This window comes from Coregonus clupeaformis, chromosome 19 (genome assembly GCF_020615455.1).
Source record: "Coregonus clupeaformis isolate EN_2021a chromosome 19, ASM2061545v1, whole genome shotgun sequence".
NCBI lineage: Eukaryota > Metazoa > Chordata > Actinopteri > Salmoniformes > Salmonidae > Coregonus > Coregonus clupeaformis.
The window spans coordinates 19,666,595-19,738,683 of record NC_059210.1 but is presented as its reverse complement, the minus strand read 5'-3'; the positions used below and the strand labels follow the sequence as shown (position 1 = coordinate 19,738,683).

At 41.6% G+C, this 72,089-nt stretch overlaps 1 protein-coding gene and 1 long non-coding RNA gene across 3 annotated transcripts; one reads left to right on the top strand and one right to left on the bottom strand.

Moving 5' to 3' along the window:
• Positions 1-9,718: 9,718 nt before the first annotated feature.
• LOC121531373 lies at positions 9,719-12,217 on the bottom strand. Its single transcript, XR_005994140.1, has 4 exons — positions 12,166-12,217; positions 11,788-11,861; positions 10,107-10,227; positions 9,719-9,974 (listed from the first exon to the last, which is right to left on the bottom strand). It is a non-coding gene; the product is annotated as an uncharacterized LOC121531373 (long non-coding RNA).
• Positions 12,218-16,316: 4,099 nt separating this feature from the next.
• Positions 16,317-62,504, top strand: ptdss2 (phosphatidylserine synthase 2). 2 transcript variants are annotated; one of them, XM_041837641.2, is made up of 13 exons: positions 16,317-16,381; positions 18,580-18,925; positions 34,129-34,230; positions 38,760-38,842; positions 45,891-45,958; positions 47,083-47,217; positions 50,208-50,258; positions 50,428-50,541; positions 50,827-50,945; positions 51,168-51,282; positions 53,476-53,621; positions 53,745-53,930; positions 60,467-62,504. In XM_041837641.2, exons 2-13 carry the CDS (start codon positions 18,684-18,686, stop codon positions 60,618-60,620), a joined length of 1,515 nt encoding a protein of 504 aa, XP_041693575.2. In that variant the 5' UTR covers positions 16,317-16,381; positions 18,580-18,683; the 3' UTR covers positions 60,621-62,504. The 2 variants fall into 2 exon arrangements, with proteins under 2 accessions (XP_041693575.2, XP_045083042.1); XM_045227107.1 differs by lacking the exon at positions 16,317-16,381 and adding an exon at positions 16,421-16,582.
• Positions 62,505-72,089: the final 9,585 nt, after the last annotated feature.

Genomic DNA, 72,089 nt, shown 5'->3' with positions numbered 1-72,089 from the left:
AGGACATTTTCCATTAAATACAGTGTTGACTGCCCCAAAAATCTAATCAGAAGGATTGTAACAAAACATGGAGTAAGAATACAAATTGCCTTATTTTGCAAATGTGACTGACTGCACATCCGATATCATTTGCAAGGGCTCTGCATTTTCAAGTGTAATTTCCACTTCTAAACAGCATTTCGACCGGAGCAAGACCCATTTCAAGGGTGTGGTGCACTAAGATCTTACCTATACGTCTGGGCCTTTTGATGTGTGATTAGGCTATGGTACTTACTAGGGGAAATCGCCAACCATTTATACCACTGATGTCCCCATTGCCACCTGTAAAACCATTTGGTCTGTGTCCTCCACTCTTCCTCAGCTTACCTGGAGAAAAGGTGAGCTGACACACCCAACCAGCCACCACAAATTTGGTGTTGTTTATTACACCATTGGATTTCTGTAGAGATTTATGTGGTGCCAACATTTACATAAACATTACGTCCACATTTGCATTACCTGCAGGCAGGTGAATATTTGTTGCTGTATTTGTTTGTAAGAAAATACACTAATGTGAATGCATACACATATACTACGTAACTTCTTACTAATCTATTACAGGATTCCACTAGTAAATCACTCCCTCTGTTACAGGCCCTACTGTATGTAATGTAAAATGTGACCAAATTGGCACTTTCTGTTTAATTTGCTTGTCTTAAAGACCCTCATTCAACACAATGTGTTTAAAAGTCTGGAAACATGATCTCTCTGCATTACATTACAGGACTTTGTTTTGAATCAGAGAGAATCTCTCTTGGGTGTGATTGATTGGCACACAGAATGCAGGGATGTGATCAGTACAACAATAACAAAAAAAACAGGATTGGGGAAACTACTTTAATGGTACATCAATGTCAGTGATGTAAGTCATAGAAAATGAATGAGATCAGAGAAACTCAGATTAGAAAACTCAGAGTTCCGAATCAGGAAAAGAGAAAGATGCTAAAAAGAAAGCCATGGTGAAATTTCAGTTGACAAAGACGTGCTGATAGATGGCATAATAGGACACCTATAATATACAGTGCATATCAGTATTCACATTTCCTTGGATTCCTTCAAATTGTATTGTGTTACAAAGTGGGATTAAAATGAATGCTATATACAGTGAGGGAAAAAGGTATTTGATCCCCTGCTGATTTTGTACGTTTGCCCACTGATAAAGAAATTATCTGTCTATAATTTTAATGGTAGGTTTGTTTGTGAGAGACAGAATAACAACAAAAAAATCCAGAAAATGTAAAAAAATGTTATAAATTGATTTGCATTTTAATGAGGGAAATAAGTATTTGACCCCCTCTCAATCAGAAAGATTTCTGGCTCCCAGGTGTCTTTTATACAGGTAACGAGCTGAGATTAGGAGCACACTCTTAAAGGGAGTGCTCCTAATCTCAGTTTGTTACCTGTATAAAATACACCTGTCCACAGAAGCAATCAATCAATCAGATTCCAAACTCTCCACCATGGCCAAGACCAAAGAGGTCTCCAAGGATGTCAGGGAATGGGCTACAAGACCATTGCCAAGCAGCTTGGTGAGAAGGTGACAACAGTTGGTGCAATTATTCGCAAATGGAAGAAACACAAAATAACTGTAAATTTCCATCGGCCTGGGGCTCCATGCAAGATCTCACCTCGTGGAGTTGCAATGATCATGAGAACGGTGAGGAATCAGCCCAGAACTACATGGGAGGATCTTGTCAATGATCTCAAGGCAGCTGGGACCATAGTCACCAAGAAAACAATTGGTAACACACTACGCCGTGAAGGACTGAAATCCTGCAGCGCCCACAAGGTCCCCCTGCTCAAGAAAGCACATATACAGGCCCGTCTGAAGTTTGCCAATGAACAACTGAATGATTCAGAGGAGAACTGGGTGAAAGTGTTGTGGTCAGATGAGACCAAAATCGAGCTCTTTGGCATCAACTCAACTTGCCATGTTTGGAGGAGGAGGAATGCTGCCTATGACCACAAGAACACCATCCCCACCATCAAACATGGAGGTGGAAACATTATGCTTTGAGGGTGTTTTTCTGCAAATGGGACAGGACAACTTCACCGCATCAAAGGGACGATGGACGGGGCCATGTACCGTCAAATCTTGGGTGAGAACCTCCTTCCCTCAGCCAGGGCATTGAAAATGGGTCGTGGATTGGTATTCCAGCATGACAATGACCCAAAACACACGGCCAAGGCAACAAAGGAGTGGCTCAAGAAGAAGCACATTAAGGTCCTGGAGTGGCCTAGCCAGTCTCCAGACCTTAATCCCATAGAAAATCTGGGGGGATAGCTAAAGGTTCGAGTTGCCAAACGTCAGGCTCGAAACCTTAATGACTTGGAGAAGATCTGAAAAAAGGAGTGGGACAAAATCCCTCCTGAGATGTGCGCAAACCTGGTGGCCAACTACAAGAAACGTCTGACCTCTGTGATTGCCAACAAGGGTTTTGCCACCAAGTACTAAGTCATGTTTTGCAGAGGGGTCAAATACTTATTTCCCTCATTAAAATGCAAATCAATTGATAACATTTTTGACATGCGTTTTTCTTGATTTTGTTGTTGTTATTCAGTCACTCAATGTTCAAATAAACCTACCATTAAAATTATAGATTGATCATGTCTTTGTCAGTGGGCAAACGTACAAAATCAGCAGGGGATCAAATACTTTTTTCCCTCACTGTATATATACATATACAGTACTCGTCAAAAGTTTGGACACACTCATTCAAGGGTTTTTCTTTATTTTTACTATTTTCTACGTTGTAGAATAATAGTGAAGACATCAAGACGATGAAATAATACATATGGAATCATGTAGTAACCAAAAAAGTGTTAAACTAATCAAAATATATTTTAGATTTGTCACGAATTCAGCCGAGGAGGCCCCTCCTCCTTGCTCGGGCAGGCTTCGGCGTTCGTCGTCACCGGAGTACTAGCTGCCACCGATCGATGTTTTCTGTGTTACACTTGTCTTGTCTGTATTGATCACACCTGTTACCCATTATGTTAATTTGTTTCCCTATTTTACCCTCTGGTTCCCTCATGGTGTTGTGCGTGATTGTTGGTTGTTTTGCTGTCTTTTGGTGAGCCGGTATTTGCTCTTCCCTGCGTGGAGGATTTGCTCTGCTATTTTGTTCCAGTAAAGAACTTCGTTATTATAGTTCTGTGTCCTGCGCCTGATTCCATCCTACCGCTACACTCTTGGCATTCTCTCAACCAGCTTCATGAGGTAGTCACCTGGAATGCATTTCAATTAACAGGTGTGCCTTCTTAAAAGATAATTTGTGGAATTTCTTTCCTTCTTAATGCGTTTGAGCCAATCAGTTGTGTTGTGATAAGGTAGGGGGTATACAGCAGATAGCCCTATTTGGTAAAAGACCAAGTCCATATTATGGCAAGAACAGCTCAAATAAGCAAAGAGAAACGACAGTCCGTCATTACTTTAAGACATGAAGGTCAGTCAATCCTGAACATTTCAAGAACTTTGAAAGTTTCTTCAAGTGCAGTCGCAAAAACCATCAACCGCTATTATGAAACTGGCTCTCATTAGGACAGCCACAGGAATGGAAGACCCAGAGTTACCTCTGCTGCAGAGGATAAGTTCATTAGAGTTACCAGCCTCAGAAATTGCAGCCCAAATAAATGCTTCACAGAGTTCAAGTAACAGACACATCTCAACATCAACTTCAGGCCTTCATGGTCAAATTGCTGCAAAGAAACCACTACTAAAGGACACCAATAATAAGAAGAGACTTGCTTGGGCCAAGAAACATGAGCAATGGACATTAGAAATGTGTCCTTTGGTCTGGAGTCCAAATTTGAGATTTTTGTTTCCAACCACCGTGTCTTTGTGAGACGCGGTGTGGGTGAACGGATTATCTCCGCATGTGTATTCCCCACCGTAAAGCATGGAGGAGGAGGTGTTATGGTGTGGGGTGCTTTGCTGGTGACACTGTCTGTGATTTATTTAGAATTCAAGGCACACTTAACCAGCATGGCTACCACAGCATTCTGCAGCGATAAGCCATCCAATCTGGTTTGGGCAAAGTGGGACTGTCATTTGTTTTTCAACAGGACAATGACCCAACACACCTCCAGGCTGTGTAAGGGCTATTTTACCAAGAATGAGAGTGATGGAGTGCTGCATCAGATGACCTGGCCTCCACAATCCCCCGACCTCAACCAAATTGAGAAGGTTTGGGATGAGTCGGACCACAGAGTGAAGGAAAAGCAGCCAACAAGTGCTCTGCATTTGTTGGAACTCCCTCAAGACTGTTGGAAAAGCATTCCAGGTGAAGCTGGTTGAGAGAATGCCAGAAGTGTGCAAAGCTGTCATCAAGACAAAGGGTGGCTATTTGAAGAATCTCAAATATAAAATATATTTAGATTTGTTTAACACTTTTTTGGTTACTACATGATTCCATATGTGTTGTTTCATAGTTTTGATGTCTTCACTATTATTCTACAATGTAGAAAATAGTAAAAAATAAAGAACAACCCTTGAATGAGTAGGTGTGTCCAAAATTTGACTGGTACTGTATATTATTTTTTTAATTTGTTATTTTTTACAATCTGCACAATATACTCTGTAATGTCAAAGTGGAAGAAAAATTTGAGCGTTTTATTTTTAATTAAGGAAAACTGAAACACATATCTTGATTAGATAAGTATTCACACACGTTTGGCAGCAATTACAGCTGTGAGTATTTTTAGGTAAGTCTCTAAGAGCTTTGCACACCTGGATTGTGCAATATTTGCTCATTATTATTTTCAAAATTCTTCAAGCTCTGTCAGTTAGGTTGTTGGTCATTGCTACAAAGCCATTTTCAAGACTTGCCTAAGACTGTTACTAGGCCACTCCGGAACATTCAATGTCTTCTTGCTAAGCAACTCCACTGTAGATTTGGCCTTGTGTTTTAGATTATTGCCTTGCTGAAATGAGAATTCGTCTTCCACTGTCTGGTGAAAAGCAGACTGAACCAGGTTTTTCCTATAAGATTTTGCCTGTGCTTGGCTCCATTCTGTTTATTTTGACCTCATTCCTTGCCGTTGACAAGCATACCCCATAACATGATGCAGCCACCACCATGCTTGAAAATATGAAGAGTGGTATTTACTGATGTGTTGTTTTGGATTTGCCCCAAACATTACACCTTGTATTCAGGACAAAAAGTTAATTCATTTGCCACTTTTATTAGCAGTATTACTGTAGTGCGAAAATATTAAATTTTCTTTGAAACGGCAAGCCAGACAAAATTAAACGGGCCTATTTATATAATGTAAATGAATTCGGAGGACAGAAATGATTAAATATGAAAGCATTAGACCTATCACTAAAAGCTTCAGTCATACAAAAGTTATACTTAATTCCGAACTGGTTCTCTCAAATTAGTAAAACCCTATGTTCAAGAATGGCCTTTTCCCCTTTATTCAGATTACAACCTCTCACTTTAAGTTATTTGAAAAGGAAATAATCTCCCAAATATCACTATTTCTAAAACAAGCCATAGGAAGTTGGTTGCAATTTCAATGTAATCCTCCAGAAACGACAGAACAAATAATGCAACAAATATTGTGGTTAAACTCAAATATACTAATAAAAATACTAACTTTTTTTTTGGACAAAATGTTTAAAAAAGGTATAATCTTCGTAAATGATATTATCGGTAGGACTGGTGGAGTTATGTCGCACATGCAGCTAACAAAAACATATGGAAATATCTGCTCTACCCAAAATTACAACCAAATAATTGCAGCATTACCGCAAAAATGGAAAAGGAAAGTGGAAGGGGGAAAAAGTAAGGAACTTGTCTGTCGGCCTTGCATTAAAGAATATAATTGGTTAAAGAAAATTGTGATAAATAAAAAAGTATGCCAGTTTCATTTAAGGACCAAAGGATTGACAGCCGTCCCATATACAGTGGGGGAAAAAAGTATTTAGTCAGCCACCAATTGTGCAAGTTCTCCCACTTAAAAAGATGAGAGAGGCCTGTAATTTTCATCATAGGTACACGTCAACTATGACAGACAAAATGAGAAAAAAAATCCAGAAAATCACATTGTAGGATTTTTTATGAATTTATTTGCAAATTATGGTGGAAAATAAGTATTTGGTCAATAACAAAAGTTTCTCAATAATTTGTTATATACCCTTTGTTGGCAATGACACAGGTCAAACGTTTTCTGTAAGTCTTCACAAGGTTTTCACACACTGTTGCTGGTATTTTGGCCCATTCCTCCATGCAGATCTCCTCTAGAGCAGTGATGTTTTGGGGCTGTCGCTGGGCAACACAGACTTTCAACTCCCTCCAAAGATTTTCTATGGGGTTGAGATCTGGAGACTTGCTAGGCCACTCCAGGACCTTGAAATGCTTCTTACGAAGCCACTCCTTCGTTGCCCGGGCGGTGTGTTTGGGATCATTGTCATGCTGAAAGACCCAGCCACGTTTCATCTTCAATGCCCTTGCTGATGGAAGGAGGTTTTCACTCAAAATCTCACGATACATGGCCCCATTCATTCTTTCCTTTACACGGATCAGTCGTCCTGGTCCCTTTGCAGAAAAACAGCCCCAAAGCATGATGTTTCCACCCCCATGCTTCACAGTAGGTATGGTGTTCTTTGGATGCAACTCAGCATTCTTTGTCCTCCAAACACGACGAGTTGAGTTTTTACCAAAAAGTTCTATTTTGGTTTCATCTGACCATATGACATTCTCCCAATCCTCTTCTGGATCATCCAAATGCACTCCAGCAAACTTCAGACGGGCCTGGTCATGTACTGGCTTAAGCAGGGGGACACGTCTGCACTGCAGGATTTGAGTCCCTGGCGGCGTAGTGTGTTACTGATGGTAGGCTTTGTTACTTTGGTCCCAGCTCTCTGCAGGTCATTCACTAGGTCCCCCCGTGTGGTTCTGGGATTTTTGCTCACCGTTCTTGTGATCATTTTGACCCCACGGGGTAAGATCTTGCGTGGAGCCCCAGATCGAGGGAGATTATCAGTGGTCTTGTATGTCTTCCATTTCCTAATAATTGCTCCCACAATTGATTTCTTCAAACCAAGCTGCTTACCTATTGCAGATTCAGTCTTCCCAGCCTGGTGCAGGTCTACAATTTTGTTTCTGGTGTCCTTTGACAGCTCTTTGGTCTTGGCCATAGTGGAGTTTGGAGTGTGACTGTTTGAGGTTGTGGACAGGTGTCTTTTATACTGATAACAAGTTCAAACAGGTGCCATTAATACAGGTAACGAGTGGAGGACAGAGGAGCCTCTTAAAGAAGAAGTTACAGGTCTGTGAGAGCCAGAAATCTTGCTTGTTTGTAGGTGACCAAATACTTATTTTCCACCATAATTTGCAAATAAATTCATTAAAAATCCTACAATGTGATTTTCTGGATTTTTTTTCTCAATTTGTCTGTCATAGTTGATGTGTACCTATGATGAAAATTACAGGCCTCTCTCATCTTTTTAAGTGGGAGAACTTGCACAATTGGTGGCTGACTAAATACTTTTTTTCCCCACTGTAGATTGCAAAATAGTTGGGAAATATTTTTGACGTTCCGATTCCATGGCATATTGTTTATGAATTGATACGCAAAACGACGCCGGATTCAAAACTTAGAATTTTTCAATTTAAATTATTATATAAAATTCTTGCTACCAATATAATGTTATTTATATGGGGGATACAATCTTCCCAGCTCTGCAGATTTTGCTGCGAAGAGACAGAATCATTAGATCATTTGTTTTGGTACTGTCCATTTGTAGCTTGTTTTTGGACACAGGTCCAGGAATGGCTAAAGGATTGCAATATTTACCTGGAGATAACCCTGCAGATAGCACTACTGGGTGATCTGAAAAGTCATAGTCAATCGATCAATAATATAATAATACTTTTAGCAAAAATGTTTATTTTCAACTTACGATCTATAGAAACAATGAGAATAGAAAGGTTCAGAACTTTTGTAAAACATCACAGTACAGTTGAAAAATATATGGCAAATAGAAATCCAATATGGGTGGTGTTAAGAGATAGATGGGAGGTGTTGAATGGAGCTGAAGGATGGGACTAATAACAACTAATAACAACAAGATAACTACCTGTTGCATTCGGCGCATGTGACAAATACAATTTTATTTGATTTTATTTGATTTATGGAACCCCTAAAACTTCTAAATACAGTGCCTTGCAAAGGTATTCATCCCCCTTTGTGTTTTCCCTATTTTGTTGCATTACAACCTGTAATTTAAATGGATTTTTATTTGGATTTCATGTAATGGACATACACAAAATAGTCCAAATTGGTGAAGTGAAATGAAAAAAATAACTTGTTTCAAAAAATTCTAACAAATAACGGAAAAGTGGTGCGTGCATATGTATTTACCCCCTTTGCTATGAAGCCTCTAAATAAGATCTGGTGCAACCAATTACCTTCAGAAGTCACATAATTAGTTAAATAAAGTCCACCTGTGTGCAATCTAAGTGTCGCATGTTCTGTCACATGATCTCAGTATATATACACCTGTTCTGAAAGGCCCCAGAGTCTGCCACCACTAAGCAAGGGGCACCACCAAGCAAGTGGCACCATGAAGACCAAGAAGCTCTCCAAACAGGTCAGGGACAACGTTGTGGAGAAGTACAGATCAGGGTTGGGTTATAAAAAAATATCAGAAACTTTGAACATCCCACGGAGCACCATTAAATCCATTATTAAAAAATGGAAAGAATATGGCACCACAACAAACCTGCCAAGAGAGGGCCGCCCACCAAAACTCACAGACCAGGCAAGGAGGGCATTAATCAGAGAGGCAACAAAGAGACCAAAGATAACCCTGAAGGAGCTGCAAAGCTCCACAGCGGAGATTGGAGTATCTGTCCATAGGACCACTTTAAGCTGTACACTACACAGAGCTGGGCTTTACGGAAGAGTGGCCAGAAAAAATCCATTGCTTAAACAAAAAATAAGCAAACAAGTTTGGTGTTCGCCAAAAGGCATGTGGGAGACCCCCCAAACATATGGAAGAAGGTACTCTGGTCAAATGAGCCTAAAATTGAGCTTTTTGGCCATCAAGGAAAACGCTATGTCTTGCGCAAATCCAACCCCTCTCATCACCCCAAGAACACAATCCCCACAGTGAAGCATGGTGGTGACAGCATCATGCTGTAGGGATGTTTTTCATCGGCAGGGACTGGGAAACTGGTCAGAATTGAAGGAATGATGGATGGCGCTAAATACAGGGAAATTCTTGAGGGAAACCTGTTTCAGTCTTCCAGAGATTTGAGACTGGGACGGAGGTTCACCTCCAGCAGGACAATGACCCTAAGCATACTGCTAAAGCAACACTCAAGTGGTTTAAGGGGAAACATTTAAATGTCTTGGAATGGCCTAGTCAAAGCCCAGACCTCAATCCAATTGAGAATCTGTGGTATGAATTAAAGATTGCTGTACACCAGCAAAACCCATCCAACTTGGAGGAGCTGAAGCAGTTTTGCCTTGAAGAATGGGCAAAAATCCCAGTGGCTAGATGTGCCAAGCTGTGGCCCAAGTCAACTGTGGCTGACTTCTTTATAATACAATACAATACAACGTTGTCCATTAGTTACAGCGAACAACAAAAATGCATCTTCTGCTTTAATCTCAATCCCCCCAAACAGCAGACCTCACACAAACAGTTGAGACAAGCCTAGGTTGAAGCTGCAGAGCAGTGCCCCTGGATGGAAAGCATGTTGTGGGGTTCAGGGCCATGGTCAAGGGCCCAACAGCAGGTGAATGTTTTGAGGATGAAACCAGAGGCACTCCAGATGTCAGGATCAATTCAGGCAGTTTTTTCCAGCGCCTGACCCAAGATTCGAACCGGACACTTTTTGGCCACACGTCCAACTCCTGCCACAGGTCCAACTCCTTAGCTGCTGGGCTACCTACAACCAGTACACATGGGTTGTATGAGACTGGTTCCAGAGAAGAAGAGAAAAGGAGCAAAAACTAGTTAATCTTCAGAAATAAGAATGAGTTAATCTGCCAAAATGAAGACTGAATGTTATGCAGACATGTCATTATTATGATGTAGAAGAAGAACTTACATGCAGTTGTTATCAGCAGCAGCCGAAAGAGAGATCCTCTGCCTGTGATAATTCTGCGTTACTGCCAGTAAAGTATTCACACCCCTTGACTTTTTCCAGATTTTGTTGTGTTACAGGCAGCCTGAATTTAAAATGGATTAAATTGAGATTATTTTTCACTGACCTACACACCATAAAGTTCAAATGAAAAGCTGAAATGTCTTGAGCCAATAAGTATTCAACCTGTTTGTTATGGCAAGCCTAAATACATTCAGGATTAAAAATGTAACATAATAGTCACATAATAAGTTGCATAGACTCACAATGTGTGCAATAATAGTGTTTAATATAATTTTTGAACGACCTCATCTCTGTACCCCACACATACAATTATCTGTAAGATCACTCAGTCGAGCAGTGAATTTCAATCACAGATTCAACCACAAAGACAAGGGAGGTTTTCCAATGCCTCGCAAAGAAGGGCACCTATTGGTAGATCGGTAAAAATAAAATAAAAAGCAGACAATGAATATCCATTTGAGCATGGTGAAGTTAGTAATTACACCTTGGATGGTGTATCAATACACCCAGTCACTATAAAGATACAGGCGTCCTTCCTAACTCAGTTGCCGGAGAGGAAGAAAACCACTCAGGGATTTCACCATGAGGCCAATGGTGACTTTAAAACAGTTATAGAGTTGAATGGCTGTGATAGGAGAATACTGAGGATGGATCAACAACATTGTAGTTACTCCACAATACTAAAAAGTGAAAAGACGGAAGCCTGTACAGAATAAACATATTCCAAAACATTAAAGTAATACTGCAAAATGTGGCAAAGCAATTAAGTTTTTGTCCTGAATACAAAGTGTTATGTTTGGGGCAAATCCAATACAACACATTATTGAGTACCACTCTCCATATTTTCAAGCATACATAGTGGTGGCTGCATCATGTTATGGGTATGCTTGTAATCGTTAAGGACTGGGGAGTTTTTAAGGGTAAAAAAAGAAACGGAATGGAGTTAAGCACAGGAAAAATCCTAGAGGAAAACCTGGGCCAGTGTGCTTTCCAAAAGACAAATTCACATTTCAGCAGGACAATAACCTAAAATAAAAGGCCAAATCTACACTGGAGTTGCTTACCAAGAAGACAGTGAATGTTCCTGAGTGGCCAAGTTACAGTTTTGACTTAAATCTGCTTGAAAATCGATGGCAAGACCTGAAAATGGTTGTCTAGCAATGATCAACAACCAATTTGACAGAGATTGAATAATTTTGAAAATAATAATGGGCAAATGTTGCACAATCCAGTTGTGGAAAGCTCTTAGAGACTTACCCAGAAAGACAGCTGTAATCGCTGCCAAAGGTGATTCTAACACGTATTGACTAAGAGGGTTAAATACTTCAATCAAGATATATTAGTGTTGAATTTTTCATAAATGTTTTACAAATGTTAGAAGTTTTCTTCCACTTTGCCATTACAGAGTATTTTATGTAGATCGTTGACAAATAATGAAAATGAAATCATTTTTTAATCCCACTTTGTAACACAACAAAATGTGGAAAAAGTCAAGGGGTGTGAATACTTTCTGAAGGCACTGTAGATAGTGTGTTAAAAGTCATGTAATCATTAACTAGGCTATTCAATCACCAATACTTATTATACATAATTGATTATAAATAATTTATACTGTACATACCTCCTCTCAGTCAGCAACAGTATTCTAATGGCTTCATGAAACATGGTCCCCTCAATTGACTCCACACGGAAATACTGAAATAAAAGTAACAATTAGCTCATTGCCAATGTCAGGCTGGGTCTGTAGCTCTATTTGGCATATCCCATAATAAAAAAGTATGTTTATTTGAAAGAGTTAGCCGGCTAGATTGTACAGTGGAGAATTAAAGTAGCCTAGCTTTTTCTGTTTAGCTAGCAAGCTTACAAAGGTGCACAAATTCTAATAATGTTTCAACTTTATTTATCTAGCCTGTAGTTCATCATATGACTTTGGGTTCATATATTTGAATTAAATAATCAACTTTGCTTAACTTAATACATTGAAAGATAACGTGCTTACTGGTAGGTTACTTGCAAGTTTGTTCAACCACCATCCTCTTGCGTCGTCATGCTGGAATGGCAATTGGTTTTTGAATCGGAATGGCCGTTAAATTTGAATTGACCAAAAGGTTCTATATAGAACCCCACATTTATATCTGCTTCTAGCTAGAATTTAGTTTGCAACAGCACAGGTTTGTATGAACCTTGCTGTTTGTCACTCAGACCTCTGCAAAATGTAGCAAAATATGAATTCGATTTTCCCCCTGCCATAGAGAGCTAATGGTGTCGGATGTCAGCCAGCCATTTTGCTGACCAGGCGAAATCATGCAGCAGCATCATTAATATGGATATAAATGTCAATGCAAAACAGCTGAAACAAATTAAAAGGGAATGTTAGCTGTAATTTCAGAGTTTTATGTGACTGGGTTAGCTTTTGTTAGCTGTTGTTTTTCTAAAACCCTTAAGGTTATTTGCCTTCACTGGGTATATCATTTATATAGAACCTTTTTTAATAAAGGGTTCTTTAATCTCATCCGAAGAACCAAAAGGTTCTATATAGAACCCCAAATAACTATTTTTTCTAAGCATCAGATAGATGGGCTACACAGACTGAGACAGAGGGGCGCTGTTTCGCTCGCTCGGATGCTTTCTTGCGAATTGAAGGAAAACATGTTATTTTATATTTTATTATTGGTCAATTCTTGGGGGAAGCCTGTCTTCCCTTGGCATCCATGAGTACGCGCCACTGATTGTGACATAGCTACACAGCTCTGAGACCAACATCCAAGGGGAATGGACAGGCCAAACACGCACCTCCCCACAAATCAAATCAAATCAAAGACATTTTTTTTTGCCACATGCGCCGAATACAACAGGTGTAGACATTCCCAACCAACACGTCTCCAGTACGCGGCCTCTAATCTTTTGAATTTGTTGACAGTTGGAGAAATTGCTTGAGCTGCAGTGAGAATTCGCAGAAGTATGAATGTCAACGGTACAATATTCTAGAACACTGCTGTGCGTACCCGTTTGGTACGCTGATAGACCCTTTAGGGGTTGATGTAAGCCTTAAAGTAAATAAGATGTTTTCATTGTCACATACTGTAGGCTACACCAGATAGGTGCAGTGAAATTTTTTTTTTTTTTACAGGGTCAGCCATAGTAGTACAGTGCCCCTGGAGAAAATTAGGGTTAAGTGCCTTGCTCAAGGGCACATTGACTGTTTTTTCACCTTGTCAGCTTGGATATTCAAACCAGCAACCTTTCAAATACTGGGCCAACACCGCTAGGCTACCTGCCGCCCTAAAGTGCCCTAGCCCGTGTACTACACACACTGTCCTGTGCTGTTCTGTGCCAATTACTGTGAATCTTCAGCATTATTAAAACACCTCAACTGTAATAGAGTACCACAGTATGAGTCATAATACCCATAAAACCTAGCAGTCAAACAGGGAAATCGTTCCAATCCTTTTTCCACCATTCATTTTCCCCATAGGGGATTTTAGAAACACTTCAAATGCTGTGTGTCGTGTAGGCTTACCCTGGCGTGACGTTTTGATAACCGTGTAAATCTCTTTAAGACAAGGTGACTTTTATCAATATATTTTTGCCTGTATTTACCCCCAAAAATGAAATGCTAATTAGCTTCTAATGTGGCTATCATAAAGAACTACAAATGCCATGATGATCTGGACGACATTGCCGAATCGAGGCAAAGGTAAGAATATCTGGATTAACTATCTAATGTTAAGTTGACAATTCTGTGTACTGTCTTGTGGAAGTTTTAAATTGACACAATACCTGTTAGCAAAGGTGTCAGCTAGAGATGACGTTCAGGAGCTTGCAGGGATTTGTAGTTTTGCATGATGTCTACTTTGATGCTAATTAGCATTTTTGAATCTGAGAGTAAATAGAGATGAATATATTGATAAAAATCACCTTGTCCGAGAGAGATTTACATGGTTATCAAAACGTCACACCAGGGTAAGCCTACATGAAACACAGCCCTTATTTTAAGTGTTTCCACAATCCCCTAGGGGAAAAATTAATGGTGGAAAAAACGATTGGAACCATTTTCCTGTTTGACCGCTAGGTTATATGGGTATTATGACACCTCCAATGTGGGGCTCTATCCTCTGTCTTGTCATCTGTGCCCTTTCCAGCACACAGGAGTGAATACATAAAGTAAAACATAGCCTAAAGAACATCAAGTCGTCAGTTACAAATACTATGCTAACATTCATTCAGCCATTTTCATTCAAAACTCGTCCCACCAGTAGGTGGCAGTATAGTCATATAATTGAGGGGTCCTAGCGTTGGAGAAGGACCTGAGCGATGAAGGGCCTGAGAGATGATGTCTAAACTCGTCCCACCAGTAGGTGGCAGTATAAAAAGGGGCCTGAGAGATGATGGGCTTGAGAGTGAAGTTAGACTCTATTGAAAGTGGCCTGACAGCGACGTAATTTGGAGGTATTAGTGATGACCCCATTACCCGCAGTTATTGCCGCGTTCTAAACAACTGGGAACTCGGAAAAATAGGTCACATTATGACGTCAGTGATCTCCAGGTCGGAAAGTCAGAGATCTAGAAAAAGCCCTGAGTTCCCGATTTGGAATTCCTAGTTGGATGACCGTTCAAATCGATTTTTTCGCAATTGAAAATCGTTTTAATTCCGAGTTCCCAGTTGTCGGAAATTTCGGAAGTTAGAGATTTGTTGTTTTGAACACGGCATAAATCCGTGGGGCCGTCGGGTTATACGAGACCAGGCTGAATTATAGACAAGTTGACTAATAAATAGCCTACCAAAATGTCTGAAATTATTTGCAGAAACATATCTAAATCAGGCAAAAACATTATCCTGCTTAGTGGGTCGGGTGTGAGCCTTTGATTTTCACTTGGTCACATATAGTCCGGTGGTTGCGGATGGATTATTAGCAATTGTGGGAAGGTGCAGGTGAACAAACAGCTGACCCGCGCACCACTAGGAGGTATGGCTATACGAGACTAGCAGTAGTTTAACCCCATTTATACATAAACTCAAAGAAACAGTGTGGAAGTAATTGTGTTGGGAAAGTTTGCTTTCTGTGTTGCAGTGAAGAAATCCCCTCACACTGGCCCTCTGCCAAAGATCATATTTGCTCAGTACTTCTATTTCTATTTGGTTTGTTTTGGGTAGACTTTGGAGACATATTAGTACCTCATTAATTTAGTCTGGGACCGCAAAAATAACAAAAATACACTTATGAATTCATATGATATTGCAAAACTGTATGGATCAAAAGGTAGGCTACATTATAGATTGACCATCCATCAGGCTATTATCAAATAAAACCAAGAGAAGAGCCAATAGTGTTGGTGGTTGGGTCAGCCAGTTGCACTGTGCAATGGGTAAATGACCTTTATCTTAAATCGCCAGCTAATCAATGTTTGTTTGAACCCACACAAAAGGAAGATAAAGATGGTGTGACACTTTTTGGGGATTTTTGCCAGGATTTCTGTAGGATATTCAATATTCGGTCTGGTGAACAGATGTTCGCTCTGATTACCTTGGTGCAATCTACACCTTCAAACAAAGGTAAATCATGACAAGATCTATCACTTTGAGAAAAGTTTTTAACACTTTAGTCCAAGACATGTTCTGACAGTGGTGGAGTGACTAAGTATAAAAGAAGACAGACTGATTTTGAGGCGCTTCATCTGTTCATCTGTTCTAGCCTATAGGCTAAGTTCAAATAACTTTAGGCTATTCAGTTGTATTGTTGCCTTCCCTTAATTGTATTCACAATAAATAAAGACAGATCTATGCTGCATTAATTGTAACGTGCCTTTTCTCCAAAATACATCTGAACACTCTTCAAATGTTCAAAAGACAAACCATGGGGGAGATGTTTGAACCTGAAATGATGAATCACCTAAAAAGAGTATTGGTGAAGCTATGAGCTATATAATATATATTTTATAGTCTTTATATCCTACTTATACAGATATAGATCTATATATATATTGATTTCTAGTCAGTAATATATATATTCTTATTCACTATAAATATGCTATAGACAATCTTTTGACAGTGCAGTGGCACAGTTATCTTTGAGTAAAATAAATGACGAAAACCCCAAATTTGGTGACGCAATGGGATTATGTGTATGCTGATCCAGAAGGAAGTGACGACAAAAGCGGCCACAACAACATGTTCGTTCGCATCTCCTGAAATTATTTTCGAGGCAACGTTACAGGTAGGTGGCAACAGTAGCTTTTCCACGAACTGGACGCTACGTGGAGAGAAAATTATTTGTGTAGCACCACCTGAGAGGGGAGTCGCCTTATGTGATAAACCCGTCATTCACAAGCCAATTATATGCGAATTTGACGCGTTTTCTTTTGTGCGAGTCATCCCTCCAGATTGCTAGACGGAATGCCCATGTGTCCGTGTCCAGGTTGGATTAGCTAACGTTAGCTAGCTAGCTTGGAGAGATGTAGACACAGTGTCTAGCTTTATAGGCTATCATCAGTGGTTTGCAAATTGCATAATGACTATCATTTATGCAACTAGCCAGTTAGCCACAGTCTGACATTGAACTGATGTATTTAGCTATCTTCTTTGCAGTGACATACCATTTGCGGGGTATGAACAGCTGGAATAACTGGTACATTTCTTAGATTTGTGGTGGGCAGAAACTGGCTAGCTAGCTACGGAGATGTTATTTTTGTAACAATGTATCAATACAACAACATTATTATAGCATAATCTTTGACACACTGTAATATTTGTAGCAAGTCACCGCGTTGATTTAAATGTATACATTGTGTCAAATTCTCTTATCACGTTGGCACGAACTGTCTGGGCCGGACATTTACAAGGTCAACTAAAGAAAAAAGCTCGCGGTATCCCTGTGTTCTAACCTGTCATTCATGAAGGGCCAGTGCTATCCGGGGTCATTTGGACGTCCCTACTACCCTAGTCCTTGATCATGAATCACAGTTAGATTACATACTATACTCTCACCATTACAACAGGGGAGGTTAATTTATGTATATCGGGTCCAGATGGGAAAGCCAAGTTTAATTTCGGAACGGGTCAAACTTTTCTCTCTATTTGTGACTACTATGATTTCCCATTGTAGCCAATTCAATTGCAGTCATTCTGTTACAGATTTTTTGGCAATTCTGTTACCAATTTGGTAACAGAATTTCGAGTTAATCACTTCGTAATTCATAAACCACATAGATATCAGTAAAAACATGAACTAATTGGAAGGTCTTAGTCTACCTTTACTTGTTAGTTGTGTGAACTTTCATTATCATCCCTGCATGAGGGAGAGAAATTAGAAAATATCTTAAAGATATGTGGGTTTTTGGTAACAGAATTAAAGGGATACTTCTGGATTTTGGTAATGAGGCCATTTGTCTACTCCCCAAGAGTCAGATGAACTCGTGGATACCATTTTTATGTCTCTGTGTCCAGTTATGAAGGAAGTTACAGGTAGTTTCATGAACCAATGTTAACTAGCGGTAGCGCAATGGCTGGAAGTCTATGGGTATACCCATAGACTTCCAGTCATCGCGCTATCGCTAATTAGCAATTGTGCTAGTTAGCAACTTCCTTCAAACTGCATGCAGAGAAAGAAAAATGGTATCACACGAGTTCTTCTGACTCTGGTGAAGTAGATTAAGAGTCTCATTGCCAAAATCCCGAAGTATCCCTTTAAGGCACAGGGCAATGTTTCTTAAACATACACAAGGCAAATAATTTCTCAAAAACTAAATATAAGTGTTATTAGTTGGCAGGGGTCTTCAGCATTGTTGTGTTTTGATGTATTTCTAGTACCTTTTTAAAGGGATACTTTGGGATTTTGGCAACAAGGCCCCTTTATCTACTTCCCCAGAGTCAGATGAACTTGCGGATACCATTTTTATGTCTCTACGTACAGTATGAAGGAACTTAGTGGTCGTTTTGCGAGCCAATGCTAACTATCGTTGGCGCAATGACTCGAAGTCTATGGTATCTGCTATCATACTAGCAGATACCACAGACTTGACTGGAAATCTATGGCAGGGTTTCCTAAACTTGTCCAAAAATCTAAGCCTTTACTTATTCCTAATTGTTAGGATGGAAAATGGTTGAAAAAGTTATAAATGCTCTCTAAATAAATACAGACTCTTAACTTTCATTTGACACAAGATTTAACATGCTCCTATGAACTTCACATGTGCTCATGGGTCATTTTACATGGAAATGACCCTAACAGCTAGCTAGCAGTCTCTTGACAGCTTGCAGAGATAGACACAGTTTCCGTACTACATGAACTGCACGCAACAATTGCACCTACCCAGTCACTCACTGGTACAGATCATGCCAAACTTATTGCAAAGTTAGTATTTTGACATTTTATTTTCAATTAACAGTGTGCTTTACTATCTCAACCCACTTCAGATGCTGACAGACTTGGGTGGGGCAGTTTTGGATGACACGCAGTGAAATAACAGAAGATATTCTCAGGATATCGCTATCTACTCGACCTAGGGATTCAGAAAGCAATGACCAAGCCCGACTCGAAAAGGAGCGGCATGGCTCTTGTCACTGGCAGACCTGCCAATGCTGCGGAGGAGCAGGTCAATAATGGCTCATCCGACCCTTCAGTGTCCGGTGCGCCCCACCATGCAGTGACCCTGGCGACTCCAACCAAACCCAAATCTGCTAAACAAGTCTCCCGAGACAACCTTTCTAGACGAAACACGGAGTCTGAAGTATTCGACGACGGAACCAACACCTTTTTCTGGTGAGTGCTGCTGCCCAATGGCAGGTCATTTTATTCTCCCAAACTGAAGGCTGTCACAGTTGGCTACAGACATGTGACAGCTCTGCTTTTTATGTGGGCTATGAATTCAAGGTTAATTGTACATTTGTCACATGCCACTGGAATGCAAGCTCAGACAGGCTTTTCATGCCCCCATGTATTTGTGATGGGCATTCTGAGTCTTTTTGGTGATACAGATCTTTTGGTTCTGTTAACCTAAAAGAGATGTTCCTTTGGCTCCCAAATGGCTCTCCGTTCAGTAGTGCTAAAAATTGTATGAAAACCCATGAAAAAAACATCTAATGTAACGCCTAAAAAGTTATCTACCATTATCTCAGATCGTAAAATGTGAGTTCAATTAAGTTTTTTACCTGACGAAATTAGATTAAATTAATTTCTTTTTAACACATTGCAAAAATGAGCATGGACCAGAATGATGCTCTCTCCTCACTACCTATTGTTCCTGCAGTATAACTAATCTCCAGATAATCGTTGTCTGGAGCTCAAAAAGCATTAGTAGCGGTATGCAAATCAGAGAGCCAAATTAATAGCTCTTTCACAGATGCGATTCGGATCAAATCTAAAATAAAAGTGTATTTGTCACATGCGCCGAGTACAACGGGTGTAGACTTAACCGTGAAATGCTTGCTTATGAACCCTTCCCAACGATGCAGAGTACAACAAATAATAATAAAATAAAATAGTAACGAGGAATAAAGTACACAAGATGGAGCTACAGTTGAAGTCTGAAGTTTACATACACCTTAGCCAAATACATTTAAACTCAGTTTTTCACAATTCCTGACATTTAATCCTAGTAAAGATTCACTGTCTTAGGTCAGTTAGGATCACCACTTTATTTTAAGAATGTGAAATGTCAGAATAATAGTAGAGAGAATGATTTATTTAAGGTTTTATTTATTTCATCACATTCCCAGTGGGTCAGAAGTTTACATACACTCAATTAGTATTTGGTAGCATTGCCATTAAATTGTTTAACTTTGGTCAATCGTTTTGGGTAGCCTTCCACAAGCTTCCCACAAAAAATTGGGTGAATTTTGGCCCATTCCTCATGACAGAGCTGGTGTAACTGAGTCAGGTTTGTAGGCCTCCTTGCTCGCACATGCTTTTTCAGTTCTGCCCACAAATTTTCTATAGGATTGAGGTCAGGGCTTTGTGATGGTTACTCCAATACCTTGACTTTGTTGTCCTTAAGCCATTTTGCCACTACTTTGGAAGTATGCTTGGGGTCATTGTCCATTTGGAAGACCCATTTGCGACCAAGCTTTAACTTCCTGACTGATGTCTTGAGATGTTGCTTCAATATATCCACATAATTTTCCTTCCTCATGATGCCATCTATTTTGTGAAGTGCACCAGTCCCTCCTGCAGCAAAGCACCCCCACAGCATGATGCTGCCACCCCCGTGCTTCTCGGTTGGGATGGTGTTCTTCGGCTTGCAAGCGACCCCCTTTTTCCTCCAAACATAACGATGGTCATTATGGCCAAACAGTTCTATTTTTGTTTCATCAGACCAGAGGACATTTCTCCAAAAAGTACGATCTTTGTCCTCATGTGCAGTTGCAAACCGTAGTCTGGCTTTTTTATGTCGGTTTTGGAGCAGTGGCTTCTTCCTTGCTGAGCGGCCTTTCAGGTTATGTCGATATAGGACTAGTTTTACTGTGGATATAGATACCTTTGTACCTGTTTCCTCCAGCATCTTCACAAGGTCCTTTGCTGCTGTTCTGGGATTGATTTGCACTTTTCGCACCAAAGTACGTTAATCTCTAGGAGACAGAACGCGTCTCCTTCCTGAGCGGTGTGACGGCTGTGTGGTCCCATGGTGTTTATACTTGCGTACTATTGTTTGTATAGATGAACGTGGTACCTTCAGGCGTTTGGAAATTGCTCCCAAGGATGAACCAGACTTGTGGAGGTCTACAATTTTTTCTCTGAGGTCTTGGCTGATTTCTTTTGATCTTCCCATGATGTCAAGCAAAGAGGTACGGAGTTTGAAGGTAGGCCTTGAAATAAATCCACAGGTACACCTCCAATTGACTCAAATGATGTCAATTAGCCTATCAGAAGCTTCTAAAGCCATGACATCATTTTCTGGAATTTTCCTAGCTGTTTAAAGGCACAGTCAGCTTAGTGTATGTAAACTTCTGACCCACTGGAATTGTGATACAGTGAAATAATCTGTCTGTCAACAATTGTTGGAAAAATTACTTGTCATGCAGAAAGTAGATGTCCTAACCGACTTGCCAAAACTATAGTTTGTTAACAAGAAATGTGTGGAGTGGTTGAAAAACGAGTTTTAATGACTCCAACCTAAGTGTATGTAAACTTCCGACTTCAACTGTATATACAGGGAGTACCAGTACCAGATCAATGTGCTGGGGTATGAGGTATTTGAGGTAGATATGTACGTGAAGGCAGGGTAAAGTGACTAGGCATCAGGATAGATAAGAGTAAAATGAAGAACGGAGTTGCAGCAGCATATGAGTGTAAAAGTGTCTATTCAGAAAGTATTTATACCCCTTGACTTATACCACATTTTGTTGTTACAGCCTGAATTCAAAATTGATAAAATAAAATAAAAATCTCACCCATCTGCAAACAATACCCCATAATGACAAAGTGAAGATTTGTTTTTAGACATTTTAGCAAATGTATTGAAAATGAATTACTGAAATATCTCATTTACATAAGTATTCAAACCCCTGAGTGAATACTTTGTAGAAGCACCTTTGGCAGCGATCACAGCTGTGTCTTTCTGGGTAAGTCTCTAAGAGCTTTCTACACCTGGATTGTGCAACATTTGCCCATTTATTATTTTCTAAATTCCTTAAGCTCTGTCAAATTGGTTGTTGATCATTGCTAGGCAACCATTTTCAGGTCTTGCCATAGATTTTCAAGTGCATTTAAGTCTAAACTGTAACTCGGCCGCTCAGGAACATTCGCTGTCTTCTTGGTAAGCAACTCCAATGTGGATTTGGCCTTGTGTTTTAGGTTATTATCCTGCTTAAAGGTAAATTCATCTCCCAGTGTCTGGTGGAAAGCAGACTGAACCATGTTTTCCCTCTAGGATGCTGCCGGTGCTTAGCTCCATTCTGTTTCTTTTTTCTTTTCCTACAAAACTCCCCAGTCCTTAACGATTAGAAGCATAGCCATAACATGATGCAGCCACCATTATGCTTGAAAATATGGAGAGTGGTACTCAGTAATGCGTTGTGTTAGATTTGCCCCAAACATACTTTGTATTCAGGACAACAAATTAATTGCATTGCCACGTGTTTTGCAGTATTACTTTAGTGCCTTGTTGCAAACAGGATTTGTGTTCTGTACATGCTTCCTCCTTTTCACTCTGTCAATTAGGTTAGTATTGTGTAGTAACTACAATGTTGATGCATCCATCAATAGGTGCCCTTCTTTGCGATACTTTGAAAAACCTCCCTGGTCTTTGTGGTTGAATCTGTGTTTGAAATTCACTGCTCGACTGAGGGACGTTCCAGATAATTGTATGTGTTGGGTACAGAGGTAGTCATTCAAAAATCATGTTAAACACTATTATTGCACAGAGAGTGAGTCCATGCAACTTATTGTGTGACTTGTTAAGCACATTTTTACTCCTGAACTTTAGGTTTGCCATAACAAAGGGGTTGAATACTTATTGAATCGAGACATTTCAGCTTCGCATTTGTGATTAATTTGTCAACATTTCTGAAAACATAATTTCACTTTGACCTTATGGTGTATTCTGTGTAGGCCAGTGACCCAAAAAAATCTAAATTCAATCAATTTTAAATTGAGGCTGCAACACAACACTGGTAAAAGTCAAGGGGTAGGAATACTTTCTGAAGACACTGTATGTGTGTGTATTTGTTGTGTTGGTTTGTGTGTGTGTGTAATGTATGTGAATGTCTGTGGGTTGTGTGTGTATACAGTGTGTGTATATACACTGACTATACCAAACCATTAGAAACGCCTTCGTAATTTTGAGTTGCCCCTTTTTCCCCCAGACCAGCCTCAATTCATCGGGGCATGGAGTCTACAAGGTGTCAAAAGCGTTCCACAGGGATGCTGGCCCATGTTGACTCCAATGCTTCCCACAGTTGTCAAGTTGGCTGGATGGCCTTTGGGTGGTGGACTATTGTTGATACACACAGGAAACTGTTAAGTGTGAACCCCAGCAGCTATGCAGTTCTTGACACAAACCGGTGCGCCTGGCACCTACTACTATGCCCCATTCAAAGGCACTTAAATCTTTTGGCTTGCCCATTCACCCTCTGAATGGCACACACACAATCCATGTATCCTCCCCTTCATCTACACTGATTGAAGTGGATTTAACAATTGACATCGATAAGGAATAATAGCTTTCACCTGAAATCACTGAATAAAAACAATTATATATATTTTGCTCAGAACTTAGGGGGACAAATCAAATCTTCTGTGTCCCAATTTCGCTTTGCATGCCGCCAGTTGGGGAATCCTGTCCAGCAATATATTATCAACTCAAAAATATTACCTGTTTGAATAGTAGCCTCATCACATTGACTGTGAATTCACTGTCTGGCTATTGCTAGCTAACTAGCTAGATCATATCTCATTATCTGCATACGAGGTGATCATTATTGACATAAATTAGGGTGTCCTCCCACTCTGCCAAGAGAAAATGCGCTTTGGTGTTGAAATTTAACTTCCTTATGTTATAAAATACATTTTACCAAGACAAATATGATTATTCATGTTCTGAATCGTTCAGTGGGGTCTTTCTCTAACATATCATTAACATTATATCCAAAAAGTCGGATTTCGTAACCTAATACAGCCGATAATAAACATTGAACTCTGTTGATAATAGAGGTGCAGGTTTCTCGTAACAACTTTAGAGGATTTTACATTTCGTAGTTGTCGTCTTCAAAGTTGTTTCCGCGGGACGCAAAAAGTAAAATTAAATGTAAAATGCTTTGAAAATAAAAAGCTTTGTATACTCTCAATGCTCTGTTGACATTTTACAGAGATATGTTTGTTTTAGTTAGAAAACTTCTAAAATTAACAGGAATTTTGAATAAATATGAAAAGCGTATGCTAAAAGAGAAATACTACATGTCATATCTGAAAATCGATATCCATCTTACCTCTTTTGATTTATGTCTTGCGGATTTGAGAAGAAAGATGACGAGTTCAACGGGAAAGTGAGCCTGTCAGGTAGCCTTAATTCTTGCACAGAATCCAGCCTAGCTGAAGCGATGCAATTTTCAGGATTTTTGTCCACTTTTTTCTCTGGCCTCCATAGGTGATATGCACAGGCGAGCATGACGTATTTCCGGTTAAATCTCAGGATGGATGTAAACTTCCGGTTATCGTAGAATGCTGTGCTACCGTATGCTAGCATTGAATGCTTGTCGTCAAAAACATCCGAAACGGTTAATTTTCGTTGTTGTTTATCTTAATGTTTATGTTAATGTTTTTACTTGTAATACTTCGTCTTGACTTATAACACGATGACGTGTAAACGTACAAAAGTGTCCTTTCAAAAACGGGATGACAGCTCTTCCAGCCATCACTGCTGTGTGCCGCAATGTACAGTGTCTGCCAGATGCAATTCTTCTGTTAGTTTTTTTACTTTTCCCAAAGACAGTGAATTACATAAACGGTGGGTGATTAACTTTCAACGAGTCAACTTTCTTACAACAAACACACGAGTCTGCAGCCGACACTTTCTAAGTGAAGATGTGATAGAGCCTCCGACGGAGAGATGCTAGTATGCATGTGACACAACTGTCTGGTATTGAAATGATACAAACCATTGTTCGTGGTTTATGCCTCTTCTGCTCTGTTTCAGTGCACGAAAGTACAGGAGGGACGACAGACATGCCACATTCAGAGTAATGTTTGCATATCCCACACCCAGCCACACAGGAACAGTAGCTTTTAACAAGCACAACTGGCTGTGAATCACGCAATGTCATCTGAAATACACAGAAGCATAATTTTATGGGTTTTGAAAGACGAGGGTCTACAGCAGCAGGAGTAGGAGCAAAACTTGTTCTTTCTACTTTTTACTGGTGTAAGCAACTTATCTACTGTCTCGTGTCACTTTTGTGCTTTCTGCATCACTTTCCTACTGTCTTGCACCACTTGGCTATACTGTTTCCCACCACTTACCTATTGTCTTGTGCCATTTACCTACCTTCAAACAGTATTGGCAGAGCAGTAGGTGAGTGGTGCAACATTGTAGCCTAGTACCAATAACAACAGTAGAGTGAAGGTTTTGCTCCTAATTCCTCTTGAAAAGTAGAAACATCAAGTACAAAAGCAAGGAAGTTGGGCCATATGTTTATAAAGAAATAAGTAAAGATGACAGGACAGTTTTGAGTAGAACATCAGCAGTTTGAAGAATAGCTGAGTGGAATATGTTACTGTCATTGCAGTCATCAAGTCAGGAAAAAGTAGTAATCTCATTATTGTTTACATTTCAAACCAAACTCCAATTTGTTTACAACAGACCCAACAACAAAGCATGGCAATTCCCACTCAGCTACCCTGGTCTGTATTAGGCTACCACTGTTCAGCTATCGTGGAAACCACTAAAGTTCTAAAGTGTTCTCTTAGCAATGGCAATCAAAGCTGTGGTAACATTAAACGAGTAAAACGTGTTGAACGGAACCTTGAACAAGTTCAACAGAACTTTGAACGTGTCACTTAATCTAGTCCTACTCTCAGCTGGTGTGGTGGCTTTAGTTTCTTAATTGAGCGGTAGCAGTGGGCTCTCACAGAGATCTCATTTGTAGCCCCGTTTTTACCTGATACACATGAAGTGAGAGGTATATACACATGATTAAACTTTATTTAAAGCATGATTAACCTGAGGCAGGACGGAGTCATGACTTAAAACACCAAAGCAAGGCTTCTAGCTCAGGCTAGCTAGCGTTAGCATATTACCTTCAAAGTTGCAAAGAAAAGAAGAAACGTAAAATTTGAAGCCTTTATCCAGTTTGCTACGTGGTGTCGTACTGGATGTCCGGACGACCCTCCGTATATCATTAACAGATACTTTAGGCAACTCCAGCAAACACCTTGTAAACTTCATCTCTGCCATCATAACGGTCTACTGTCACTGGCTGTTTTTTTCCGGTAATCGGAAATGCCCAAACATCCTTACGCCAATGCGGAAGTGATGTGTGCGTAGAGCCTATTGATTTAGTCACCCTAATTCTGGCCATCCTACAAGTGTAAAAACTCCAATAACTTTTGAATGGACAAAGATGGAGACTTGAGGTTTGGACCATTGGTTTTCGTAAAGGAGTATCTACACAATTAACATATTATTTTATACATTGGTCAAAATATGTGTTTTTGATTGGACACCCTACATAAATGTTTATTCCCCAGATATAGGAGTGTCTTATCACGTCAGTTAGTACTGGGCTGTAAACCGTGTTTTACTATATACCGGTATTGATGCATGGACCGGTTTTGGACTTTTACTTTACCTTATGTAACTGTATTTCAATGTTTGGTTTGTTAAATGTTGTATAAATGTAATAACTGAGTGATGAAAGTCTTTATGGCAATCATCCGTTCTTACCGGCAGTAAGAGTCTGCTTACCGTTGAGAACTGCACATTTTTCTAGCAAGAGCTTCTGGTGTGCAAATGTACTTTTTTGCCATGAATCTTGCCTGTGCGGCAGTGCTGGTGCCAAAAGCAAAATTGGCACCCTTTCCCTTGTGGCGAAAGTAAGAACTGCCATTGAAAACACATGGTCCTAGAGCAGGGGTGTCAAACTCATTTTAGCTCAGGGGCCACATGGAGGAAAATCTATTCCCAAGTGGGCCGGACCGGAAAAATCATGGTATATATAACTTAAAAACAACAACTTCAGATTGTTTTCTTTGTTTTAATACGATCAACATACAACATAAAGCTGGAGCCTGAGGACAGTGTGTCCAAAATAGTACAAGCACAACATCACTATTAATCATAAAACACGTCAAGTTTATTTGAAAATTCTAAAGAAAAAGAACACACAAACACACAATGCCTCAGTGATTAACAGAACTGTTTCACAGATCACAGAACTATATCAGGGTGTCATTTCTCAGGCAGAAATGTAGATAAAAATAATGAAATCCTGTTCCCCAAACAAGTGCAAGAACCACAGAGTCAAGAATAGGTTAAATATACAAATAAAATCAAATCAATTAAAAACAATAGCACATCAACATAAAAACATATAAACATAAATCTGAAAACATATAAACATAAATCTGAAAGCGTTGCTCAAACTCCCGTAACAGTCCAGTTATTTTATCTTTGAACCGCTTCATGTCTGCCACATGTTGGGTCGCGCACACATTTTTCAGACAGGGGAAGTGAGCTGCATCACCACCGGCAAGTTGCGTCTCCCACAATGACAGCTTCAACTTGAAAGAACGTATGCTGTCATAATACTGCCTGACAACTTTGTTGCGCCCTTGCAGCTGTTTGTTCAAGTTATTCAGGTGCTCTGTAACATCCACCATAAATGCAAGGTCCGGCATCCATTCTGCGGAATGAAATTCTAACACTGGTTTGCCCTTTTCTTCCATGAACTGTTCAATTTCTTCTCGTAAATCAAAGAAACGCCTCAGCACAGCACCTCGGCTTAACCATCTTACCTCAGTGTGGTATGGCAGGCCATAGATGTGGTCTTTCTCTCTGAGAAGGCTGTCAAACTGATGGTGATTCAGGCTTCTGGATCGGATGAAATTAACAGTTTGGATGACCACCTTCATGACGTTATCCATCTTTAATGACCTGCAACACAAAGCCTCCTGGTGCAAAATACAGTGAAAAGTCAAAAAATCACGTCCTCCATTTGCAGATTGCACTTTCTCTCTGAACTTTGTCACAACGCCTGCTTTTTTCCCGATCATTGAGGGCGCACCATCTGTAGCCAGGCTGACAGCGCGGGACCAGTCCACTCCGACCCTGTCCAGCGCGCCGACGAGTGCGGTAAAAATATCAGCTGCTGTCGTTGTATCTGTCATCGGCACCAACTCCACAAACTCCTCGGTGACGGTCAATGTGTCATCAACTCCGCGGATGAAAAAATGGCCAGTTGTGCAACATCTAATGTCCGTGCTTTCATCAATTGCAACCGAAAAAGCCTGCCGCTTTTCAGGGCACACAATCTCCGCTGCCTTCATCATGCATGTTTTTACAAATTCACCCTCACTAAATGGTTTTGAAGCCACTGCGATTTCATTAGCAATGAGGTAGCTAGCTTTCACTGCAGCGTCACTGATGTCTCGGCTGTGAGTAAACACAGACTGCTGTTTCTTCAGACCTGCCAACAGTTCATTCACCTTCTCTCATCTCCGCTGTCCTTGAAAGTTGTCATATTTGTCGGCATGAAGACTCACATAGTGGCGACGAAGGTTATATTCTTTCAGCACTGCAACATGCTCTGAACACACCAAACATACAGCTTTCCCATTCAATTCCGTGATTAAATAGGATGACCATTTTTCTTGGAACACTCTGCACTCTGTGTCCACTTTTCTCTTTTTTGACAGAGACATATTGGGGCAATGAGGGTGCCAAAGCACATAATGTTAAAAGTAGAAGCCGTAATAAATATCGCAGGCAAAACAAAGTAGCTCATTGGCTGCACGTGCTTGACCTACTTGCTCTGCCCCGGTATAAACAGTTTGCTTGCTTAACACAATTGCTATTGCGCCATCCAGTGGACGCAATTGGAACAGCAGTTTATTTCATTGAAAAATTGCAGCGCATTTTTATACTTAAAAAAAATAATTATATATATATATATATATTTATTTTTTTATCATCTCGCGGGCCGGATTAAACCCGTTTGCGGGCCTGATCCGGCCCGCGGGCCGTACGTTTGACACCCCTGTCCTAGAGGATAATTATTATTTTGATTAAGGAAAAGTGACTTTTTCACAAAATAGAGGCATACAAAGACTAAACAAATGTGGTACAGTGTGGAAAGGATAATATGAGTGAAGGAAATGCAGAAATTGGTGAAAATGTTGACTTTTTTTTTTGGGAGGGGGGGGAGATTGATTTTAAAACCACTTAGAGAGAGAGAGAGAGAGAGAGATTGATTTTAAAACCACTTAGAATGTATTTGTTCCCAATTTAGGGTCATGCACTACTCATGAAGCATATTTAGAACTTTTATTATTCAAAAACATAAAATACTGTCTCATACTGTCAACAATGAGAAAAATATTTTGGCCATACCCCCCAGCCCTAATGTCAGTATAATTTGTTTAATTTCTGATCCATAAAAAGGGCTCACAGACATTCACACCTGAAAATGCTGTTGAGGATTATTTATTGAAGCCTAAATGAGCATTATTATTAAGTGTTATGATTTTTATGGAGACCTTTGCCTGTCAAATTTGAAATGATCATGATGTAGTCTAAATTGACATCTTCCAAGTAGAAGAAGGAGAGAGACATTGAATATGTTATGTTCTAGCAAGCATGTTCTGACACTATCATTTCAAAAATGCTGGTAGGTGAGCAGCAACAAGCATTAGGCCAACATTTGAAGATTATGTTGAGATTTGACTGCGATACATTGCACCATGACACTTTAGCTTGCGATAATGTGCTTCTTGGTCCTAGCCCATGTGAGCTTTTGTGAATTGAGAGATGTTTGACAGGCTATATCCCCACCCCTGCCTCGTCAGCAGAAAGCACTTCGAGATCATTAAAGTCATTTAAAGGGTTACTTCGGGATTTTGGCAATGAGGCCGTATATCTACTTCCCCAGAGTCAGATGAACTTGTGGATATTGTTATGTGTCTGTGTCCAGTATGAAGGAAGTTGCAGGTAGTTTCACAAGCCAATGCAAATTAGCGTTACCCGTAGACTTCCAGTCGTTGCGCTAGTTAGCAATTGCACTAGTGCTAGTTAGTAACTTCCTTCAATCTGCATGAAGAGACATACAGATGGTATCCACAAGTTCATCTGACTCTGGGGAAGTAGATAAAGGGCCTCATTGACAAAAATCCCGAAGTAACTCTTTAAATAAATAAATATGCCATTTAGCAGACGCTTTTATCCAAACCGACTTACAGTCATGCGTGCATACATTTTTGTGTATGGGTGGTCCCGGGGATCGATGACTTTAATGATCTCGAAGTGCTTTCTGCTGACGAGGCAGGGGTGGGGATATAGCCTGTCAAACAGCTCTCAGTTCACAAAAGCTCACATGGGCTAGGACCAAGAAGCACATTATCGCAAGCTAAAGTGTCACGGTGCAATGTATCGCAGTCAAATCTCAACACAATCTTCAAATGTTGGCCTAATGCTTGTTGCTGCTCACCTACCAGCGTTTTTAAAATGATACTGTCAGAACATGCTTGCTAGAACATAACATTGTCTCATTGTCACAATCCAGAAGTATCCCTTTAAGCCGGGACGGATGCTTCGGGGGGCAGTGGAGGGAGTGCAGATATCTGCATCCTGTAAATGGTAGTGGAAACCCACGATCGCCTGTCTGGTTTTAAGACCGACCACCTCTGAACTGTAGGCCTACACATACAAACTTTGAGGACCACAGATCCAAGTAGCTGCCATGCATGGGACAGAAGCTCTAAGTGGGGTTGAGGCTATATTAATTTTTTCATGTTTTCTTGAAATAAGCTTTGTTGTACAATTGAAGGTCAAATAAACTGCATTTCAAACAGTCAGCAATAATCTAATGAATTCAGGGCTTGTGAATTTATTCCTAGGCTAAATATGTCTTCCACAACCATAAGACCCACTAATAATTACAATATTTTATCGAAATAGTTTAACCTGCTTTTTTGCAATAATCACTGAACTGGCTTTCAAGTCTGAAAATGCTAATTTTGGTACAAATGTAATCAGAACCATGCATAATGCACATTCATTAATAATGACTAACTTATTGCAGAAGGCATTATTGAAAATTGACACAGATCTCAAAAACAATCTCAAGCACAAGTAGCTAGCTAATCTTTATATTTCAAGTTTAGCCAACTTAGATCTATTTGATAGCTAACAAGGCAGAACAGTTGAATTCTTATGAACACACCCTTCTGTCCGTCTCCAACTGTTTGAACAGCATGCTAGCCTGTCCACTTTGTTCAGATTTGAAATCAAGTGGCCTACCTTATTTCTCAGAATGAGAACAAGTTGGCAATTCCTTTTTTGCTTATTGCACATTTATAAAACCGACTAGAACGCTAGTATAACAGTCTTTGGCTAAAATGCTGCTAGTGGTACGGCAATGCCGCGCGAGACATTGAGCATTCATGTTCCAGAATCAATGTTAATTGATACTCCCATTTTAGTAGTGTCTGCTCTGCTCGCAATTTGAGGAGTTGAGACAAAAAGGGTATCATGAGAACCTTTCTCAAATCTTTCTCATGATAACCTAACTTCTCCTCTATTAGAGTAAAATAATGTCTCAATGTGATTCGGTGTCCATATGACCGATTCTGTTGGACCAAACCTCAAATGCAAATAGTGAGTTGAAACCACTTGTCAGAGAGGAAGAAGTGATCTAATCTTTTTTTAGTTTTGAGTGGCAGGGGGCGTGGCTTGGTGTGTGTGTGTGTGTGTAAACAGAGGAAGAGGCAAAGCGAGGTTTCAATCTTGCCAAAATCGGTCCAAAATAACCCCAATGCGTTTCTATGGGCTTATTTTGGACCTAATCTTGTCGCCTGCCTTTCGGCCTATGGGACAACGACTCCCATTGTTAGGGCGGAGACATGAGCATCTCGTCATTATACAGTGCCTTCAGAAAGTATTCACACCCCTTGACTTTTTCCACGTTTTGTTACAAAGTGGGATTAAAATTGATTTAATTGTCTTTTTTGTCAACGATCCACTCAATATTCTGTCAAAGTGGAAGAAATATTGTATTTTATTTATGAAAAAGTAAATACTAATGTATCTTGATTAGAGAAGTATTCAACCCAGCGATTACAGCTGCGAGTCGTTCTGGGTAAATGTCTCTTAAGAGCTTTGCACACCTGGATTGTACAATATTTGCCCATTTATTCTTTAAAAAAGATATTCAATCTCTGTCAAGTTGGTTGTTATCATTGCTAAACAGTTCTTGCCATAGATTTTCAAGACGATTTAAGTCAAAACTGTAACTAGGCTACTCAGGAACATTCAATGTCGTCTTGGTAAGCAACTCCAGTGTAGATTTGGCCTTATGTTTTAGGTAGTTGTCCTGCTGAAAGGTGAATTTCTCTCCCAGTGTCTGTTGGTAAGCAGACTGAACCAAGTTTTACTCTAGGGTTTTTATTTCTGTTTTACTCTAGGATTTAAATATTCCGTTTATTTTTATCCTAAAAAACTCCCTAGTCCTTGCCGATGACAAGCATACCCAAAACATGATGCAACCACCACCATGCTTGAAAATATGACGAGTGGTGTGTTGTTGGGTTTGCCCAAAGCATAACGCTTTGTATTCAGGACAAAAAGTGAATTTCTTTGCCAAAATGTTTGCAGCATTGCCTTATTGCAAACAGGATGCATGTTTTTATTTAAATGTTTATTCTGTACAGGCTTCCGTATTTTCACTCTGTCATTTATGTTAGTATTGTGGAGTAACTACAATGTTGTTGATCCATCCTCAGTTTTATCCTATCACAGCCAATAAACTCTGTAACTGTTTTAAAATCACCATTGGCCTCATGGTGAAATCCCTGAGCGGTTTCCTTCCTCTCTGGAAACTGAGTTAGGAAGGGCGCCTGTATCTTTGTAGTGACTGGGTGTATTGATACACCATCCAAAGTGTAATTATTAACTGCACCGTGCTCAAAGGGATATTCAATGTCCGTTTTTTTCTTTTTTTTACCCATCTACCAATAGGTGCCCCTTGTGAACCATTGGAAAACCCCCTGGTCTTTGTGGTTGAATCTGTGCTTGAAATTCACTGCTCGACTGAGGGACCTTACAGATAATTGTGTGTGTGAGGTACAGAGATAAGGTAGTCATTCAAAAATCATGTTAAACACTATTATTGCACACCGAGTGAGTCCATGCAACTTATTATGTGACTTTCTTTACTCCTGAACTTATTTATTCCCACGGGGGGCCAGTATAAAAAAAATATGTATTCACTAACTGTAAGTCGCTCTGGATAAGAGCGTCTGCTAAATGACTAAAATGTAAAATGTAAAATGTAAATTTAGGCTTGCCATGACAAAAGGGTTGAATACTTATTGACTCAATATATTTCAGCTTTTCATTTTTTATTAATTTGTAAACATAAAAAAAAAATATATAATCCACTTTGACATTCTGGGGTATTGTATGTAGATCAGTGACACACAATCTCAATTTAATCAATTTTAAATTCAGGCTGTAACACAACAAAATGTGGAAAAAGTCGAGGGGTGTGAATACTTTCTGAAGGCACTGTGTATACAGATCTCTGGTATAAATGGGAAGGTGCACACAGCACAGCACAGAGACGAGACCAAAAAGACAAAAGCAGACATAAACGCTCATATAAAAAATAAACTCACATTTGGAATATCGCACTAAAACATACATTCAAATTAATTGAATGAATTTGATATATCGCCCAGCCCTAAGCTCACTCCCTCTCTCTCAAGAATGCTGGCAGACAGGCATCGTACCTCAGAGGGATTCTGTGACCTCCGCGATCCCTTTCTTCCACCCTTCTCCCTCCTTCCCCTATCGCTCTCTCACACAATTTACCCTCTTGAACATCCTCCAACCTATCATTCACATTCACTCAATGTTTTTCTTCTCTTCCCTGCCCCTACCAGTCTTTTATGGTTAAACAGTGTCTGTAGATACATTGTGTGGTAGGTACGTGCTTGAAACTTAAAACATGCAATGTGACCTGTTCATATGTAGCACACTGAACTGTGGAGAAAAGGGAAATCTCATAACTGTACTCAAACTAGGATGCTGTATGGAGGAACGTTATAACAGCCCAGTATCAGCACATGCATGGCAAAGTGCAGATTAACTGTCTGTTGTCATTGAACTGAAGTCGCCCAAGAAGCTCAACTCTCTCTTACACACATACTTTGTGACTTCTGCTCATGTCCAGCCAATGAATGTTGCTGATTCTTCTTGCCACACTGTCATTATTGCCATTCTCTCTCTCCTCTCTCTCTCTCTCTCTCTCTAATTGCAGGAGAGCACATACAGTCACTGTGCTTTTCATTCTCACCTGCGTGTTGGTCTATGTCACTCTGTTGGAGGAGACACCCCAGGATACAACGTACAACACTAAAAGGTCAGCCATTCGGTTACGCACGCACAATGTCTCTCCCATGACGTCTTATATATTCATGCAGCACACTACAAAACACATTCACTTAGTCACGACCGCTTGTGTGAAATGAATCACTTCCACCTCCAACAGCCAGTCACCTTCAGCCCAGCTGGCATGTAGCACAGTCAGCACATAGACTATTAGGTTCCTCCTTTATTTTTTTAGGTTTAACTGTTCCATTCTTGAGCACTTTTGAAATGTCAAAATATATATTGTACAGTAAGACGTGCTGAACTCTTACTAAGTTATGTAGCGTAAAGATGCTTTAGATGCTGTGAAGCCTAGTAGAAATCTGACTTTTATGAAAGAGATGGCCAGCACTTCAGCAAAGCGGCTGATTGAGAATACATCTAAGATTGCCAGGCATAGATATAATGTAGGAAAAAGCTAGGTATTGACTAATGGATGCTTTGGAGAGCAGAGGACTGTTTCTATTTCTCCCCCCGCTTTGGTACTAGTCATAAACATACATTCGAGTCCCAAAATTTACTAAAGTATAAGTAAGATAACTTTAAGAACCTTTTGAGCCTTTGCATGATCTTAAGCCATTTCAGTGAGTTTTGCGAGCAGAGGAATTTGGCAGCATTGGGGAGTCTTCAGACGGAGGAAGTGTGTTTGCGTGCTTGTTTGTGTGTGTAGTATATGTGCGGGCGTTACTTAGGAAGGAGTTAACAGGAATAGCTGGGCGGGGGTTGTCTGTAGTGACAATCTGACGGTCATTAACGGGATTTGCCATGGTCAGCGAGGCCCAGCTGGCCTGGGAGATTAGAGCCCACAACAACTTCTTCCCCCGGGTCACAACCAACGGCACTGCCCTACTGCCTGGCTGAATGCCTTCACCTGAATGTACTAATCCCCTGGGGGTGGTTGTCTAACTCACCTTGGCTTTCTTACCTTATCGCCTCTGTCATGTGCACTGATCAGAAAGGACATGATAGGGAAAAGCACACATGCCCTCATAGGCGTAATGCAGTTTGCTATATTGTTTTTGTCGATCCAGGTCTCTCAGATGGGTGTGGTGAAAGGAGAGGAGGCCGTGTAGATTGAGATGCAACCCTGTAGACCTTTTAGCTAGCATGCCACATACAGTGGGGAAAAAAAGTATTTAGCCAGCCACCAATTGTGCAAGTTCTCCCACTTAAAAAGATGAGAGAGGCCTGTAATTTTCATCATAGGTACACGTCAACTATGACAGACAAATGGAGAATTTTTTTCTCCAGAAAATCACATTGTAGGATTTTTAATGAATTTATTTGCAAATTATGGTGGAAAATAAGTATTTGGTCACTTACAAACAAGCAAGATTTCTGGCTCTCACAGACCTGTAACTTCTTCTTTAAGAGGCTCCTCTGTCCTCCACTCGTTACCTGTATTAATGGCACCCGTTTGAACTTGTTATCAGTATAAAAGACACCTGTCCACAACCTCAAACAGTCACACTCCAAACTCCACTATGGCCAAGACCAAAGAGCTGTCAAAGGACACCAGAAACAAAATTGTAGACCTGCACCAGGCTGGGAAGACTGAATCTGCAATAGGTAAGCAGCTTGGTTTGAAGAAATCAACTGTGGGAGCAATTATTAGGAAATGGAAGACATACAGGACCACTGATAATCTCCCTCGATCTGAGGCTACACGCAAGATCTCACCCCGTGGGGTCAAAATGATCACATGAACGGTGAGCAAAAATCCCAGAACCACACGGGGGGACCTAGTGAATGACCTGCAGAGAGCTGGGACCAAAGTAACAAAGCCTACCATCAGTAACACACTACGCCGCCAGGGACTCAAATCCTGCAGTGCCAGACGTGTCCCCCTGCTTAAGCCAGTACATGTCCAGGCCCGTCTGAAGTTTGCTAGAGTGCATTTGGATGATCCAGAAGAGGATTGGGAGAATATCATATGGTCAGATGAAACCAAAATAGAACTTTTTGGTAAAAACTCAACTCGTCGTGTTTGGAGGACAAAGAATGCTGAGTTGCATCCAAAGAACACCATACCTACTGTGAAGCATGGGGGTGGAAACATCATGCTTTGTGGCTGTTTTTCTGCAAAGGGACCAGGACGACTGATCCGTGTAAAGGAAAGAATGAATGGGGCCATGTATCGTGAGATTTTGAGTGAAAACCCCCTTCCATCAGCAAGGGCATTGAAGATGAAACGTGGCTGGGTCTTTCAGCATGACAATGATCCCAAACACACCGCCCGGCAACGAAGGAGTGGCTTCGTAAGAAGCATTTCAAGGTCCTGGAGTGGCCTAGCAAGTCTCCAGATCTCAACCCCATAGAAAATCTTTGGAGGGAGTTGAAAGTCCGTGTTGCCCAGCGACAGCCCCAAAACATCACTGCTCTAGAGGAGATCTGCATGGAGGAATGGGCCAAAATACCAGCAACAGTGTGTGAAAAACTTGTGAAGACTTACAGAAAACGTTTGACCTGTGTCATTGCCAACAAAGGGTATATAACAAAGTATTGAGAAACTTTTGTTATTGACCAAATACTTATTTTCCACCATAATTTGCAAATAAATTCATTAAAAATCCTACAATGTGATTTTCTGGAATTTTTTTCCTCATTTTGTCTGTCATAGTTGACGTGTACCTATGATGAAAATTACAGGCCTCTCATCTTTTTAAGTGGGAGAACTTGCACAATTGGTGGCTGACTAAATACTTTTTTTTCCCCACTGTATACTCAGCGTGCCTGGGCCCTGACCTTAACTTGCCTGGTCTTTGACCTCATTGGTCAAATAATGATCATATTTCAATGCAAACCATGAATTCCAGTCCATGTACACTGCTCAAAAAAATAAATGGAACACTTACACAACACAATGTAACTCCAAGTCAATCACACTTCTGTGAAATCAAAATGTCCACTTAGGAAGCAACACTGATTGACAATACAGTTCACATGCTGTTGTGCAAATGGAATAGACAACAGGTGGAAATTATTGGCAATTAGCAAGACACCCCCAATAAAGAAGTGGTTCTGCAGGTGGTGACCACAGACCACTTCTCAGTTCCTATGCTTCCTGGCTGATGTTTTGGTCACTTTTGAATGCTGGCGGTGCTTTCACTCTAGTGGTAGCATGAGACGGAGTCTACCACCCACACAAGTGGCTCAGGTAGTGCAGCTCATCCAGGATGGCACATCAATGCGAGCTGTGGCAAGAAGGTTTGCTGTGTCTGTCAGCGTAGTGTCCAGAGCATGGAGGCGCTACCAGGAGACAGGCCAGTACATCAGGAGACGTGGAGGAGGCCGTAGGAGGGCAACAACCCAGCAGCAGGACCGCTACCTCCGCCTTTGTGCAAGGAGGAGCAGGAGGAGCACTGCCAGAGCCCTGCAAAATGACCGCCAGCAGGCCACAAATGTGCATGTGTCTGCTCAAACGGTCAGAAACAGACTCCATGAGGGTGGTATGAGGGCCCGACGTCCACAGGTGGGGGTTGTGCTTACAGCCCAACACCGTGCAGGACGTTTGGCATTTGCCAGAGAATACCAAGATTGGCAAATTCGCCACTGGCGCCCTGTGCTCTTCACAAATGAAAGCAGGTTCACACTGAGCACGTGACAGACGTGACAGAGTCTGGAGACGCCGTGGAGAACGTTCTGCTGCCTGCAACATCCTCCAGCATGACCGGTTTGGCGGTGGGTCAGTCATGGTGTGGGGTGGCATTTCTTTGGGGGGCCGCACAGGCCTCCATGTGCTCGCCAGAGGTAGCCTGACTGCCATTAGATACCGAGATGAGATCCTCAGACCCCTTGTGAGACCATATGTTGGTGCGGTTGGCCCTGGGTTCCTCCTAATGCAAGACAATGCTAGACCTCGTGTGGCTGGAGTGTGTCAGCAGTTCCTGCAAGAGGAAGGCATTGATGCTATGGACTGGCCCGCCCGTTCCCCAGACCTGAATCCAATTGAGCACATCTGGGACATCATGTCTCGCTCCATCCACCAACGCCACGTTGCACCACAGACTGTCCAGGAGTTGGCGGATGCTTTAGTCCAGGTCTGGGAGGAGATACCTCAGGAGACCATCCGCCACCTCATCAGGAGCATGCCCAAGCATTGTAGGGAGGTCATACAGGCACGTGGAGGCCACACACACTACTGAGCCTCATTTTGACTTGTTTTAAGGACATTACATAAAAGTTGGATCAGCCTGTAGTGTGGTTTTCCACTTTAATTTTGAGGGTGACTCCAAATCCAGACCTCCATGGGTTGATACATTTGATTTCCATTGAAAATCTTTGTGTGATTTTGTTGTTAGCACATTCAACTATGTAAAGAAAAAAAGTATTTCATAAGATTATTTCATTCATTCAGATCTAGGATGTTGTTTAAGTGTTCCCTTTTATTTTTTTGAGCAGTGTATATAGATGTCATAATGTTATAAATGTATATTTTAGTCATCCTGTAAAGAGGACTGATCTATGTGAGTTTATCATTAGTTGTTCTAATTACTTAAGTCTGCTTATGTTTTCTACCAGAGGGATTGTGGCCAGCATCCTAGTGTTCCTCTGCTTTGGAGTGACACAAGCCAAAGATGGCCCATTCACCAGACCACATCCAGGTAACACAACCTCCACCCGCAGTGCAAATACTCTTCACATTTCAGCTTCTTTGTGCTCTTGTACTTCAGTTAACACAAGCCTGCCAGTCCTTAGAAGTTGCAGCCTCTTGCTACGTAGGCTAAGTGCATTGACACATTAAATGGGACTCACTCACAGAATAACTACATCCTGTCCAAAGAAGAGACACTGCCAGTGCTAAAAGTTAGTGAGTCAATTTGCAGTCGCTCTTACACCTTGAAAGAAGAAAAGAGGGAGATAATACATTTGCGAAACCGAAATGCGTCATCCCTATAAGAATTCTTCCCAAGGTATGGCCTGCTGTGAATCACTGCTTTTAAAGGGGGTGCTGCAGCAGCACTGTGTACATGTCAAACATATAAAAAGTTGTCAACCGCCGGGGAAAGCACAGGCGTTAAGTCAAACTCTGTAATGGAGTATTGATCCCCTGTCTGTTCTTCTTCCTTTGGAAATGTCTTTAGTGGGGAGAGACAGAATGCATGTCTGCTTTTAGATCAATATAGATGTTTGGAGGCACAGCAATGGAGTGGGCCATGAAGACTATCCCGACTGTGTGTGAAATACAGACAGATTACATACACTGCGTCAGATAACATTACATCTGCCAAACCCAGATTAGTCCATCGGACTGCCAGATGGTGAAGCGTGATTCGTCACTCCAGAGAACGCATTTCCACTGCTCCAGAGCTTTACACCACTCCAGCCAACACTTGGCATTGCGCATGGTGATGTTAGGCTTGTGTGTGGCTGCTCGGCTATGGAAACCCATTTCATTAAGCTCCCGACAAACAGTTATTGTGCTGACGTTGCTTCCAGAGGCAGTTTGGAACTCGGTAGTGAGTGTTGCAACCGAGGACAGACTATTTTTACGTGCTTCGGGACTCGGCGGTCCCGTTCTGTGAGCTTGTGTAACTTACCACTTCGCGGCTGAGCCGTTGTTGCTCCTAGACGTTTCCACTTCACATTAACAGCACTTACAGTTGACCGGGGCAGCTCTAGCAGGGCAGACATTTTACAAATTGACTTGTTGGAAAGGTGGCAAGCTTGACGGTGCCACGTTAAAAGTCAATGGGCTCTTCAGTAAGGCCAATGTTTGTCTATGGAGATTGCATGGCTGTGTGCTCGATTTTATACACCTGTCCGCAACGGGTGTGGCTGAAATAGCCAAATCCACTAATTTGAAGGGGTGTTCACATACTTTTGTGTATATACAGTGCATTCGGAAAGTATTCAGACCCCTTGACTTTCTCCACATTTTGTTACGTTACGGCCTTATTCTAAAATTGATTAAATTGTTTTTTTCCCCCTCATCAATCTACACACAATACCCCATATATACAAAGCAAAAACAGGTTTTTAGAAATGTTAAGTTTCTTCAAGTGCAGTCGCAAAAACCATCAAGCGCTATGATGAAACTGGTTCTCATGAGGACTGCCACAGGAGTTACCTCTGCTGCAGAGCATAAGTTCATTAGAGTTACCAGCCTCAGAAATCAGCAATTAACTGCACCTCAGATTGCTGCCCAAAATAAATGCTTCACAGAGTTCAAGTAACAGACACAGCTCAACATCAACTGTTCAGAGGAGACTGTGTGAATCAGGCCTTCATGGTCGAATTGCTGCAAAGAAACCACTCCTAAAGGACACCAATTAGAAGAAGAGACTTGCTTGGGCCAAGAAACACAAGCAATGGACATTTAAACCGGTGGAAATCTGTCCTTTGGTCTGATGAGTCCAAATTTGAGATTTTTGGTTCCGACCTCCGTGTCTTGATGAGACGCAGAGTATGTGAATGGATCTCTGCATGTGTGGTTCCCACCGTGAAGCATGGAGGAGGTGGTGTGATGGTGTTGGGGTGCTCAGCATATGTGGGAACTCCTTCAAGACAGTTGGAAAAGCATTCCTCATGAAGCTGGTTGATAGAATGCCAAGAGTGTGCAAAGCTGTCATCAAGGCAAAGGGTGGCTACTTTCAATAATTTAAAATATAATTTCATTTTTTTAACACTATGGTTACTACATGATTCCATATGTGTTAATTTATAGTTTTTATGTATTCGCTATTATTCTACAATGTAGAAAATAGTACAAATAAAGAAAAACCCTTGAATGAGTAGGTGTGTCCAAACCTTTGACAGGTACTGTAAGTATTCAGACCCTTTACTCAGTAATTTGTTGAAGCACCATTGGCAGCGATTACAGCCTCGAGTCTTCTTGGGTATGCACACCTGTATTTGGGGAGTTACTCCCATTCTTCTTTGCAGATCCTCTGAAGCTCTGTCAGGTTGGATGGGGCACGTCGCTGCACAGCTATTTTCAGGTCTCTCCAGAGATGTTAGATACGGTTCAAGTCCAGGCTCTGGCTTGGGCCACTCAAGGACATTCAGAGACTTGTCCCGCAGCCACCCCTGCGTTGTATTGGCTGTGTGCTAAGGGTCATTGTCCTGTTGGAAGGTGAACCTTCGCCCCAGTCTTAGGTCCTGAGCGCTCTGGAGCAAGTTTTCGTCAACGATCTCTCTGTACTTTGCTCTGTTAATCTTTCCCTCGATCCTGACTAGTCTCCCAGTCCCTGCTGCTGAAAAACATCCTCACAGCATGATGCTGCCACCGCCGTGCTTCACCGTAGGGATGGTGCCAGGTTTCCTCCAGACTTGACGCTTGGTAGAGTGGCCAGACAGAAGCCACTCTTCAGTAAAAGGCACATGACAGCCCGCTTGGAGTTGGCAAAATGCACCTGAAACGATTCTCAGACCATGAGAAACAAGATTGAACTCTCCAAATACAGGTGTGCCAGGCTTGTAGCGTCATACCCAAGAAGACTTCAGGCTGTAATCGCTGCCAAAGGTGCTTCAACAAAGTACTGAGTAAAGGTTCTGAATACTTATGTAAATGTGATATTTCAGTTTTTTGTTTAGTAAAATTGTGTAAAAACCTGTTTTTGCTTTGTCATTATGGGGTATTGTGTGTAGATTGAAAAAAACCAATAATTTAATCCATTAGAGTAAGGCTGTAACGTCACAAAATGTGGAAAAAGTTAAGTGGTCTGATCCTTTCCAAATGCACTGTATGTTTGAAATTCACTGCTCGACTGCGGCACCTTACAATGATCTGTATGCGTGGGGTACAGAGATGAGGTACTCATTAAAACAATCATATTTAACACTATTGCACACAGTGAATCCATCAAACTTACAGTGAGGGAAAAAAGTATTTGATCCCCTGCTGATTTTGTACGTTTGCCCACTGACAAAGACATATAATTTTAAAGGTAGGTTTATTTGAACAGTGAGAGACAGAATAACAAAACAAAAATCCAGAAAAATGCATGTCAAAAATGTTATAAATTGATTTGCATTTTAATGAGGGAAATAAGTATTTGACCCCTCTGCAAAACATGACTTAGTACTTGGTGGCAAAACCCTTGTTGGCAATCACAGAGGTCAGACGTTTCTTGTAGTTTGCCACCAGGTTTGCACACATCTCAGGAGGGATTTTGTCCCACTCCTCTTTGCAGATCTTCTCCAAGTCATTAAGGTTTCGAGGCTGACGTTTGGCAACTCGAACCTTCAGCTCCCTCCACAGATTTTCTATGGGATTAAGGTCTGGAGACTGGCTAGGCCACTCCAGGACCTTAATGTGCTTCTTCTTGAGCCACTCCTTTGTTGCCTTGGCCGTGTGTTTTGGGTCATTGTCATGTTGGAATACCCATCCACGACCCATTTTCAATGCCCTGGCTGAGGGAAGGAGGTTCTCTCCCAAGATTTGACGGTACATGGCCCCGTCCATCGTCCCTTTGATGCGGTGAAGTTGTCCTGTCCCCTTAGCAGAAAACACCCCCAAAGCGTAATGTTTCCACCTCCATGTTTGACGGTGGGGATGGTGTTCTTGGGGTCATAGGCAGCATTCCTCCTCCTCCAAACACGGTGAGTTGAGTTGATGCCAAAGAGCTCCATTTGGTCTCATCTGACCACAACACTTTCACCCAGTTCTCCTCTGAATCATTCAGATGTTCATTGGCAAACTTCAGACGGGCATCTATATGTGCTTTCTTGAGCAGGGGGATCTTGCGGGCGCTGCAGGATTTCAGACCTTCACGGCAAAGTGTGTTACCAATTGTTTTCTTGGTGACTATGGTCCGAGCTGCCTTGATCATTGACAAGATCCTCCCGTGTAGTTCTGGGCTGATTCCTCACCGTTCTCATGATCATTGCAACTCCACGAGGTGAGATATTGCATGGAGCCCCAGGCCAAGGGAGATTGACAGTTATTTTGTGTTTCTTCCATTTGCGAATAATCGCACCAACTGTTGTCACCTTCTCACCAAGCTGCTTGGCGATGGTCTTGTAGCCCATTCCAGCCTTGTGTAGGTCTACAATCTTGTCCCTGACATCCTTGGAGAGCTCTTTGGTCTTGGTCATGGTGGAGAGTTTGGAATCTGATTGATTGCTTCTGTGGACAGGTGTCTTTTTATACAGGTAACAAACTGAGATTAGTGTGCTCCTAATCTCAGCTCGTTACCTGTATAAAAGACACCTGGGAGCCAGAAATCTTTCTGATTGAGAGGGGGTCAAATACTTATTTCCCTCATTAAAATGCAAATCAATTTATAACATTTTTGACATGTGTTTTTCTGGATTTTTTTGTTTTTATTCTGTCTCTCACTATTCAAATAAACCTACCATTAAAATTATAGACTGATCATTTCTTTGTCAGTGGGCAAACGTACAAAATCAGCAGGGGATCAAATTCTTTTTTCCCTCACTGTATTATGTGACTTGTTAAACACATTTTTACTCCTAAACGCAATGAGGCTTGCCATAACAAAAGGTTTTATACTTATTGACTGAACATTTCAGCTTTAATTTTTAATTTATTTGTAAGAATAAAACAAAAACATAATTCCACTTTGACATTTATGGGGTATTGTCAAATTTTTTTGTAACCCAACAGAAAATTGGACAAATCATGTTGTGTGAATACTTTCTGAAGGCCCTGTATTAGAGTTTGAATCCCTTATCCATTACTGGAAGCAGAGTACTTCAAAGCACCAATGTAATGCCTTAATCTGAGCTCTCACTGCACTGCCAGTGGAATGTCTACAGTGCTAGGAGTTCACATCAATGGGACCAGTCAGAGCCCGTTTCTCTACCCCTTTTTCTGTGTATGATCACCGTGTATGATGGATTTAGCTACAGTTTAGCATTTTAGATAGCGATCAGCAGTACCTCTGTTTGTTTGCACAGCACATTTCTCATCCTTTAACATAGACTGATCCGTTCATACTGTAGTCAAAGAGCCTTCAGATAAGCTTTATTTTCAATCAACAGTTGGAATTTTGTGGATGTTTATCAGAACCTCTTAGATTCTCAGAATGGGTCATTTTAACCCGATGACTATTATCCAAATTCTACAACACTATCTTGCCTCTTCAGATAGTCCTGAGCAGAGTAGGTGAGATCAAATAGTTTGCAGGCCGAGCTAGGTCTTGCCTCCAGATCGGCAAGGAACATTTAAAGCAGCAGTTTCATAGGAGACAGACGACTTCCTTTTATCAGGGAAGTGTGCATAAAGCCCATGTGAATGCACTGTTGGTGCCAGGTTCCTTAGGGCCATGAAATGACTCAGTCACAACCATAGTAGGATTCCTAGTGAGGGAGAGGAGAGCAGATGCTTGACTGCAAGTCTTTTGGGGAACAGGAGGCATTTTGATAATGCGAGCTATCAAGTTTCCAGTTTTGTTGTGCACACGTGCAGTTAAATGCCTTTCTTGCAAGCTGTTTCCCAAAAATGCAGTTATCAATATCAGTAGTACTATACAATAAAGTAAAGTCGAACAAAAATCCACAAGAAATCTAAATGAGAAGAACACGAGAAAGTAAGTAAGCTATATACAGGTTCAGTTCCAGGGTCGATGCCAATAACATATTTCCAATGTGCAGGGCTACTGGAGTGGTAAGTTAGATATGTATACGGTAAGGTGACTAGGCATCAGGATATATGATAAACAGAGTAGCAGCAGCATATATGATGATTGTATGTGAGTGTGTGTGTGTGTGTGTGTGTAGAGTCAGTATGCATGTGTGTGCGTGTTGTGTGAGCAAATGAAGTGTGTGTGTGTGTGTGTGGTCAATGCAGATAGTCCGTTTAGCCATTTTGTTAGCTATTTAAGCTATGCAAACACGATGACACTTGTCATGCTTCAAAACAGACAATGCATGCTGTGCAGTAATGTTGCCTTGCGGTCCTTATTAGTGACTGAGTTTTGTGGTTATTTACTATAGAGTCGAATGACTCACCAGTGCGTCAATCTAAGTTACATAACAAAAAAATCCCCATAAAAATCTGTCAGTTTTAAACTGAAGATATGTTTTTTTGCATTGGATGAGTCTCAATCCACCACATCCGCCAGTGTCGCACTTCTGCATCTGTGGTGAAAGGTGGCGGTGTTTGTCAGACCATGAGACATCCCGAAAATCGGTCTTCTCACAAATGTCTGTAGCGTCCGAACAGTTTGACCTACAAAACTATTATGCTGTATGGGGAGACTCTCACGAACACAATGGTGTCCTCCGTTTTGCTCTATGACCCCCACAAGTGTCACGGGATTCATCTGAAGGGAACCGGTTTAAAAAAACAAATGGCAGTATGAAGGCAGTTTTGTGTAAAAAAACATATGTATATACTTCTCCTAGATTTAGGACAGACACTTAAAAACCTGGTTTCTTATGATACATTTTTGGACTGTCCTTTTTGCCATTTATGAATGTGTTTCTATGGCTTTAGTAGTAAAGGCCAAAATCTATATTTTATCAAAACGGGGGGTCCTAAAATTCCAAATCAAAGAGCTAAATAATCGATAGTATGACCATCTTAAAACAATTCTATATGTTAGCTTAGCACTCCCCCTCCCCCAACGTCTTAGACTCTAAAGAATTAACAAGGAAAGCACTGTGTGTGAAGTTCCAGGAATGCTTAGCAACTGTAGATTATGCTAAAATGATAATCTTTGTGTTCTCTCTTTTTCTCTCCAGCATACTGGCGCTTCTGGCTATGTGTCTCTGTTGTCTACGAGTTATTCCTTATATTTGTGCTGTTCCAGGTGGGTCGATTGCACCAACACACACTAGAGCACTGAATTGTTTGTGCTATTATAGCTGCAATAGATCTGTCGTTCGAATGAAGAATCACTCCAATCAGCTTTGAAATACAGAGCCAAGTTCTCTCTGGGAGCACTGACAACTAGATTTATTTAGGAAAGATGGACAATCAAAAGGAAAAGGATCAACGACATGATTCGATGCAGAATGGATCTGAAGGGACTTGAAGGGAATGAAACAAAACACGTCTTTGAGAAACTAGTTAACTTCTCAATGTACATAGAGAAGTTATGTTCAAAGTATACTGAACTAAAATATAAACGCAACATGCAGCAATTTCAACGATTTTACTGAGTTACAGTTCATATAAGGAAACCAGTCAATTGTAATAAATAAATTAGGCCCTAATCTATGGATTTCACATGACTGGGCAGGGCTGCAGCCATGGGTGGGCCTGGGAGGGCATAGACCGGAAGGGCATAGACCCACCCACTTGTGAGCCAGGCCCATCCACTGGGGAGCCAGGCCCATCCAATCAGAATGACTGGTCTCAGACGATCCCGCATGTGAAGAAGCTGGGCTGGTGTGGTTACACGTGGTCTGCGGTTGTGAGGCCGGTTGGACGTACTGCCAAATTCTCTGAAACGACATTGGAGGCGGCTTATGGCAGCGAAATGGACAATCAATTTTCTGGCAACAGCTCTGGTGGACATTTCTGCAGGCAGCATGCAAATTGCACACTCCCTCAAAACTTGAGACATCTGTGGCATTGTGTTGTGTGACAAAACTGCACATTTTAGAGTTGCCTTTTGTCCCCAGCACAAGGTGCACCTGTGTAATGATCATGCTGTTTAATCAGCTTCTTGATATGCCACACCTGTCAGGTGGATGGATTATCTTGGCAAAGGAGAAGTGCTCACTAACAGGGATGTAAACAAATTTGTGCACAAAATTTGAGCATTTTGTGTGAATGGAAAATGTCTGGGATCTTTTATTTCAGCTCATGATATATGGGACCAACATGTTGCTTTTATATTTTTGTTCAGCATACATACAGACAAGTACATATAGACAAAGCACTAAGTAGTATCTATTTGTGAATGTTTAATTTGCCCTCATTCATTAGACGGTCCATGACGGCAGACAGTTTATGAAGTACATTGACCCCAAACTGGGGGTAGCCTTGCCGGAGAGGGACTATGGCGGCAACTGCCTCATATACGACCCGGGGAACACCACCGACCCCTGGCATAACATCTGGGTAAGACACGCATGCGCGCACACATTAACCTGTAGCATCAGGAGACCACCGCAATGGTGGCACCTGCAGGAGCTGTGACACTAAAGACATTTCTCTCGCTTTGTCTCTCGCGTTCTCTCTCTCTCGCTTTCTCGGGCACTCTCTCGGTGTCTCTCGCTCTTTCTCTCGGTCTTTCTCTGGCCGTCTGCGAGGCTCTTGACTGATGTGTCTAGAGCAGATTGGATGCTTAGACCGGGACGGAGTTTTAAAGTACTGCACTCAGGGCTCCAACAGACTGCCCTAGTGGACTGTACACTCCAAAATGCTGGCGTTCTGTGGGCTTGTAACCATAAATTACACTAATTAATCACTGTAATTTCCACATATATTTCAAACCACTGTTGTTCTCGTCAAACAAGGTTCTCAGTTCTCTGTTAACATGGTTGTAAAAGGGCCGTCCCAAAGGTCACTGTTGACTGTAGGTCGCTGTTGGTTGTAGATTCCACCATAAATGCTGAAATGCAATTGTAACAATTGCTTAACACTATGGGCTACTGTATGTTTAAGCTTAAACTCTATTGGACCAGTTAGGTTTGCTACTGGAGTAGTAGGGAGAATTGAAAACCGCACAACTGAATAATTTAGGAAAAGAATGCCGGCAAAAAATTATTACAAAAAAAGAATCACCTTGAGTAAATATTGATATGTGAAATGTGTACAATGAGCTCAATATTAATTAAATACATCAACAGTACAATAGACTTAGATATCGGCCATATATCCCGCCTATAGTTTACTAGGGTGCACCCAACTCTATTTTAATCTGAGGGTATCTCAGCTTTCAAAGTTCAATACAAATACAATAAACATGAGTCTACAGAAAAACACAACCCAATTCACAAATACTGACTTATAAACCACTATGAGATGGAATCAAATGTGAGTGACTGTGCATATCAATAAACACTGTAATGTGTTTAAATGTGGTATGTGCTCATGACAGTTCAACTGCAATGTATGGTGCTATGATGTCTTGCAACAAAGACTCCTACCACACTGTGGTATGGCAGTGCAAATTCAGTATCCTCCAAGGAAAAGGACAAATAAATATTTGCATGCAAATCTTCTTACGGATGTCCTGGGTTCGGGCAGCTCGCTATCCTTGGTGGAACTGAATCCATACTTAAACCTGACCTGTTATACAAACAGGATCACAGAATATATATACAGTGGGGAGAACAAGTATTTGATACACTGCCGATTTTGCAGGTTTTCCTACTTACAAAGCATGTAGAGGTCTTGATTAGGGGGACCTTGCGTGCGCTGCAGGATTTTAATCCATGACGGCGTAGTGTGTTACTAATGGTTTTCTTTGAGACTGTGGTCCCAGCTCTCTTCAGGTCATTGACCAGGTCCTGCCATGTAGTTCTGGGCTGATCCCTCACCTTCCTCATGATCATTGATGCCCCACGAGGTGAGATCTTGCATGGAGCCCCAGACCAAGGGTGATTGACCGTCATCTTGAACTTCTTCCATTTTCTAATAATTGCGCCAACAGTTGTTGCCTTCTCACCAAGCTGCTTGCCTATTGTCCATAGCCCATCCCAGCCTTGTGCAGGTCTACAATTTTATACCTGATGTCCTTACACAGCTCTCTGGTCTTGGCCATTGTGGAGAGGTTGGAGTCTGTTTGATTGAGTGTGTGGACAGGTGTCTTTTATACAGGTAACGAGGTCAAATAGGTGCAGTTAATACAGGTAATGAGTGGAGAACAACAGGGCTTCTTAAAGAAAAACTAACAGGTCTGTGAGAGACGGAATTCTTACTGGTTGGTAGGTGATCAAATACTTATGTCACGCAATAAAATGCAAATTAATTACTTAAAAATCATACAATGTGATTTTCTGGATTTTTGTTTTAGATTCCGTCTCTCACAGTTGAAGTGTACCTATGATAAAAATGACAGACCTCTACATGCTTTGTAAGTAGGAAAACCTGAAAAATCGGCAGTGTATCAAATAATTGTTCTCCCCACTGTATACCATGAGTACCTTTTCATATAAACATTAATATAGCTCTTAGCTTTAATCTCTTACAGGAATAAGAAAATAAAACTTAGTCAAAATGCTTTACACTTTAACTACAGCACCAGGCTCACGTGGACTGAACAATAGTGCCTGGGCAAATGGAAATTACTAGTGCTTACACCTATACACCATTTCATATAAAGTAATCTAAAACATAACTGTGTACCAAAATGGATTATGATAATAGCTAATCACATTTTATAAAAGTATGAAAACTAAAATAGTTCGCCATGCATGATTAGCATGATCACTAACGTTTGCTATTTCAATTGATCGATAGCTGAGCTAGCCTAAATGTTAACGGCTTGTGCGTATGCTTGGTTCAGTATGAACACGCACAAAATGCTAGCAATAGCTTAGCTAGCCTAATCGCTAGTGGCTCGTTCTCCTTTTGAAAACTCACCAAATACTGCCGTCATTCTTTCCCTCAACCCCTTCACAGCACGTTCGGATAGATAAGTGAGCTATTATCCGTTTTTTTTATTTTTAGTTCAGTATTATACAACTTCTCACAACGATTTGAAACTTATTTTTTCTTCCATAGAATGGCGGTATCTCTTCACGTTCCGTTCTAGCTCCTTTTTAACATGTTGGCGTCCACTGGTGTAGAATGTGTGGTTAGGAGAGGGACTAAGATATAATATTGTGTTTTGATTGGCTCAACATAAACTGCTCGTCATGCAGCTTCTGAACATATCATAATATAATATGATTGGTTACTGGAATCTCACTAGTAACGATAAGTATTCAACATTCGTTGACCTGTGTTACACAATGTTGTAGGTGTTGTCATTAATGAAACATCTATGGAATGCACTCTTCATGAGTGTGTCATATAGTCCTTGTCCAAGGTAGTCTCATACAATATCAAATGGTCAATGAGTGGTAAGGTTAAGAATTATTACAAGAATGCTGTTTTTGCAGGACAAGATGGATGGCTTTGTCCCCGCTCACTTTCTTGGCTGGTATATTAAGGTGGGTCTGAGTAGTGTACTGTATTTTAGGCCTATATTTAATACTTGATTAAGTACTGGATTAAAGGTAGAGTTAGCAATGTGACATCATCATACACAGTGGTGGGCAACTGCTTACAGAAATCCACAACAACCGAATTCACATCTCCGTCTCCCTCTTCATCTGTCAGACACTTGTGATCAGAGACTGGTGGATGTGTATGATCATCAGTGTGATGTTCGAGTTCCTGGAGTACAGCCTGGAGCACCAGCTCCCCAACTTCTCTGAGTGCTGGTGGGACCATGTATGTACCTCTTCTTCTTCTTCATAACACACAATTGTAACTGACAAGGATATTTTTGTCCACTGTTGATTTCACTATTGATTTACAATTTGGATACTGGATGTTTAGTCTGTTTTGATACTGGGAGGCAATTCAAAAGCAACTGACTTTATTGAATTTCAAGTGTTTGTCAGTAGATGTTGAATGTTATGTGCAGAAAGCTTGAGTTAGGATTTTGTCCTCAGTGAATGCTGAATGCCATGTCTCTCTCTGTGAATCCTAAATGTCATGTCTGTGTCTTTTCAGTGGATAATGGATGTGCTGGTGTGTAATGGCCTGGGGATCTACGCTGGGATGAAGACCTTAGGCTGGCTGTCTATGAAGCCCTACCAGTGGCAGGGACTGTGGAACATCCCCACATACAAGTACGCTGCCCACCTCCTGGAACCTTGGTTACGCTTGGTTACGCTTGTGCACAAAGAAGTTCCAAGTCCCAACGTCATAAGAGTTATAGATATGGGCGTTGTTTACACCATCCATCCCTAATATTCTCCTATCAAAGAGTTTGTAGTAGTAGTTTCTTATAGAAGGTTCTCATTTCTTATTAGGGATGGATGGTGTATGATATGTGTGTGTTTGTTAATCAGGGGGAAGATCAAGCGCATGGCCTTCCAGTTCACACCCTACAGCTGGGTCAAGTTTGAGTGGAAGCCTGCCTCCAACCTACGCAGGTGGCTGGCTGTCCTGGGCATCATCTTCATGGTGAGACTCAATCTCTCTCTCTCACTGTTGCGCTCTCTAATTTCTCTCACCTCTCTCTCGCTCTCACTTAAATCAAATCAAATGTTATTTGCCACATGTGCAGAATACAACAGGTGTAAACCATACAGTGAAATGCTTACTTACAAGCCCTTAACCAACAATGCAGTTTTAAGAAAAAAAGTGTTACGTTAAAAATAATTAAAGAGCAGCAGTAAAATAATATAACAGTAGGGAGGCTATATACAGGGGGTACCGGTACAGAGTCAATGTGCGGGGGCACCGGTTAGTAGAGGTAATAGAGGTAATATGTACATGTGGGTAGAGTTAAAGTGACTATGCATAGATAATAAACAGAGTAGCAGCAGCGTAAAAGATGGGGTGGGGTGGGGTGGGGGGGACAATGCAAAAGTCTGGGTAGCCATGATTAGCTGTTCAAGAGTCTTATGGCTTGGGGATTGAAGCTGTTAAGAAGCCTTTTGGACCTAGACTTGGCGCTCCGGTACCGCTTGCCATGCGGTAGCAGAGAGACCAGTCTATGACTAGGGTGACTGGAGTCATGGTATAGAGGTCCTGGATGGCAGGAAGCTTGGCCCCAGTGATGTACTGGGCCGTAAGCACTACCCTCTGTAGTGCCTTGCGGTCGGAGGCCGAGCAGTTGCCATACCAGGCGTTGATGCAACCAGTCAGGATGCTCTCGATGGTGCAGCTGTATAACTATTTGAGGATCTAAGGACCCATGCCAAATCTTTTCAGTCTCCTGAGGGGGAATAGGCTTTGTCGTACCCTCTTCACGACTGTCTTGGTGTGTTTGGACCATGATAGTTTGTTGGTGATGTGGACACCAAGGAACTTGAAGCTCTCAACCTGTTCCACTACAGCCCGGTCGATGAGAATGGGGTTGTGCTCAGTCCTCTTTTTTTCCCTGTAGTCCACAATATTCTCCTTTGTCTTGATCACGTTAAGGGAGAGGTTGTTATCCTGGAACCACACGGCCAGGTCTCTGACCTCCTCCCTATAGGCTGTCTCATCGTTGTCGGTGATCAGGCCTACCACTTTTGTGTCGTTGGCAAACTTAATGATAGTGTTGGAGTCGTGCCTGGCCATGCAGTCATGGGTGAACAGGGAGTACAGGAGGGGACTGAGCACGCACCCCTGAGGGGCCCCCCATGTTGAGGATCAGCGTGGCAGATGTGTTGTTACCTACCCTTACCACCTGGGGCGGCCCGTCAGGAAGTCCAGGATCCAGTTGCAGAGGGAGGTGTTTAGTCCCAGGGTCCTTAGCTTAGTGACGAGTTTGAGGGCACTATGGTGTTGAATGCTGAGCTGTAGTCAATGAATAGCATTCTCACGTAGGTGTTCCTCTTGTCCAGGTGGGAAAGGGCAGTGCGGAGTGCAATAGAGATAGCATCATCTGTGGATCTGTTGGGGCGGTATTCAAATTAGTGGGTCTAGGGTTTCTGGGATAATGGTGTTGATGTGAGCCATGACCAGCCTTTCAAAGCCCTCTGTAGCTCAGCTGGTAGAGCACGGCGCTTGTAACGCCAAGGTAGTGGGTTCGATCCCCGGGACCACCCATACACAAAAATGTATGCACGCATGACTGTAAGTCGCTTTGGATAAAAGCGTCTGCTAAATGGCATATTATTATTATTATTAAAGCACTTCATGGCTACAGATGTGAGTGCTACGGGTCGGTAGTCATTTAGGCAGGTTATCTTAGTGCTGTTGGGCACAGGGACTATGGTGGTCTGCTTGAAACATGTTGGTATTACAGACTCAGTCAGGGACATGTTGAAGACACTTGCCAGTTGGTCAGCGCATGCTTGGAGTACACGTCCTGGCCCTGCGGCTTTGTGAATGTTGACCTGCTTAAAAATCTTACTCACATCGGCTACGGAGAGCGTGATCACATAGTCATCCGGAACAGCTGATGCTCTCATGCATGCTTCAGTGTTGCTTGCCTCGAAGCGAGCATAGAAGTGATTTAGTTCGTCTGGTAGGCTCGTGTCACTGGGCAGCTTGCGGCTGTGCTTCCCTTTTGTAGTCTGTAATAGTTTGCAAGCCCTGCCACATCCGACGAGCGTCGGAGCCGGTGTAGTACTCTCTCTGTCGACTGTCTGTCTATGTCGCTCTCTCACCCCCTCACACTAATCTCTGTCGCTTGCCTCTCCACTCTCTCTCGCCCTCTGTTAGTTCCTGCTGGCGGAGCTGAACACCTTCTACCTGAAGTTTGTGCTGTGGATGCCCCCGGAGCACTACCTGGTGTTGCTTCGCCTCGTCTTCTTCGTCAACGTGGGCGGCGTGGCCATGAGGGAGATATACGACTTCATGGACGACCCGTGAGTATTAGTAACACTGTGTGTATTGTGTACAGTGTGTCATTACAACTGACTAGGTATCCCCCTTTCCCTTTCTAGCCATTAAATCCCCCGTCTCTCTCTTTCTCCCCCTTCCTCCCTCAGGAAGTTCTATAGGAAGCTGGGGCAGCAGGCGTGGCTTGTGGCGGCCATCACCGTGACCGAGTTCCTCATCGTGGTCAAATACGACCCCAGGACCATCATGCTGCCCATCCCCTTCTTCGTCACCCAGTGCTGGTTCCTGGGCATCGTCCTCATCCTCACCTGGACATTGTGGCGCTTCTTCATCCGGTAAGCTGCCAACCAGTCTGCCAGTCTCCTCCTCTGAGTCGTCTGTTGTAGAACATAGCAATAATGACAAGAATGTGGAATAAAACGGGTCTTTCTCTAGCAGTGTTAGGGTCATGAACTGGAGTCATTCTGGTCTCTTCTGTTAACTGTGGCATGCAGACATGCTTTGGTAACACTTAACATTCCGATTACCATCAACATTAATGAATTGTCAATTGATAAGAAATGCCTTGCGTGAAGACATACAGTGGGGAAAAAAAGTATTTAGTCAGCCACCAATTGTGCAAGTTCTCCCACTTAAAAAGATGAGAGAGGCCTGTAATTTTCATCATAGGTACACGTCAACTATGACAGACAAAATGAGGGGAAAAAATCCAGAAAATCACATTGTAGGATTTTTAATGAATTTATTTGCAAATTATGGTGGAAAATAAGTATTTGGTCAATAACAAAAGTTTCTCAATACTTTGTTATATACCCTTTGTTGGCAATGACACAGGTCAAACGTTTTCTGTAAGTCTTCACAAGGTTTTCTCACACTGTTGCTGGTATTTTGGCCCATTCCTCCATGCAGATCTCCTCTAGAGCAGTGATGTTTTGGGGCTGTCGCTGGGCAACACGGACTTAAAACTCCCTCCAAAGATTTTCTATGGGGTTGAGATCTGGAGACTGGCTAGGCCACTCCAGGACCTTGAAATGCTTCTTACGAAGCCACTCCTTCATTGCCCGGGCGGTGTGTTTGGGATCATTGTCATGCTGAAAGACCCAGCCACGTTTCATCTTCAATGCCCTTGCTGATGGAAGGAGGTTTTCACTCAAAATCTCACGATACATGGCCCCATTCATTCTTTCCTTTACACGGATCAGTCGTCCTGGTACCTTTGCAGAAAAACAGCCCCAAAGCATGATGTTTCCACCCCCATGCTTCACAGGAGGTATGGTATTCTTAGGATGCAACTCAGCATTCTTTGTCCTCCAAACACGACAAGTTCTATTTTGGTTTCATCTGACCATATGACATTCTCCCAATCCTCTTCTGGATCATCCAAACTTCAGACGGGCCTGGACATGTACTGGCTTAAGCAGGGGGACACGCCTGGCACTGCAGGATTTGAGTCCCTGGCGGCGTAGTGTGTTACTGATGGTAGGCTTTGTTACTTTGGTCCCAGCTCTCTGCAGGTCATTCACTAGGTCCCCCCGTGTGGTTCTGTGATCATTTTGACCCCACGGGGTGAGATCTTGCGTGGAGCCCCAGATCGAGGGAGATTATCAGTGGTCTTGTATGTCTTCCATTTCGTAATAATTGCTCCCACAGTTGATTTCTTCAAACCAAGCTGCTTACCTATTGCAGATTCAGTCTTCCCTGCCTGGTGCAGGTCTACAATTTAGTTTCTGGTGTCCTTTGACAGCTCTTTGGTCTTGGCCATAGTGGAGTTTGGAGTATGACTGTTTGAGGTTGTGGACAGGTGTCTTTTATACTGATAACAAGTTCAAACAGGTGCCATTAATACAGGTAACGAGTGGAGGACAGAGGAGCCTCTTAAAGAAGAAGTTACAGGTCTGTGAGAGACAGAAATCTTTCTTGTTTGTAGGTGACCAAATACTTATTTTCCACCATCATTTGCAAATAAATTCATTAAAAATCCTACAATGTGATTTTCTGGATTTCTTTTCCTCAATTTGTCTGTCATAGTTGACGTGTACCTATGATGAAAATTACAGGCCTCTCTCATCTTTTTAAGTGGGAGAACTTGCACAATTGGTGGCTGACTAAATACTTTTTTTCCCCACTGTACATTTATGTTGATTCATGGAACCCTATGTTCAATAATTGCCCATTCTTATTTTAGTAATGTAATACGTTTCCATCTATTTCTTTATTGTGTATTTTTTGTTGTTGTAGATTTTTTGTTAACTTTTTATTCCATGCATCTCCTCCCAATATGGTATAATGGTTGTTTTATATTTTGTTTTTTCCGGGGCTGAGTGTGCTAATTTGTTTTATGTTGCGCCCCCCCCCATGCTGGACGTGACTGGGTATATTAGCCCTGCATGTTAAAGCTTCTCGTCTGTGTTCTCCACCCCTCCTCGTGTCCCTTCTCGTTCTCAGCGGCAATGTTCATGTCCAGTAAGGTAGGTGTAGGAGCGAGGCTGTGCCTTTTCTCCTATGTATCTGTGGTTTGCCGTGGTGCCATCATCATCACCCTTCCACCCACCACCTCACCTTCTATGGATCCAAAATGTATCCATGTTTTCCTCCACAGAATGAATCCTTCCCATGATGCATGTTGTTTTCGGGTTATGCCGTGTCGTACATCATCTATCCTCTTCCTGTTTTTTTGTTTTGTTTTCTGACCCTCAGGCCTTTTTGTCTTTTCACTCTCGGATGGTTCCTCAAGTAGAAGAGGGTTTGATCAGTGAAAACACTTTAAATGAAGTGGAAGTGGTCAAGTGCACACTTCAAAGTGTCGTTGTGGAACATTAGGAAGCTATGACTACAGTGTATTCGGAAAGTATTCAGACCACTTCCCTTTTTCCACATTTTGTTATGTTACAGCCTTATTCTGAAATTGATTAAATAAAAACAATTCCTCATCAATCTACACACAATACCCCATAATGACGAAGCGAAAACAGGTTTAGACATTTTTGCAAATTTATAAAATAATTTTTTTTTAAAAATACCCTTATTTACATACGTTTTCAGACCCTTTGCTATGTGACTCGAAATTGAGCTCAGGTGCATCCTGTTTCCATTGATCATCCTTGATGTTTCTTCAACTTGATTGGAGTCCACCTGTGGTAAATTCAATTGATTTGGACATGATTTGGAAAGGAACACACCTGTCTATATAAGGTCCCACAGTTGACAGTGCATGTCACAGCAAAAACCAAGCCATGAGGTTGAAGGAATTGTCCATAGAGCTCTGAGACAGGATTGTGTCGAGGCACAGATCTGGGGAAGGGTACCAAAACATTTCTGCAGCATTGAAGGTCCCCAAGAACACAGTGGCCTCCATTATTCTTAAATGGAAGAAGTTTGGAACCACCAAGACTCTTCCTAGAGCTGGCCGCCCGGCCAAACTGAGCAATCGGGGGAGAAGGGCCTTGGTCAGGGAGGGGACCAAGAACCCAATGGTCACTCTGACAGAGCTCTAGAGTTCCTCTGTGGAGATGGGAGAACCTTCCAGAACTACAACCATCTCTGCAGCAATCCACCAATCGGGCCTTTATGGTAGAGTGGCCAGACGGAAGTCACTCCTCAGTAAAAGGCATATGACAACCCGCTTGGAGTTTGCCAAATGGCACCTAAAGGACTCTCAGACCATGAGAAACAAGATTCTCTGGTCTTATGAAACCAAGATTGAACTCTTTGGCCTGAATGCCAAGCGTCACATCTGGAGGAAACCTGGCACCATCCCTACGGTGAAGCATGGTGGTGGCAGCATTATGCTGTGGGGATGTTTTTCAGTGGCAGGGACTGGGAGACTAGTCAGGATCGAGGGAAAGATGAACGGAGCAAAGTACAGAGAGATCCTTGATGAAAACCTGCTCAGGACCTCAGACTGGGGTGAAGGTTAATCTTCAAACAGGGCAATGAACCTAAGCACACAGCCAAGACAACGCAGGAGTGGCTTCAGGACAAGTCTCTGAATGTCCTTGAGTGGCCCAGCCAGAGCCCAAACTTGAACCCGATCAAACATCTCTGGTGCGACCTGAAAATAGCTGTGCAGCGACGCTCCCCATCCAACCTGAAAGAGCTTGAGAGGATCTGCAGAGAAGAATGGGAGAAACTCCCCAAATACAGGTGTGCCAAGCTTGTAGCGTCATACCCAAGAAGACTCGAGGCTGTAATTGCAGCCAAAGATGCTTCAACAAAGTACTGAGTAAAGGGTCTGAATACTTTATGTAAATGTCATATTTCCATTTTTTATTTTTAATACATTTTCAACAATTTCTAAAAACCTGTTTTTGCTTTGTCATTATGGGTTATTGTGTGTAGATTGATGAGATTTTAACAAATGGTTTTTAATCAATTTTAGAATAAGGCTTTAACGTAACAAAATGTGGAAAAAGTGAAGGGGTCTGAATACTTTCCGAATGCACTGTATGACTCATTCCTTAGCCACCAACACAGTTTATAAAGGGTGACATGGCATGAGCTGGTGGTGTAAGATGCTGTGTCAATTATTATTTCCTGTAACATGCCATGTCACCCTACAAGAAATCGAAAAATGGCTTGAAACTCACGGATGGTTTCCAAAGCTGATGTCAAATCAAATCCAAATGTATTAGTCACATACACGTGTTTAGCAGATGTTATTGCGGGTGTAGCGAAATGCTTGTGCTTCTAGCTCCGACTGCAGTAATATCTAACAAGTAATTATCTAACAATTTCACAACATATACCCAATACACACAAATCTAAGTAAGGAATGGAATTAAGAATATATTCATATATGAACAAGCAATGACTGAGCGGCATGGACTAAGATACAGTAGAATATAGTATATACATATGAGATGAGTAATGCAAGATATGTAAACATGATTAAAGTGACTAGTGTTCCATTTCTTAAAGTGGCCAGTGATTTCTAGTCTGTCTATAGGCAGCAGCCTCTAATGTGCTAGTGATGGCTACTTAACAGTCTGATGGCCTTGAGATAGAAGCTGTTTTTCAGTCTCTCGGTCCCAGCTTTGATGCACCTATACTGACTTCGCCTTCTGGATGATAGCGGGGTGAACAGGCAGTGGCTCGGATGGTTGATGTCCTTGATTATCTTTTTGGCCTTCCTGTGACATCGGGTGCTGTAGGTGTCCTGGAGGGCAGGTAGTTTGCCCCCGGTAATGCGTTCGGCAGACCACACCACCCTCTGGAGAGCCCTGCGGTTGTGGGCGGTGCAGTTGCCGTACCAGGCGGTAATACAGTCCAACAGGATGCTCTCAATTGTGCATCTGTAAAGGTTTGTGAGGGTTTTCGTTGTCAAGCCAAATTTCTTTAGCCTCCTGAGGTTGAAGAGGCTCTGTTGCACCTTCTTTACCACACTGTCTGTGTGGGTGGTCCATTTCAGTTTGTCAGTGATGTGGACGCCAAGGAACTTGAAGCTTTCCACCTTCTCCACTGCGGTCCCGTCGATATGCATAGGGGGGTGCACCCTCTGCTGTTTCCTGAAGTCCACGATCATCTCCTTTTGTTTTGTTGATGTTGAGTGAGAGGTTCTTTTCATGGCACCACACTCCCAGAGCCCTCACCTCCTCCCTGTAGGCTGTCTCGTCATTGTTGGTAATCAAGCCTACTACTGTTGTGTCGTCTTGATGATTGAGTTGGAGGCGTGCTTGGCCACGCAGTCATGGGTGAACAGGGAGTACAGGAGTGGGCTGAGCACGCACCCTTGTGGGGCCCCAGTGTTGAGGATCAGTGGAGGTGATGTTACCTACCTTCACCACCTCGGGGGCAGCCCGTCAGGAAGTCCAGGACCCATTTGCACAGGGCGGGGTTCAGACCCAGGGCCTCGAGCTTAATGATGAGCTTGGAGGGTACTATGGTGTTGAATGCTGAGCTATAGTCAATGAACAGCATTCTTACATAGGTATTCCTCTTGTCCAGATGGGTTAGGGCAGTGTGCAGTGTGATGGCGTTTACATCGTCTGTGGATCTATTGGGGTGGTAAGCTAATTGAAGTAAGTCTAGGGTGACAGGTAAGGTAGAGGTGATATTATTCTTGACTAGTCTCTCAAAGCACTTCATGATGACAGAGGTGAGTGCTACGGGTGATAGTCATTTAGTTCAGTTACCTTTGCTTTCTTGGGTACAGGAACAATGGTGGCCATTTTGAAGCATGTGGGGACAGCAGACTGGGATAGAGAGAGAGTGAATATGTCCGTAAACACACCAGCCAGCTGGTCTGCGCAAGCTCTGAGGACGCGGCTAGGGATGCCGTCCTAGCTTTATTATTAGCAGTTATAAAGTGTGGCCAAGGGTTTCATCACAGGCAACTGTTGCTATGAGAATAGGGAGATTGTTACTGTGTTGTCCTTCAACCTGTCAGTCAGCATGCTGACTCCACCCCGCCCGCCGTCCTCTGACAGCCAATCAGATCAACAGCTCCTCACCCTGCACCTCCCACCAACTATCTTCAGGCATGGTTCTGAAGCACACAGAGGAATATAGCCGCATGTTATCTGGACATAGCATCTTTAAACAGACTTGAAAAGTGGTGTCCTCCTCCCAAGCTGTGTGTTTGACAGACACACAACCTATGTACACTACCAGTCAAATGTTTGGACACACCCACTCATTCAAGGGTTTTTCTTTATTTTTTAAAAAATTTTACATTGTAGAATAATAGTGAAGACATCAAAACTATGCAATAACACATATGGAATTTTGTAGTAACCAAAAAAGTGTTAAACATATCAAAATATATTTTATATTTGAGATTCTTCAAATAGCCACCCTTTGCCTTGATGACAGCTTTGCACACTCTTGGCATTCTCTCAACCCCCTTGACTGTCCTCCTCTGCTCTACCCGCAGTGACATCACTCTCCGCTACAAAGATGCTCGCAGACGGAAGCAGGAGGTTACAGGGGACAGCGACCGTCCCCATGGCAACGGTGGCACGGCAACCCCGTCGGGACGCAGCAAACTCAACGGCATCTCCGAGTCACTCCGACACAGGAAGTCCTGAGAGGCGGGGCCTGCCGTTGCACCGCTGGTAGGGGGTGGGGAAAAGGACAAAGAGAAGAGCCTCAAAAATCCCTATCACCTTACACACGCAGGTCACCTGCAAGTGTAGAGGTGTGAGGAGGTGTGTGTGTATGTATGTCTGTCTGTCTGTCTGGGGGAAGGGGGATGTTGTTCTTGTGCCTACCTGAACAGAGTCATAGTCGTTGTTTCCTATGCTGGCTTTTCACTGTTATCACTAATCACAGAACAAAACACCGGACAGGGACTTTGGGTTGGGGTGTCAGCTAGCTATCTCATACTACAGGGATTTACCTCATTTACGTTTATTGTGTAATCGTGCTGGGAACTTTACGGGGGTGATTTATTATTCTGTTATGTGTTGAAATGTAATTGGGTCAACAAAATTGCGCTAAACTGGGATCACAAAGGGTATTGGGTTGGGACAGATCATAGATTTGTTTTCACCATGGCAGAATTATGTTAACTTACATGTAATCATGTAATGTAATCAGGATGAAGCAAGGATTGAGAGGGAGAGGAACTGAACCCCCAAGGGGCCAGCAGCCATACCTACAAGCTAAGTAACAGCCAAAGCTTTGAACTCATCCCTGCTCAAGCCATACTCTGCTAAACCAGGCTTTCCCAAAGTCGGTCCTGGGGTGCCCCAGGAGGCACGTTTCGGTTTTTGACCTAGCACTACACAGCTGATTCAAATAACCAACTAATCATCAAGCTTTGATTATTTGAATCAGCTGTGTAGTGCTAGGGCAAAAAACTAAATGTGGACCCAGGTGGCGCACCAGGATCGAGTTTGGGAAACCCTGACTAAACCGCTTGGGCTGTGCCGCTCAGAACCTGCGCTAGGGAAATTAAGTTTACAAAGTCCCAATGCCGTAGAGGTGCAATATCATCATTAGATCCTAGCAACGTGGTAATGATGGCTGTAACATAACCAAATTGGACTCCAAGCTGGAGAGGAGGGATGCAAGGTATTGCAAAGCCGGCCAAAAAACGCTTTCAATACAGAATGAACATCTGTACAATTCTAAATATGCTTCAAGAACGGAGGGCACACATAGCCATTGGGGAAATTTGAACGACATCTGACACACCTGTTTTTATTTAGTCTCTCTCATTTCTTAATTAATCACACTGGTGCCATTCATGGGAAATAAGTCTCAGAATAGCCAAAAGCCAGGTGACAGGTAACAATTAGTGTTGGCTTTCAAGTTGAAGTGGTCGCTACAGTTCTACGGAACGATTTGCCCCTCGTCGCACTGTTCAGCATGGGCGAACGTCAAGCCTAGGTGACATGAAGGGACTTCTTTTAAGGAAGCGTGTAGAGAGTTGTCCACGTTATGGATGGTTGGCTACAGACTTAATCCACTTGTGTTGGGGTTCACCCTCCCAATAAATAAGGGAGAGAAAAAAAGCACATCAAAAAGATAAGACTAAAATGGGCAGCCTTTGCACTGCTCAGAGCTCAATGTTGACTCTGCTGGGACATGAACTTGGGCACCTTGATTCCATGTGTTCCAAGCACCATCCGATGTAAAATAACTAGTTGTGTGTCGCAATAGGTATTACTGTATGTATGTCCCTGGATGGAGAGTAGAAGACTTGTGCTAAATAGTTCCAAACTGCCTGATGTGACCTATAACATGCTTAATGCCATTTATAATCTATTGTGAATGTAAGCCAGCAGCTCTAAACCTTAAAAGAAGAGGGCTTCTCATTGAACGCCAATTATTTAACATGTTATGTGCTGGTTATAAACTGGGCTGTGGTGCAACGTAGCATTGCCATTGAAGTCCCGTGTAGCTCAGTTGGTAGAGCATGGCCCTTGCAACACCAGGGTTGTGGGTTCGATTCCCACGGGGGACCAGTATAAAAAATATAAAAAATGTATGCACTCACTAACTGCACTGCTAAATGACTCAAATGTAAATGTAAAAAGTCTACATATATATTTCTCAACAGTTTCATTTTTAATTGTAATGCTTTTCCTCTCTCCTAACAGTAATATTTCTGGAAATAATGATGATGTATGTATGTATGTATGTATGTATGTATGTATGTATGTATGTATGTGTATACATATGCAGTGCTATGAAAATGTATTTGCCCCCTTTCTAATGTTCTCTACTTTTGCATATTTGTAATACTGAATGTTATCAGATCTTCAACCAAAACCTAATAGATAAAGGGAACATAAGTGAACAAATAACACAACAATTACATATTTATTTCATTTATTTCATAAACAAAGTTATGCAACACCCAATTCCCCTGTGTGAAAAAGTAATTGCCCCCTTACACTCAATAACTGGTGTGCCACCTTTAGCTGCAATGACTCCAACCAAATGCTTCCTGTAGTTGTTGATCAGTCTCTCACGTCGCTGTGGAGGAATTTTGGCCCACTCTTCCATGCAGAACTGCTTTAACTCAGTGACGTGTGGGTTTTCAAGCATGAACTGCTCGTTTCAAGTCCTGCCACAACATCTCAATTGGGATTAGGTCTGGACTTTGACTAGGCCATTCCAAAACTTCCAATTTGTTGCTTTTTAGGAATTTTCATGTAGACTTGATTGTGTGTTTTGGATCGTTGTCTTGCTGCATGACCCAGCTGCGCTTCAGCTTCAGCTCACAGACGGATGGTCTGACATTCTCCTGTAGAATTCTCTGATACAGAGCAGAATTCATGGTTCCTTCTATTAAGGCAAGTCGTCTAGGTCCTGAGGCAGCAAAGCATCCCCAAACCATCACACCACCACCACCATGCTTGACCTTTGGTATGATGTTCTTACTGTGGAATGCAGAGTTTGGTTTTCGCCAGGCATAATGGGACCCATCTCGTCCAAAAGGTTGACTCAAGTTTGCCAAAAAGCACCTGGGTGATCATCAAGACTCTTGGAAGAACGTTCTATGGACAGATCATTCAAAACGTATAACTTTTTGGACGACATGGTTCCAGTAATGCCTGGCGAAAACCAAACTCTGCATTCCACAGTAAGAACATCATACCAAAGGTCAAGCGTGGTGGTGATGGTTTGTGGATGCTTCAACAACTATAGGAAGCATTTGGTTGGAGTCATTGCAGCTAAAGGTGGCAGAACCAGTTATTGAGTGTAAGGGGGCAATTACTTTTTCACACAGGGGAATTGGGTGTTGCATAACTTTGTTTATGAAATAAATATGTAATTGTGTTATTTGTTCACTTATGTTCCCTTTATCTAATATTTGGTTTTAGTTGAAGCTCTGATAACATTCAGTATCACAAATATGCAAAAGTAGAGAAAATTAGAAAGGGGGCAAATACTTTTTCATAGCACTGTACATACACACACACACACACACACACTGTACCAGTCAAATGTTAGGACACGCCCACTCATTCAAGGGTTTTTCTTTATTTTGACTATTTTCTACGTTGTAGAATAATAATAAAGACATCAAAACTATGAAACAACACATATGGAATCATGTAGTAACTAAAAAAGTGTTAAACAAATCAAAATATGTTTTAGATTTTAAATTCTTTAAAGTAGCCACCCTTTGCCTTGATGACAGCTTTGAAAACTCTTGGCATTCTCTCAACCAGCTTCATGAGGAATGCTGTTCCAACAGTCTTGAAGGAGTTCCCACATATGCTGAGCACGTATTGGCTGCTTTTCCTTCACTCCGCGGTCCAACTCATCCCAAACCATCTAAATTGGGTTGAGGTCGGGGGATTGTGGAGGCCAGGTCATCTGATGCAGCACTCCACCACTCTTCTTCTTGGTCAAATAGCCCTTACACATCCTGGAGGTGTGTTGGGTCATTGTCCTGTTGAAAAACAATTGATATTCCAACTAAGCGCAAACCAGATGGGATAGCGTATCGCTGCAGAATGCTGTGGTAGCCATGCCGGTTAAGTGTGCCTTGAATTCTAAATAAATCACCAGCAAAGTACCCCCACACCACCACCTCCATGCTTCACGGTGGGAACCACACATGCGGAGATCATCCGTTCACCTGCCCTGCGTCTCACAAAGACACGGCGTTTGGAACCAAAAATCTCAAATTTGGACTCAGACCAAAGGACAGATTTCCACCTGTCTAATGTCCATTGCTCGTGTTTCTTGGCCCAAGCAAGTCTCTTCTTCTTACTGGTGTCCTTTAGTAGTGGTTTCTTTGCAGCAATTCGACCATGAAGGCCTGATTCACGCAGTCTTCTCTGAACAGTTGATGTTGAGATGTGTCTGTTACTTGAAGTTTGGGCTGCAATTTCTGAGGCTGGTAACTCTGATGAACTTATCCTCTGCAGCAGAGGTAACTCTAGGTCTTCCTTTCCTGTGGCGGTCCACATGAGAGCCAGTTTCATCATAGCGCTTGATGGTTTTGCGACTGCACTTGAAGAAACGTTCAAAGTTCTTGAAAATGTCCGTATTGACTGACCTTCATGTCTTAAAGTAATGATGGACTGTCGTTTCTCTTTGCTTATTTGAGCTGTTCTTTCCATAATAGGGACGTGGTCTTTTACCAAATAGGGCTATCTTCTGTATACCACCCCTACCTTGTCACAACACAACTGATTGGCTCAAACGCATTAAGAAGGAAAGAAATTCCACAAATGTAACTTTTAATAAGGCACACCTGTTAATTGAAACGCATTCCAGCTGACTACCTCATGAAGCTGGGTGAGAGAATGCCAAGCGTGTGCAAAGCTGTCATCAAGACAAAGGGTGGCTACTTTGAAGAATCTAAAATATATTTTGATTTTTCTTAACACTTTTTTTGGTTACTACATGATTCAATTTGTGTTTTTCATAGTTTTGATGTCTTCACTGTTATTCTACAATGTAGAATATAGTACAAATAAAGAAAAACCCTTGAATGAGTAGGTGTGTCTAAACTTTTTACTGGAACTGTGTGTGTGTGTGTGTGTGTGTGTGTGTTTGTGTGTTAAAAAAAGAAATTGGTTTCAGAACATTTTGCCCCCTTCTTTGAATGTTCAGGCTGCCTGAACAACGTACAACTTAAACATAAAAATACTATTTAGCTGAAGTATCTAAGTCTGTACCCGTTTTCTTGTACTGTGTTATATGGTGGAGTCTCTTGAAGATGACACTTAGAATTTTGTTTTCTTTGTTATTATTTTAGACGTGGGCCTGGGAATTCAGTCTAGCGTGCCCCTTGCTAAGGATCAGGATTTCGGGTCAATTCTATTTCAATTCAGGAAACTCTGATGATGATTGAAATTCAAATCATGGGTTGATAATTGCTCATTATTTTCAATGTGTACTTTTCAATTCACTTCCCCAAGCTGACATCACTGAAATGGGATTGATCCCAAAACCTGCTTAGTCTCGAAAACAAGCAACAGTGACTAGTCTGGCTTCAATGATGGACTCTTTTGGCATAGAGGAACTACGTCATTGCCTACGTTGATTGGGTGGGTGGGGGCTCTGGGGACTCTACCAACAAATCACGAGGCATACATGCCAGAACGTTGCGATTCAAAACCAAAGTTTGCAGCCAAAAACTTTGCAGTGGTTTGACGTAAACTAGCCACTTGGGAAATGCACTCATTAAAAATAGCCTACGTGATCTCCATCTTGCTAGCTACTAATTTGTAAGTCGCTCTGGATAAGAGCGTCTGCTAAATGACATAAATGTAAATTTACTATTTTGTATTTTATTCAAGCGGATATAGTGACGTAGGCAGTGATCTAGTTCCTCTATGGCAAAATAGTCCATAATTGAAACCAGAACCTAGTCATTGACCACGTTTACATGCACACCAATATCCCCTTATTACTCGGGATACTCAAGTATACTGTTTTTGAGTTGATGCATTTAAACATCATAACCCATTTATAATAACCTGAAAAAGCTTGTATCCCGGTTATGAGAAACCCAGATAAGATGCCTGGGATATGCTGATCTTAGACGGGATACTGTGGCATGTAGACATCTTATCCCGTTTACTGTTGTTTTCAGTTTCGCATATCATGGGTATTGTGTAATGATATTTTCATTTGATTTGTCAAACAAATCACTTCAAAACGTAGGCTACCTGAACAGTTCAAGCCACCAAAATAATTCCATAATAATTAATTTAGCTGATACTCCGTACTGGACCGTAGGCCTATAGCCTAATGGCTACTTTCACCCCTAATTTAGACAATTTTCTGCTTATAATTTCCGACATTTGGTAGGACATTTGTTTTTCAACTAAAGTTAGATACATGTAGCTTCTCATATGTCATAACTTGTTGCCCCAGAAGACTAAATAAAGTAGTGCTCACCAGAATGTCTTCCGTCGATAGAATGAATGCATTAGTAATGTAGGTAAGACCGGTAAAGTTGTCTGTTTCGTTTAGTTCTGTGTTTATGGACTGTGGAGGAAACGCAATAACACCGAAACAGTGGAAAGATTGGTTGTTTGCAAAATGTCCAAATGTCATCAGTTTGATCGGTTTTAAGGAAATGAAAAGCTGAAGAAACGATGAAACACGTTTCTGATGAGACTTCAGTTCGTCGTGGGTGCATATTTTATGTGGTTGAAATACTGTTTGCTTGCATAAGTGTCAAAGATAACACATTACACGTGCATTCGCATTTTCTCAAGAGATGAAAAAAATACAAATAAATAATATTCTCCACTCCTGTTCCCGAGACAAAATTAACATTTGTTCTATAATTTTACTGCAAGAAATGCATATTTCTGCAGGAGTCAATATTATATTACACTACATGTGAGAGGTTATAGGCACTACAGTCAGTCCATATTTATGTTACTATTCCATTTAACCCATATAAACTTAAGAGGAATATACAGTTTGTTCATGGATACAGCGATACTCGTGAGCGGGATAAAGGTGCATGTAAACCGCTTATCCCAAATAAGACCTTAAGCAGGATATGAGCTACTATCCAGAATACTGTGCGCATGTGAACTTGGTCACTGTGTTGCCTAGGGTCAGGTTTGAGACTAAAAACGGCTTGGGTTAAAACCAAGGCCTAATAGCATGGTGTCACGTCAGTGAACTCCCACTCTTAGCCACAAGAGAGCAGCAGATCTCTTCTGTCACAGCCTCTGCCTGTGCGGTTGGTCTGAGAGGGCTGTTAAAGCCATTTTCTACTGTTTTAATAAATGTGAACATGTAAAGGATAGTAAACAAAAAATGAAATGCTGCTGTAGCATGTTATTTTATAAAATTTTCAATAAAATCTAATTTAAAATTGGTGTCCTGGGATTGTATTTGTGACTCATCAATTATGGACGGTGCATTCTCTTTTTCACTGAGAATTTACACCGGTGTTTTACCAAAAAGGCACAGACTTTTGTGTTTCCACCTACACGGCCCAGCTCCAGTGACTCACTTGGCCATGGCCTCTGCGGAACTGCTCTGACTTTTCAAAGCGAGGCTGCTGGTACTTTTCAGCTGGCATTTATATAACAATGGAAAAACTGAACATGGCTTAACACCTTCCACGGCTGACACCATCTCACAAAGCAACTCCGCCAACACTGCTCTCCCAGTTCTCGCCCCTGCATCCAGCAACTTGAGAGAGTTCTGTCAAATGCTCAGTCTGCTCTGCACTCACGTGGTTGGCCAGGGACCTTGGCAAAGTCTCAACTCACTCAACAAATAGCTGCAGATGACCCTATGCCTGTTGGCTCTTATGGGAATGAGCTTAATACCCCCTCTGACTTTAAATCTCGTAGGGGGCTCGGGCTAATGCACCTAAATGTGCAAAGTATGATATCTTTTTTGGACACAATTGACATTTGGGTATAGGACTCATGCCTACGATTCTGGTTCTCTTGGAAACATGGTTAAATGGTTCTGTCTCTGATAAAGACATTGAACAGTGGCGGTCAGTGCCTTTTTATGTTGAGGGAGGACAAAACATTTTTTTCATGAGCATGGCCTTATTTCTATTACAGCATATTGGATGATTGTCATTCATATTCCATTCACCCAGTTCAATGTAACATCTATAGGTTTAGGCTACTACATGGTACACATGTTCCCTATACCCATCATGAGGTTGCTACAACCTAGCCTATGAATGAAAAAGTTTACAACGTAGGTGCACACAGGTCGAGAGAAACATTTCAGGTGACACCTTGACAGACAGTGACACATTCAATACCGCCTTGCACACTCTTGCCTGCATCTAGTTTATCTAGGGTGTAATCATTAGTCCAACAGTTGCAAACGAGAGTTTCTATTGGGCAAATTCAGGCATTTTTATCCACGTTTTGTTTGCTTCAGTTTAAGAAACGGTTTAACAGAATCGGAGGAATGATTATTTATTTGGTGAAATGTTAATATAATTAGTATAGTTTTATCTAAAAAGGATAACTTTTAAAATATTTAACTTTAAAAAAATTCAGAAATTCACTAAGGATCCCCTTCCTCCTCTGAGGAGCCTCCACTGACATTGAAGTAATGTATTTACATGTTACAAATTACAGAAAGGAGGAGGGGCCATATGTAAAATCACATTTCATGGCGTCCCAATCTTTCTGTTCCCAAGAAATTTGAGCTCCTGGTTGTAGTTGTCCATAAACCAAAATACACATTTTCACTGAACAACAATAAATGCAACAATTTCAAAGATTTTACTGAGTTATAGTTCATATAAGGAAATTAGACAATTTTAATAAATTCTGCAGACAGGTGAGGACGACTAGCACGCAGATGAGCTTCCCTGAGACTGTTTCTGACAGTAGAAGCAGAAATCCTTTGGTTGTGCAAACCCACAGTTTCATCAGTTGTCAGGGTGGCTGGTGTCAGATGATCCCGCAGGTGAAGAAGCCGGATGTGGAGGTCCTGGGCTGGCATTGTTACACGTGGTCTGCGGTTGTGAGGCCGGTTGGCTGTAGGGCTGTTGCAGTGACCATGTTATCGCCAGTCATGAGTCATGACTGCAGTAAAATTCCACGTGACCAGAATTCCACGTGACCGTTGAGTCACGGTAATCTCCTTTAATGCACTCTGGACATGCTTTGGTAGTACCCAACTACCATCAGGTCCTAATGGCCTGGTACTCAGGGCTCTATTGTCCCTCTAACCACTCTGACATCAATGCAAATGCAATCGAAATCATATCAAACACTTATCAAAACAGTAGGCCTATCAAACTTTTAAAACTCACCTCACTGTGATGATCAATTTGAAGAAAGAAGTTCAACAGCAGGTTGAAACAGTGTAAAACATGGTTGTTGTGGATGTTATTTCAAAGCCTAACACAATGAAATTGACAGCCTTTCTAAGGTGATGATTAATTCAAAACACTTCTGCATATTAGCGCTTATGAGCCCGAAAAATAAATAAAAAAGAATTTAAATGATGATTGTGCTGTTATACAATACATAGCCTACTGCATATTACTCATGGCTTAAAACAAAACTGATTTAAGATGTCTTTGGTACATAATTGGTCTAGCTATACTCCAAAATTAAACAAATTTGAGTAATCGCCTTTGAGTATGGACTGTATTATTATGCATACTGGAGGGACTGGTTACCTTACGCTACGCTCCAAAATGTCTATCCATGAGTCTGGGAGAAAGCGTATAGCCCTAGGCGCGATGCTGTTGCTTCATTGTTTGTGCAGGACGGCTTACAGTTGGCCTACAATTAGTCAATTTGTATTTGATTTTGAATAGCCTAGTAATAGGAAATGTTTTAGATGTTCATAATTAACTGAGTGACACATTTACCTTTAGCTATACAGAATATCTCACCACCATGCATTTCCATCTCCTCCTCTCTCTCTCTCTCTCCTTTATTAATTTCTATAGTGTATTTCTTGAAATACACTATACAGTGCATTCAGAAAGTATTTAGACCCCTTGACATTTTCCACATTTTGTTACGTTACAGCCTTATTCTAAAATTGATTCAATTGGGGGTTTTTTTCCCTCACACATCTACACACAATACCCCATAATGACAAAGCAAAAACAGGCTTTTAGAAATGTTTTGCAAATGTATTACAAATAAAAAAACAGATATCACATTTACATACAGTACCAGTCAAAGGTTTGGACACACCTACTCATTCAAGAGTTTATTTATTTTTACTATTTTCTACATTGTAGAATAATAGTGAAGACATCAAGACTATGAAATAACACACATGGAATCATGTAGTAAACAAAAAAGTGTTAAACAAATCAAAATACAGTTGAAGTCGGAAGTTTACATACACCTTAGTCAAATATATTTAAACTCAGTTTTTCACAATTCCTGACATTTAATCCTAGTAAAAATTCCCTGTCTTAGGTCAGTTAGGATCACCACTTTATTTTAAGAATGTGAAATGTCAGAATAATAGTAGAGAGAACGATTTATTTCAGCTTTTATTTCTTTCATCACATTCCCAGTGGGTCAGAAGTTTACATACACTCAATTAGTATTTGGTAGCATTGCCTTTAAATTGTTTAACTTGGGTCAAACGTTTCGGGTAGCCTTCCACAAGCTTCCCACAATAAGTTGGGTGAATTTTGGCCCATTCCTCATGACAGAGCTTGTGTAACTGAGTCAGGTTTGTAGGCCTCCTTGCTCGCACACACTTTTTCAGTTCTGCCCACAAATGTTCTATAGGATTGAGGTCAGGGCTTTGTGATGGCCACTCTAATACCTTGACTTTGTTGTCCTTAAGCCATTTTGCCACAACTTTGGAAGTATGCTTGGGGTCATTGTCCATTTGGAAGACCCATTTGCAACCAAGCTTTAACTTCCTGACTGATGTGTTGAGATGTTGCTTCAATATATCCACATAATTTTCCTTCCTCATGATGCCATCTATTTTGTGAAGTGCACCAGTCCCTCCTGCAGCAAAGCACCCCCACAGCATGATGCTGCCACCCTCGTGCTTCACGGTTGGGATGGTGTTCTTTTTAAATGTTTTACAATTTAAAGTTTTATGAAATTCACTGAGGAGGATGGTCCTCCCCTTCCTCCTCTGTGGAGCCTCCACTGCTGCCCAGGCAGTGCCCAGGTCAGCAGCTCTGCCAGATTCATGCCAAACCGTCAACATTTTGACTCTGCCAGCCAGTTTCATCTACAGTTTTCTTTATCTGGTTATTTATGCCTCGTTTAAAAGATATAGTCCAGACACAAATCTAGGGTTGCTACCCAAGCCGGCTGGCCGTTCGTTCTTTTGGTTCAGTTGCTAGAGACGCGACCCAGTCATTCAGTCTTTTTGTTCTGTATCTATGGACGCGGCCCAGTCGTTCGTTCTAAATGTTCCATTGCCATACTGGCTGGCAACGTTCTTATCCCTTTCTTGCTAGCTAGCCAAATACGGCTAACTTAGTCACTAAAAAGTGCAGCCAGAATAACAGCAAAGTAGCTCCATTTGTATTTGTTTAAGCTGTTTTCTAGCGACATTTATTTGGATACATCCATAACAATGAACTAATGAGGAGCGATTTCGCCTGGCATAGAAAATGTGCTCACTTGTCA

Excerpts from the sequence above, each read along its gene's own strand:
- ptdss2 (XM_041837641.2), top strand. The coding sequence starts at position 18,684 with ATGACCAAGCCCGACTCGAAAAGGAGCGGCATGGCTCTTGTCACTGGC. Across the intron at positions 45,959-47,082 it reads TTATATTTGTGCTGTTCCAG|ACGGTCCATGACGGCAGACA; the intron begins GTGGGTCGATTG and ends CTCATTCATTAG. Across the intron at positions 51,283-53,475 it reads TCCTGGGCATCATCTTCATG|TTCCTGCTGGCGGAGCTGAA; the intron begins GTGAGACTCAAT and ends GCCCTCTGTTAG.